This window comes from Peromyscus maniculatus, chromosome 14, assembly GCF_049852395.1.
Source record: "Peromyscus maniculatus bairdii isolate BWxNUB_F1_BW_parent chromosome 14, HU_Pman_BW_mat_3.1, whole genome shotgun sequence".
Classification (NCBI taxonomy): domain Eukaryota; kingdom Metazoa; phylum Chordata; class Mammalia; order Rodentia; family Cricetidae; genus Peromyscus; species Peromyscus maniculatus.
Genome location: NC_134865.1, coordinates 37,774,301 through 37,846,105, shown reverse-complemented (window position 1 = coordinate 37,846,105; position 71,805 = coordinate 37,774,301). Strand labels below are relative to the sequence as shown.

The 71,805-nt window shown below is 41.8% G+C and overlaps 1 protein-coding gene, 1 long non-coding RNA gene and 1 pseudogene across 3 annotated transcripts; 1 reads left to right on the top strand and 2 right to left on the bottom strand.

Annotated features, from left to right (window-relative positions):
- Positions 1-4,534: 4,534 nt before the first annotated feature.
- LOC102924265 (meteorin-like protein pseudogene) lies at positions 4,535-13,228 on the bottom strand (annotated as a pseudogene).
- Positions 13,229-31,907: 18,679 nt separating this feature from the next.
- On the bottom strand, positions 31,908-33,478 carry LOC143268438 (uncharacterized). Its single transcript, XR_013044344.1, has 2 exons — positions 33,280-33,478; positions 31,908-32,206 (listed from the first exon to the last, which is right to left on the bottom strand). It is a non-coding gene; the product is annotated as an uncharacterized LOC143268438 (long non-coding RNA).
- A 104-nt stretch (positions 33,479-33,582) lies between these two features.
- Positions 33,583-63,651, top strand: Sypl1 (synaptophysin like 1). 2 transcript variants are annotated; one of them, XM_076550803.1, is made up of 6 exons: positions 33,583-33,776; positions 34,274-34,345; positions 44,700-44,818; positions 47,261-47,468; positions 61,758-61,943; positions 63,408-63,651. In XM_076550803.1, exons 1-6 carry the CDS (start codon positions 33,726-33,728, stop codon positions 63,540-63,542), a joined length of 771 nt encoding a protein of 256 aa, XP_076406918.1. In that variant the 5' UTR covers positions 33,583-33,725; the 3' UTR covers positions 63,543-63,651. The 2 variants fall into 2 exon arrangements, with proteins under 2 accessions (XP_076406918.1, XP_042116664.1); XM_042260730.2 differs by lacking the exons at positions 33,583-33,776; positions 34,274-34,345; positions 44,700-44,818 and adding an exon at positions 44,939-44,959.
- Positions 63,652-71,805: the final 8,154 nt, after the last annotated feature.

The window sequence follows — 71,805 nt, the reverse complement described above, 5'->3', positions numbered from 1 at the left end:
GTTCCTCTGCTCAGAATGAATCTGATCTTTTACTTTTTAAATTCAGCTTGATCTGGCTTACTATGTCAGTGGAGAGACCTATTATCAGAGTATAGAAAATTTTATTACAGGACCTGGAGAGACGAATCAGTGGCTAAGAACACTTGTTGCTCTTACAGAGGACCTGGGTTCAGTTCCCAGTATCCACGTAGATGACTCGCAACCATCTGCTACTCCAGTTACAGGGGACCCTTTTCTGACCTCTGCAGAATCTGTGATGCACATGCAGACCACACACACACACTCACACACACTTACAATGTTTTTAAGGTTTAAGAGCTTGTACTAGTCTTGCAGAGGGCCCAGTCGCACCCGGCATCCACGTCAGGTGGCTCAGTCACCGGGAACCGGGCCCCGCGGGTCACCTCCCACCTCTGTGCCACTGCTCTGCTGGGGAAACAGCTGGGAGGAAGGGAACCAAGTGACCCTGGCTCTTGGGGAACCTACCTCTTCAAGAGTCCTTCCTGCTCAAGCAGAATAACTCTTTTTCTTCAGACAAGACCTTGTAATATATAGCTCAGGCTAGCTTCAGATTCACTATGTAGTCTGGGCTAGCTCCAAATCCTCAGCTTCCTGAGATCTACATTACAGGCACATGTCACCCACCATACTCAGCTTCAAGAACCTTAAGTGGTATCAAAAGTTCCCTCCTCTTTCTTCCACCAAAGAACCCTGCTAGATGTTCACCTGCCCCACAGAGACTTCTCATCCTGCTCCTTCTGTAGATCTCCTTAAATAAACCAGAGGCTGCTCTCCAGGAGGCACTGGAAAAAGAACTACGGCTCTGGGAATTGTTGGTGGTCACTGCTCCATTACCATGCCAAGGAAAAACCCCAGGACCCCATGAAGGCACATGCAAAGTACGTAATTTTAGTTAGTGACTGGCTGTACAGGACACCAACTCAGGGAAGCCTCCTTCAGTCTAAACCATTTTTGGATGGAGATTAGCTGCAGAGTGAGCAGCACATTGTTCGTGCCTCATTATGACTTTTTTGTGTTTAATCTTCTTCACCAGGGCTTTTTAATGTCTTGTCAAAGCCCAGAGGACTCATTCTGGGATTAGTCGGGAGTGGAGCCCAGAGGCACTTTGAAATGGCCAGCCATGCTTTCTCACCAGGCTGCACAGTTGGTTAACACTGCCGAAGCTCTGTCTTGCAGCAAGCAAGCATGCTCTCGGCTTCACCGTGGGGTTTGATGACGACGGATGGGAATTGCCACAGTTTAGTTTAGCGCTCCTGCCAAACTTCAGAGCCAGTTTGCATAATGCAGTGTCTAAAGAACATGATTCCAGCTGAACAGAGCATGTGCAGTTAAAAATAGAACACAGGCACAGAGCTACTCATCTATAAACCATGAGGCTGGGGGAGGAACAAAATTAAATAATAGTCCCTGGGGGTTCGTGAACACCTGTCCTTGTCACTCAAATCATGCAAGAGCTGGGGATTGCCGGCACATTGAAGCAGGCCCTGCCCTGATACCAAATGGAAAAAAAAAAAACCACCAAACTGACCCAGTTAAATCAGGAAACATGAACACACCTTTAAGCAGGCCACAGTTCAGGTAGCCTCTCTAGTCTGGGCCCCTTGGGAGCTGGCTGTGTGTTGGACTGATCTACATTGATTGCCTTAGCTCCCACAGCTGACAGTGGTCTACACTGCCTTAGCTCCCACAGCAGACAGTGGTCTACACTGCCTTAGCTCCCACAGCTGACAGACAGTGGTCTACACTGCCTTAGCTCCACAGCAGACAGTGATCTACACTGCCTTAGCTCCCACAGCAGACAGTGGTCTACACTGCCTTAGCTCCACAGCAGACAGTGATCTACACTGCCTTAGCTCCCACAGCAGACAGTGATCTACACTGCCTTAGCTCCACAGCAGACAGTGATCTACACTGCCTTAGCTCCCACAGCAGACAGTGGTCTACACTGCCTTAGCTCCACAGCAGACAGTGATCTACACTGCCTTAGCTCCCACAGCAGACAGTGGTCTACACTGCCTTAGCTCCCACAGCAGACAGTGGTCTACACTGCCTTAGCTCCCACAGCAGACAGTGGTCTAGACGGCCTTAGCTCCACAGCAGACAGTGGTCTACACTGCCTTAGCTCCCACAGCAGACAGTGGTCTAGACGGCCTTAGCTCCACAGCAGACAGTGATCTACACTGCCTTAGCTCCCACAGCAGACAGTGGTCTACACTGCCTTAGCTCCACAGCAGACAGTGATCTACACTGCCTTAGCTCCCACAGCAGACAGTGGTCTACACTGCCTTAGCTCCACAGCAGACAGTGGTCTACACTGCCTTAGCTCCCACAGCAGACAGTGGTCTACACTGCCTTAGCTCCACAGCAGACAGTGATCTACACTGCCTTAGCTCCACAGCAGACAGTGATCTACACTGCCTTAGCTCCCACAGCTGACAGACAGTGGTCTACACTGCCTTAGCTCCCACAGCAGACAGTGGTCTACACTGCCTTAGCTCCACAGCAGACAGTGGTCTACACTGCCTTAGCTCCACAGCAGACAGTGGTCTAGACGGCCTTAGCTCCCACAGCAGACAGTGGTCTACACTGCCTTAGCTCCCACAGCAGACAGTGATCTACACTGCCTTAGCTCCACAGCAGACAGTGATCTACACTGCCTTAGCTCCACAGCAGACAGTGGTCTACACTGCCTTAGCTCCACAGCAGACAGTGGTCTACACTGCCTTAGCTCCACAGCAGACAGTGATCTACACTGCCTTAGTTCCCACAGCAGACAGTGGTCTAGACGGCCTTAGCTCCCACAGCAGACAGTGATCTACACTGCCTTAGCTCCCACAGCAGACAGTGGTCTACACTGCCTTAGCTCCACAGCAGACAGTGGTCTACACTGCCTTAGCTCCACAGCAGACAGTGGTCTACACTGCCTTAGCTCCCACAGCTGACAGACAGTGGTCTACACTGCCTTAGCTCCACAGCAGACAGTGGTCTACACTGCCTTAGCTCCCACAGCAGACAGTGGTCTAGACGGCCTTAGCTCCCACAGCTGACAGTGGTCTAGACGGCCTTAGCTCCCACCTCAGTGGAGCTGGACTTACAGCCAATGGGAAGCCGAGGCTGCGTGGGCTGGAGGCCGCTCACTGTGCACCTGTTATGTTCTGTGTACAAGGGATACAATGTGGCCTTCAGTTGCTTCTCAGTGACCCAGTGTACAGACTTGCAAAGTGCTAAGAATAAGAAAAGAAATAACCCAGTATGAGTTTCCACACTAGGAAATAATTTTGACAAGCAATATAATCTATTTTGTGTCAATAAAGAAATAAGTGTTTGCTGTTTGGGTATATAAAGAGCTAAGCCATCAAAACAATATTGTAAATGTGTTTCCACAGAAGTACAGGAAACTACAGAGAATAGGAAGCTGCCTCCTCCTCCACCCTGTCATTCTCCAGCATCTGGCCGGGCAAACTGCTTCTCTCGAGTGTGACTGTCTCTCTTTCCATCGACAGCACCATCCCACCCAAACTAAACAAAACAGTGGGGAGACTTACCAGAGTCTTATGCCAATTGTTTCTGATTCTGAAACTCTATAGTAGTAATGTTCTCCATGTTTTACAGCCACCTGGGTAGGTTTTAAAAATTACAGTGCCAGGGCTGTAATTTTTAAAACCTACCAGAAGGCTGGGCATTCACTGGCTGTTCTTCCAGAAGACCTGGTTTGATTCTTAGCACTCACAAGGCAGCTCAGTGTTCACAAGTCCATTCCCAGAGGATCCAATGCCCTCGATAGAACATGAACAAGATTTAAAGGATTTTCTTTGTTTTGTTCTGTTTTGGTTTGTAATGAAGTCTTAGTATATAGCACAAGCTGGGCTTGAACTCAGGATTTTGCCTTTGCCTCCCAAATTTTAAGTTCATGATCAGTGGCTGCATTATACCAATAGGCCTATGTCTCATGAGACTTTCTCAGCAGAAAAGCTTTATTATTCTTTTTAAGGACAGACAAACTACACCCAAAGCCTTAACTTACAGATAGTAAGGTACAGGACACAGTAGGGAAATGCTGTGCTTAAGAAGCATACACTGGCCGGGCGGTGGTGGTGCACGCCTTTAGTCCCAGAACTCAGGAGGCAGAGCCAGGCGGATCTCTGTGAGTTTGAGGCCAGCCTGGGCTACCAAGTGAGTCCCAGGAAAGGCACAAAGCTACACAGAGAAACCCTGTCTCGAACCCCCCCCTCCCAAAAAAAAAGCATACACTGGGGCTGGAGAGATGGCTCAGTGGTTAAGAGCACTGGCTGCTCTTCCAGAGGACCCAAGTTCAATTCCCAGCAACCACATGGTGATTCATAACCATCTATAGTAAGACCTGGTGCCCTCTGTGGAGTGCAGGGACACATGCAGGCAGAACACCATATACATAATAAATAAATCTTTAAAAGAAGGAGGAGGAGGAGGAGAAGGAGGAGGAGGAGGAGGAGGAGGAGGAGGAGGAGGAGGAGGAGGAGAAGGAGAAGGAGAAGGAGAAGGAGAAGGAGAAGGAGAAGCACACAGTGTTATGGTATGACACTGAGCTCCTTGGTGGCCTGGATGAGGTGGAGGGGATAGGGTGCAGAAAAGCAAGATGGCAGCTGTGCTCCCAAGTGCTAGAGCTGCAGACTGAAGGTAAGGCTGCCCGGCCTGCCCTGTGGGAGGGGATGGCTGGTGTTTCCCCCAGGACTTGGGCTGTGCTGCACAGAGCCACTTAGAACTCAGTGGATCTCTGCAGACCTTGGCAGTGTCTTGCAGCAGAGTTCTCTGAACTGGCTCTACGGTTCACTGGAAAGGACATTCACCATCAAGTCCATAGAGGTGGCTGACCACATTGTTGAACAGAATAAAATGAAAATCCACTTTGTCATCTATCCAACACTAGACCTCCTGGGCCATGACATCATGGGCTGCCTGAATGGCCTCTTTCTTTCCAAAGCACTCTGTCTTCAGGGGTATGTTCTCCATTTCAGCAAGAGACTGTTTCAGGACTGATCCATCCTTAAATCCCAGCTTGTCTTGACTATTGGCCACTGCATGGATCATCCCAATGTTCCCAACGGTCTGCTTCAAGAAGTAAGCTTTAAAACTCTTTGTCTTGTTGTTGTTGTTTCTTATGGACATTTCTATTTTTACAAAAAAAATAACTTAGTTTGCATTTTACAGCATTTCCAGTGGGTCATAGTGTGCTTTTCTGGGACCTAATGGGGTCAGAGCAGCATGTACCTTCCCAGTTAGAGCAACAGGCTGGGCCCATACCACCACCCTGCTGCTTCTATCTAGATTTGAGCATCTAAGGCCATGAACCATGGCATATTTGAAGGAGAACAGTACCACAATGCCCTGAAAGTCACTCCATATTAATCTCACAGGGATTTATGCCCCTCTCCTCTGCATTCCTGTACATCCTTTGAAAGTCACTAAAGTGTGGGGCACACCCAGCTGTACTTCCTGAAGTGCACATGTCCAGTGAAGAGACTTCCCCATGTGTCTGTACACCACACTCCATCAGTGTTGTGACATGGCCCATCCAGTGGCCACTGCCCTCAGGAGCTGGCTTGGAAGATCCTGCTCTCCTGCCGGCTCACATGAAGGTGGATGACCAACACTTGCTGCTCTGGCACATGGGTGACATCCTGGATGAAGCCTCGAATGACAGAGTCAGTGTCAAGAAGGACATTGGGCAGACAGCGCATGTGGGTCCTGGCCACTCTGCCAATTCTCCAGCTTACACTGGAAGCCTGTGGCCTTCCTACTGATGTCCTATGGATGCCCAGTTGGGGTGTTGCCTCTACAGATAGGCCACCCTGCTCTAGGCTGAAGCGCTGCGCCTGACCAGGCTCAGCACCAATATCCCACATCAATAGCGCCAGTTCTCATTTTTTTTCCAAATATTGCCCCTGCAGAAGTCCCTGAAAAGCTTTAATGCACAGTCAGGTTCCTGGCAGGTGAGGCGGTGTTGGGCTGTATGTTAACAGTGAGCGTCCCAGTTGAGTACATCGACTCCACAAAGCCTGTTGAGTAGAGCAAGTACATCTGCTCAACCTCCTTGCTGTGTGACTTCCAGGTCAGCCCACCCTCCTTCCAGATGCACAGGTCGCTGGAGTACTGCTTGCTTGTGCTGCCCAGCAGCACTGGGGGTGGGGCGGACCTGACCAAGGCCACTGCTGCCTGACAGTTGGGGCCAAGTCTGTCCAGCGCACCTCAGCACCCACTGAGTAGGCTCTTGAGCCACTGGGGTTGGCGTGATTCCCTGTGCGCTCTGATTACAGCAGCCCACCCCAGCTTGTCCCTGGCTGCCCAAGCTGCAACCAGAGCTCCTTGGCTCAGGCAGTTCAGGGGGGTAAAGTCACAGAGAAGCAGGGTAGATTGCAGGCACAGGCGACCCAGCCAGGGAGAAGATGGAAGAGACACAGACAGAACTCCTGGAGACACTGGACAAGTGGGAAATGATCCTGGAGGAGGCTGGGCGAGTCCTGTAGACATGTATATACAGGAGAAAGACAGTCTTAGTGACACTAGGTCCAAGGGTGTGCAAAAAATGGGGGCCAGACTATCGAAGTCTATGAAACTAGAAGCAAACTTTATTTCAGAAAAAAAAAATCATCCCAGGGAGGAGGGGGGCTGCTATGGGATGGTCTGTATGTCAAATTGCTCTGATTGGTCAATAAATAAAACACTGATTGGCCAGTGGCCAGGCAGGAAGTACAGGCGGGACTAACAGAGAGGAGAATTGAGAGAACAGGAAGGCAGAGGGAGACACTGCCAGCTGCCGCCATGACAAGCAGCATGTGAAGATGCCGGTAAGCCTCGAGCCACATGGCAAGGTATAGATTTATAGAAATGGATTAATATAAGATATAAGAACAGTTAGCAAGAAGCCTGCCACAGCCATACAGTTTGTAAGCAATATAAGTCTCTGTGTTTACTTGGTTGGGTCTGAGAGGCTGTGGGACTGGCAGGTGACAGATTTGTCCTGACTGTGGGCCAGGCAGGAAAACTCTAGCTACAGGAGGCTGGGGAGAGGGGAGCGTACCAGTTAACTAGGACTAAGCCAGAGTTCGGGCTTCTGAAACTATGGCAAATGGGGGGGGGAGGGAGGATTCAAACCCCTTTTTATAGTAAGAAGCAAGCATTAGGCAGGGACAAAAAATTTTTTTATAATTTTGAAGTTAAACTTTTAGAGACAAATTGCATTTTAGGATTTATAATTTTGTAAACAAGGTTTTAGAAGGTTCCAGCTAACTGATGTTTGCAGTCTTCTCTGACAGAGCTAACTGATGTTTGTTCAAAACAAACTTTTCCTGATTTTCCGCAACTTTTCCTAATTTCTGACATTGCTGACATTGGGGTCATTTATGTATACTATCATATCATCTGCAAATAGTGAGTTTGATTTCTTTTCCAATTTGTATCCCTTTGATCTCCTTTTGTTGTCTTATTGCTCTAGCTAGAACTTCTAGTACTATATTGAATAAATATGGGGAGAGTGGACAGCCTTGTCTTGTTCCTGATTTTAGTGGTATCACTTTGAGTTTCTCTCCATTTAATTTGGTGTTGGCTGTTGGCTTGCTATAAATTGCCTTTATTATGTTTAGGAATGTTCCTTGTATAACTGATCTCTCTAAGACCTTTATCATGAAGGGGTGTTGGATTTTGTCAAAGGCTTTTTCAGCATCTAATGAGATGATCATGTAGTTTTTTTCTTTCAGTTTGTTTATATGGTGTATTACATCGACAGATTTTCATATGTTGAACCATCCTTGCATCCCTGGGATGAATCCTACTTGGTTGTGATGGACAATTGTTTTGATGTATTCTTGGATTCGGTTTGCCATATTTTGCTGAGTATTTTTGCATCAATGTTCATGAGGGAGCCTGGTCTGTAATTCTCTTTCTTTGTTGCGTCTTTGTGTGGTTTGGGTATCAGGGTAATAGTAGCCTCATAAAAAGAGTTTGGTAGTGTTTCTGTTTCTATTGTGTGAAACAATTTGAAGAGTATTGGTACTAGTTCTTCTTTGAAAGTCTGGTAGAATTCTGCACTGAAACCATCTGGTCCTGGGCTTTTTTTGGTTGGAAGACTTTTGATGACTGTTTCTATTTCTTTAGGGGTTATTGGTCTATTTAAATGGTTTATCTGGTCTTGATTTAATTTTGGTATGTGGTATCTATCCAAAAAATTGTCCATTTCTTCCAGATTTTCCATTTTTGTGGAGTACAGGGTTTTGAAGTATGATCTGATGATTCTCTGGATTTCCTCATTGTCTGTCTCCCTTTTCATTTCTGATTTTGTTACTTTGGGTGTTCTCTCTTTGCCTTTTGGTTAATTTGGCTAGGGGTTTGTCTATCTTGTTTTTTTTTTCAAAGAACCAACTCTTTGTTTCATTAATTTTTTGTATTGTTCTCTTGGTTTCTATTTTATTGATTTCAGCCCTCAATTTGATTATTTCCTGGCGTCTATTTCTCCTGGGTGAGTTTGCTTCTTTTTGTTCTAGAGCTTTCAGTTGTGCTGTTAATTCATTGGTATGGGATTGCTCTATCTTCTTTATGTGTGCATTTAGAGCTATGAATTTTCCTCTTAACACTGCTTTCATAGTGTCCCATAAGTTTGGGTATGTTGTACTTTCATTTTCATTGAATTCTAGGAAATCTTTAATTTCTTTATTTCTTCCTTAACCCATTGATGTTTCAGGTGGGCATTATTCAGTTTCCATGAGATTGTAGGCTTTCTATAATTTTTGTTGTTGTTGAAGTCTAACTTTAAGGCATGGTGGTCTGATAAGATACAGGAGGTTATTCCAATTTTTTGGTATCTGTTGAGATTTGTTTTGTGACCAAGCATGTGGTCAGTTTTTGAGAAGGTTCCATGGGGTACTGAGAAGAATGTATATTCTTTTGTGTTAGGATGGAATGTTCTGTAGATATCTATTAAGTCCATTTGAGTCATAACATCTGTTAGGTCCTTTATTTCTTTGTTAAGTTTCAGTCTGATAGATCTGTCTTTTGGTGAGAGTGGTGTGTTGAAATATCCCACTACTAATGTGTGGGGTTTGATGTGCGTTTTAAGTTTTAGTAATGTTTCTTTTATGAATGTGGGTGTTTTTGTATTTGGGCATAAATGTTCAGAATTGAGACTTCATCTTGGTGGATTTTTCCTGTGATAAATATGTGATGTCCATCCTGATCTCTTTTGATTGATTTTAGTTTGAAGTCTATTTTATTAGATATTAGGATAGTTACACCAGCTTGTTTCTTAGGTCCATTTGCTTGGAAAGCCTTTTCCCAGCCCTTTACTCTGAGGTAGTGTCTGTCTTTGAAGTTAAGGTGTGTTTCTTGTATGCAGCAGATGGATGGATCCTGTTTTCTTATCCATTCTGTTAGTCTGTGTCTTTTTATAGGTGAGTTGAGAACATTGATATTGATGGATATTAATGACCAGTGATTGTTAATTCCTGTTATTTTTTGTGGTTGTGTTGTGTTGTCCTTCTTTGGTGTTTGTTGGTGTGGGATTATCTATTGCCTGAGTTTTCATGGGTGTGTTTAGCTTCTTTGGATTGGATTTTTTCCCTTCTCGTGCTTTCTGTAGGGCTGGGTTTGTGGATAGGTATTGATTAAATCTGGTTTTATCATGGAATATTTTGTTTACTCCGTCTATGATGATTGAGAGTTTTGCTGGGTATAATAGTCTGGGTTGGCATCCGTGGTCTCTTACTATCTGCATAGTTAGTCCTGCATAGTCCAGGACCTTCTAGCTTTCATAGTCTCTATTGAGAAGTCTGGTGTTATTCTGATGGGTTTGCCTTTATATGTTACTTGGTCTTTTTCCTTTGCGGCTCTTAATATTTTTGCTTTGTTCTGTGTGTATAGTGTTTTGATTATTATGTGGCGAGGGTACTTTTTTTTTGGATCCAGCCTATTTGGTGTTCTGTAAGCTTCTTGTATCTTCATAGGTATTTCTTTCTTTAGGTTAGGAAAGTTTTCTTCTATGATTTTGTTGAATATATTTTCTGTGCCTTTGAGTTGGTATTCTCCTTCTCTCTTCTTCTATTCTTATTCTTAGGTTTGGTCTTTTCATGGTATCCCAAATTTCTTGGAGGTTTTGTGTTACGACTTTTTTGTTTTTAGTGTTTTCTTTGGCTGACAAACCTATTTTCTCTATTGTGTCTTCAGTGTCAGAGATTCTCTGTTCCATCTCTTGCATTCAGTTGGTTATGCTTGTTTCTGTAGTTCTTGTTCGTTTAGTCAGGATTTCTATTTCCAGCATTCCCTCAGTTTGTGTTTTCTTTATTGTCTCAATTTCAACGTCCAGATCTTAAATTGTTTCCTTCATCTGTTTAATTACTTTTCCTTGGCTTTCTTTGATTTCTTCCAATTTTTTGTTTGTTTTTTTCTTCCATTTCTTTAAGGGAATTTTTATTTCTTCTCTAATGGTGTTTTTCATTTCCTCTTTAAGGGAATTTTTTTATTTCCTCTTTAAGGGCCTCTATCATCTTCTTAAAGTCATTTTTAGGGTTGATTTCTTCTGTTTCTTCTGTCTTGGTATGTTCAGGTCTTGCAGGTGTAGAATCACTACATTCTGATGTTGCCATATAGGTCTTTATGTTGTTGCCTGTATTTTTGCACTGGCGTCTACTCGTTTCTTCCTCTGCTTGGTGCAGGCGGTGTCTGTGTCTGAAGGTGCCTCTCTTGTTCTAATTTTTAGTCTTGGTTCACTAGGAGTTCTTGGTTAAATTGGTGCTGTTGGGCTCTGTTTCTTTGGGAGCAGCTTAGTCAAATCAGTGTTAGTGGGTTCTGTCTTTGGGAGCAGTTGTTCCCAGTTGGTGCAGGGTGTGCTTATGGTTTCAGTGGTTGTTAGGTTCATAGGGGTTAGTATTTTTTATTTTTTTTTATTTTTTATGCATTTATTTTTTGGTGGGGAAGCAGGGAAAGGTAGCTGTCTGGTCTTTGAGACTCCAATGGGTAGGGCCTAGGGGCTAGGGACCTGATCTGTCAGTCTAGAGATGGGAGCTTACCTGATCTCAGTCAGTGAAGTATATACTTACGATTCTGGTGATCTGGTTTGGTGGCTGGGCAGTGCCTTCTTCTGTGTTCTCAGGTCATGTTTTGTTCATTGTCAACTCCCCAGCTGATCTTGTTTCCTCAGACTTTAAACTGTAGGGTTCTGAATCCTCTCCTGGATGGATTTCAGCTGAGCAGGGTAGTCTCACCAACACCTCCAAGTTGCTGGGTTTCGCAGGATCAGCAGCTGGGTCCTGGTTGGTCTCAGACAGAGTGTTCAGATCCGTTCTGGTTCTGTCCCACGGAGATGGCTCCTTCCCCGATGTTGGGATTAAAGGCATCCCTGTTCCAAGCTCTTGATTAAGAGCTTGTTTTCACTAACTCTTCGGTGGGTAATAGCCCAGTTTCTGGTCTTTATGGCAACTGTGTTTTGGCTGCCGCCTGCCGCCACGCCTGCCTACCTCTCTCTCCTCATATTAATAAAACTCTTGTTAGTGGATTCTGTTGTGTCTCGTGACTGTTCCTCGCAGGGTAAGAGCGCCACTAAAAACCAACACCCTACCCTCTGCCACACCTCAGAGCTCCCCCATGCCCCCAACACCTCCCTGTGACAGCCAGGCTACCACTCCCTCCAAAGACTCCATGGAGAAGAGAGCAAGAGACACTCAATTCTTCTCCCAGGGTGGACAAAGTGGGCAGGAGGAGATGATGTATGTAGCCAACAACAATGATGGGGAAGGGTGGGCCACCAGGATCACCCCAAAAAGTGCCTTTCCTTGGCTGGCCCAGGAGAAAGCAAAGGCAGATATTTCCCTTCCCTTTTCTCTGTCCTCATGAGGGTGTCCAAGACTTCTCCTATGAAGCTGGAGCTATTTGGGCCATCTGACAAAGAGAGGACAACCTCGTCCAGGAACTTAACCTTTGCTGACAACTCTGTGACCCCCCCCCCAAGTTCTCATTACCACACCCATAATTCTCACTCAGGAAAATAGAAAAGGACACAGCCCAAGAAAAAGGAATGCATATTGGTTTTGCTGAGATGGCTTCTCAACACATAGCCTAACCGTGAACTCAAAACCATCTTGCCTCAGCTTCCTGAGTGCTGGGAACATGAGTGTGTGTGTGCCATCACTTACAGCTGGACAAATGAGTCAATCTGCATAGAGATAAGCACTGCTGATAGTCTGAGGCACATTTATCTAAGGTCTTAATGTGAAAATTAAATCCTTTTGTTAAAAATAAAAGATTTACATATTATATATATAACATATATATGAAATCTTTCAAAGATAAACCCCATCTCCTGTCACAAATAGGAAGGGCTTGGCATCCAGGTGTGCCAGTAGCTGAGCCCGCCTACATCTTACACTCTTCTCCACAAAGGTTTACTATCTCTGTGGTAGGAAATGACGCTGTGCCTCTTAGCTAGTTCTCAGATGTCTGCATGGGAGAATTAGAGAGGCGGCTCACCCCATAGATGTTTGTAAAAAAGTGTGTATGTGTGGTGCCTTACAGTACTTTCTAGCTGCTTTATGCTTCTTTCAAGACTAAAGAAGATGGGTGCTGGGAGGAGGGGTAGAATGGGGGGGGGCAACATTTTTTATTTTATTTATTTATTATTTATTTATTTTTGAGACTGGGTTTCTCTGTGTATCCCTGGCTGACCTGGAACTTGCTTGGTAGCCCAGGCTGGCCTCGAACTCACAAAGATCCACCTGCCTCTGTCTCCTGAGTGCTGGGATTAAAGGCATGTGCCACCATGCCTGGCTGGGTAATATTTTTTATAGAAACAAAAGTAACATTAATTTTGCAGACTCTGTCCATCTTAGCCAGGTTGCATTAATCAGTGTCATGAGTCTCTAGGGAACTGATTCAAGTCCTTTCAGATTCTGTTGTATTTGCCAATACTCTCCCAAAATACATGTGCTGTTTTCATATTGTTCAGCTGCAACTTGTGAAAGCTACTTCTTCCATTTTCAAAAATAGGTTGAAAGCTACTTTTTAAATTAAAGTATATATTTTCTCAAAAAAAAAAAAAAATCCTTGGGCCTGGGGATCCCTTCTGAGTCTTGGAGTCTCCTGGTCACAGCAGCTGCTCCTCCACCCGCTGACAGGGTGGCCTGCTGGGGCCCCCCTGCAGCTGCTGGAGCACACACAGGCTAGGCTCCTCCAGGACATGGTCGTTCATGAGGAACTGGGTAGTATTTTAGCGTGCAAGGGGCCGGCCTTTGGCAAATGTCTCCTCGATGACCCAGGAGGCTCTCTGGCTCTGCCCCCACACTGAGGCTGCTTCCTACCCTGTTCAGCTCCAACTAGGGCCAGCAGCACCGCTTGAGCTTTGATAACCACTAAGGGCCAGCCCCCTCTCCCCCCACTGGACAGTTCCCTGGGCTCTGGGTTTGAGAAGCCCTATGGTTACGGCCTGAGCCACTGTGAGCTGGGCAATACCTTCACCCTCTGAGTGCATCTCCTGTCCTGGTGGCAGAAGCAAGGGAACACCAACAACATGAGGCTCAGGGACTACGTGGGGCTCTGCAGACCGTCGGAGATCTCCTCCTCTCCCAGGGCTGCTGGTGACTGTCTCACAGTTGGTGTGGTTCAGAGTGGCCCTCTTCCCCTCTCTGAAGCCTTGAACTAGTGCCACCACTTGCTGCAGGAGCAGCAGCTCTGGCCAGACCACTCAGGCACCAAGACTGGGCTGAGGGAGCAGGGGAACGGCCTGGCACAGCAGTGCCTGCGAGGCAGCAGGTTTCTCTGCTGACACAATAAGCCAGATCAAGCTGAACTGAAAAAGAAAAAGACCAGGGTGATTAGAGCAAGGCAATCCCCAGGTGAGTCCTCCAACCCCAGAGATCAGGGGCAGAGAAGTCACGGGGCCGAAGTAAAGGTGAGGGGTGATGGAGTGTCCTCCGCACACTGAGTTTGTGCCCATGTGTGGTCAAAAGTTGACTGCGTTAGGCGGGGTCTTGGGCTACTAGCAATCTCAGGGAAGGAGCCACTGCTGCCCCCAAGAATGTGGAACTGGGCTTTTTGATACCTTTTCTTTGTTGGGGATTCTCTGAGAGGGTGGGGTTCGGAGAGAGAGGAGTGGGGCTTTCTGGATCAAGCCGGAGTGAGCTGCAGTTCCAGCTGAACACGAGGGGTTGTGGTTGTAATTATCTTTCAAAGATGGCTGGGCATTTCTATTGCTTTTAATGGAGGCAAACCCTTAAGCAGCACATTCTAAGTTTGATCTGAACAAACTACAAGGGGATGTAGCTAGAAGCTTTCCTGTGTCCTGCCTGGCCCTGTCAGGATAAATCTCTCTTACCTGGCAGTTCCACAGCCACTCGGACCCAAGCAAACACACAGAGGCTGATATAAATTATAACTGCATGGCCATGGCTCAAGCTTTTTGCTAGCTAGCTCTTACATCTTAAGTTAGCCCATAACTACTCATCTGCGTATCGCCACATGTTCCATGGCTTTACCTGTGTCCCATTACATGTTGCTCCTTGGGTGGCTGGCTGGTGTATCTCTCCTTCTCTAGCCTTCTTCCTGTTTCTCTCTTTGAATTTCCTGCCTGCCTCTAAGCTGCCTTGCCATAGGCCAAACGGCTTTATTTCTCAACCAATCAGAACAACACATATTCACAGCATCCAGAAAGACATTCCCCCATCAAGGGGGTAAATGAATACTCTGAGAGTAGGAAGGTAAAACACAACACATAGCTTAACTCTCAGGCCTTCTGGGGGTGCACAGGGAGTGAGGAGTCTGACCAGAGGGAGCCACATCATCAAGGGACACAGTGACCTGATTTCAGGCTTGATTCAGCAACTATTTACCATACAATCTCACATTAACTCAGGAGACATTCTAATCTGAAAGGTAGACTTTCATAAAGGATGACCTTCCTGGAAGTCGACTAATATCACAGGATATTAACAAAGGAGGAGGAAGAAGTGTAGAAAATGTCACAGGGATTTCTTCTCTTGAGGAACCTTGATTCTGGGCTCTTAGGATTTTTTTTAGTACTTAACTGTTTGAAATGTCACCTCTTGTGGGATGTTTTTCTGGTACTTTATTGTTTGTAGGTGTCTGAACTCTGCTAACTTTCCTGTCCTACACAGATAAACATTGTTAATTTGAAAGGAAATCAGTTACTCTTTCTACAAGAAAGCAGGGAGGATTCAGTATCAAAATGTTACTAGTGTTATTATGCGGTGCTGTTCACTGTGCGAGGAAAGTCACAGGCACAAGAAAACCCACAATAAGAGTTGACTATGGGAAGGGGAACACAAGGGTGTGCTCAGGCCTATTGAAAGACTGTGCAGGAAGGGTGTGTGTGCGTGTGCGTGTGTGTGTGTGTGTGTGTGTGTGTGTGTGTGTGATCCGCTTTTATGGATTTCCCCACACATGCACATATGGGTTTACATAGCTACACCACACATGTGCATAGATTGTGTGATCACGCTGCATGTGAATCACGTGACCATGCAGCGCACTGATCATGTGGGACGTAAGGCCCTGGAGTGACTGAGCGTCTTGCCAGCACATGTACAATCATGGAGGAGTGGCTAGGAATCCTATCAACTAGTCACTTGTAACTCCTACCTAGTGAGCATTCCCTCTGTGTCCTGGGCCACTAATTACTTCTCAGTTGTCCTTACAGCCACTGCTGATACAGGCTCCTGAACATTTACATTAAAAAACATATGATGGGACTGGAGAGATGACTCAATAAGAGTACTTACTGCCCTAGCAAAGGACCCAGGTTCAGTTACCTGAATCCACATGGATGGTCACAACCATCTGTGACGCCTATTACCTAACACCGTCTTGGCTTCTGGGGACATATATATACACACACACACACACACACACACACACACACACACACACACACACACACAAATTTAAATAAATAATAAACTTTAACACGGACAAAAATCATCTATGACTTAGGATAGTTTAAAACACTGGGCACTGGTCCTCAGGTCTGCAAGATGGCTCATCTGTAAAATGCCTGCAGTTTAAGCACAGGAATTCTGAAAAGGAGCCAGGCAGTGAGTTCACACACATCTGCAATCCTTTCGCAGCCAGGGTCGATCCCTGTGGCTTGCTGGCCCTCCAGTCTATAAGATCTACTGAGTCCCTAATTAGGTGAGACTCTTTCTCTGTCTCTGTCTCTCTCTGTCTCTGTCTGTGTGTGTGTGTGTGTCTCTTTCTCTCTGTCTCTCTCTTTCTCTGTCTCCCCTGCCACTGTCTGGTTTTTTAAGACAGGGTTTCTCTATGTAGCTAGCCCTGGCTGTCCTGGAACTCACTTTGTTGACTAGGCTGGCCTTGAACTCAAGTAGATCCTCCTGCCTTTGCCTCCTGAGTGTTGGGACTAAAAGTATGCAGAAAAAGCTCAGGCAGAGAGTGGTAGAGGGGAAAAACCCCGACATTGGCCTCTTGTCCCAACATGCACACACATACACCATCACTCATACACTCACGCCCACAGAAATGTAAAAATAAAACCACAATGGCTCTCCAATGTGTTAATCTTCTAAAAACAATTAAAATTTAGCAAAATAAAAGAAATTCTGTTAGCAGAGTCCTAGGCTTTGCTCAAGAAGTATTTGGCATGGGGGCACATCCATACAATCCTAGCATTCTAAAGGCTGAGGCAAGAGGATTGCTGCCTGGAGTACATAAATCTGTCTGACAAAAAGTGAGAAAGAGAGGGAGAGAAGGATAGAGCAAAAGAGGGAGGGAGAGGGACAAGAGGGAGGGAGAGGAGAGAGAACGTGCATTCGTGTGTGTACACACATGCATGTATATGTGTGTTTGTGTTTGGGGAAACAGGGAAAAGGTAATTTCTAGAGCTGTAACTTTGCACAATGGTACAAAATCTTTAAATCATTTCTTGTTCTTCTGATTTCTGCCCACTTGTGGAAAAATCAAGGCTTCTAGTATCTTTGGACATGGGAAGTGAGCCCGGAGAACAGAACATAAGGAGCACCACCCCTCCAAATTTTCTGCATGTTAAGGTCATGGGATCAGCTCAAAGGGAAGAGGGCAACCTAGCATTGGGGCTGTTCTCTAACCTGCACATGATTCTGAGGAGGAGTGCTGTGAAGCTGAGCATGGGTAAAAAGGCATTGGACATAAGGAGAGCCCCTTTTGAGAGCTTATCTCTGGCCAGCACCTACCTTCATTTTACCCCGAAGATAGAAAGCCAAGTAAAAACAAGAAAAGAAAATTGCAAGTACTCATCTAAACCTGCAAATCAAAACCTCAACTACATTTCCTTAGCACTACAGCAGTGTGAGATTATTTAGTCCCTGGTAAATGTTCGATCATAAGAACCAAGGGATATTGTGAAGATATACACAGACAGATAAGACAAGCAAATTGGGAAATGGACATAGGCATATTTTTCCTAGCATTAAAGACTGACCCCGGATTTTACATATACCAGGCACTCTGCCACTAAAACACATCCTTAGCCAGAAATGAACCCCCCCTGCCATGTGTGTGTGTGTGTGTGTGTGTGTGTGTGTGTGTGTTTGTGGTGTATGCTTCTGTATGCAAACAAACTCAAGTGCACACATGTGGAGGTCAGAAGTTGACATCATGTCATCTTTCATCCAACACTCTCCACAGTATTTTTTGAGACAATGCTCAAAGGTCACCATTTCAGCTAGACTGGCCACCTGACAAGCTTCCTGGATCCTTCTGCCTCTGTCCACCAGTGCTGGAGTTATAGGTGTGCATCACTTTGCCTGGCCTTCTTCTCAGATCCTTTACCTAAGGAGCCTTCTCCTAGTCCTTGAATGAATATTCTTTATTTTTTTAAAGATTTATTTATTTATTATGTATACAGTGTTCTGTTTGCATGTATCCCTGCAGGCCAGAAGAGGGCACCAGATCTCATTACAGATGGTTGTGAGCCACCATGTGGGTGCTGGGAATTGAACTCAGGAGCTCTGGAAGAACAGCCAATGTTCTTAACCTCTGAGCCATCTCTCCAGCCTTGAATGAATATTCTCAACTAATCAGAAAAGAGCAATTCTGAATTAAAGTCAAGTACAGGCTAACAACGTGTCTGGCTGACCTCATCTCCCTTTATGGCACTCTAGACACATAAAAGAATGACCATGTGCCTTAGTTGGTTTCTATTGCTGTGAAGAGACATCATGGCCATGGCAACCCTTACAAAGGAAAACATTCTGTTGGGGCTGGCTTACAGTCTCAGAGGCTTAGTCCATTATTTCATGGCAGCACGCAGGCAGGCATGGTGCTAGAGAAGGAGCTAAGAGTTCCACATCAGGATCCATAGGCAGCAGAAGCAACTGTGTCACTCAGCATGGTTTGAACATATGAGACCTCAAAGCCTGCCTCCACAGTGACACACTTCCTCCAACAAGGCCACACCTCCTAACAGTGCCACTCCCTATAGTCAAGCATTCAAACTCATGAATCTATGGAACCATACCTATTCAAACCACCATACCATGTGAACAAGTGGCCCAGACACCAAGTCTTAAGGGAGCAAACACATCTCTGAAACAGATTGGAAACCTGCCATCATGCCTTACATCTAACATATGGAGTAAAGTTACCCTCTTCCTGCTGGGCTAGCTCTGTCCCCACCCAGAATAAACATTTGCTAGGTATTTGAAGAGCTAAGTCAACAAGCCTGCTTGGAACACCTAGCTTCATTTGGGACATCTTTCATACCAAGAGCAGAGAAAACAGCCTGCTTTTAAGGGAGAAAATTTATCTTTCTCTCCTTTATCCTGTAGAATGAGGTCAGTGTCCTAGGGCTAGCTACTCTGGGTGAAGAACAGAAAGCAATGGGATGAAACAACCTTTTCAATGTAGCTATTGCTGTTTCCATATTCCATATGAATCTTGAGAGAAATTATGGAATTTTTCTGAGTTCACACAGGAATTCAAGCCTGGCTCTGCTGCCCCCGCTCCTACTCATAAGGGGTGTGTCGTGTCCCCACTGCTATCCTGTGGGGACATGGGGATGATATGCTGACAGTGCTGGCTCAGTCGTCTCCACAGCATGAACTAAGCCCACCTGGGATCAGCAGTCTTGTTGGGAAAGCCAGCCTTTCCCCTGGCTGTAGCTGATAATCGGGAAAAGGCCCAAGATACACAGTGCTGACATCCTCCACCACTTACAGCCTCAGTAGAAATAGACCATAGCTTTGGTTCCTTAACTGCCATTCAGAGGGAGCAGATGAGCACCCAGAAGTGGCTCCTGTGGGACTTTCCCTTCCTATTAGAGAGATAGCCTGACAATTTCCCTTCCCTCCTCTCCCAAGGACTCCCCGGGCTGTCTCATCCTATGTGGTGGGGCAGATGATGCCCCACTTATCAGCCTTCTCTCTCCAATGTTCTCTGTGAAGTAATGCTAAAGCAGCCCTAGACACTGCTTCCTGACTCCCACCTCACCCCACTTTGTAGCTGGAAGTTTTCCTGGTCCCACCCAGCTCACAGCTGCTCAGACCCAAATAAACACACAGAAGTTTATATTAATGAAAACTGGCCTAATGGCTCAGGCTTCTTGCTAACTAGATCTTACACTTAAATTAACCCATAGTTCTTATTTATGTCTAGCCATGTGGCTTGGTACCTTTTCCCAGTTCTGCCTTCATGTCTTGCTTCTCATGGCGGTGGCGGCTGGCAGCGTCTCCTGACTCAGCCTTCTACTTCCCAGAATTCTCTTCTCTGCTTGTCCCGCCTATACTATACTTCCTGCCTGGCTACCAGCCAATCAGCGTTTTATTTATCAATCAATCAGAGCAACACATTCACAGCACACAGAGAGACACCCTGCACCACTTGCCACTCGCGTCTTGGCTCTGAGTGGGCATAGTCCCAATGAAGCATCAGCTTCAGTTTCCTCCAGAATGCACACTATTTACACGTGTAAGATTTTACATCATTGTTCTTAATATTTCCTAAGCGCCTGTGAACCTAGCATACGGAAAAAAAACTATATCCTCAATATACCCTTCATTTAGCCATATGGCCCTACATCTTATTTTCTACCCAAGGAAACCATCATCTGGAATTCCTTCACTTTAAAAAATATATAGCATTGCATTTATATGCATTCCTAAAATGTATCCTTTTTATATTCATTGTTTAAAATCTATGTATGAATTTGGGATATTTACTTTTTTCACTTAGTGTTTACTGCTTAATTGCTAAGCACAGCCACACTTGTGAGTTAGTGCAACTCATTTATTTTACTGCCTTGTAATATTTAGTTGTACAAATGGAGCACAGTGTACCCTTTTTCCTGCTTATGGGCATTTTCTTTGTTTTCAGGTTTTTGTAGCATGGATGGTATAGCTGTAGCCATTCTTTTACATCTCTCCTTGTCACATCTGTCACTCTCTCTTAGGCCCATCCTCCCATTGTTGGATCTCCATTCTCACATCTGTCACTCTCTCTTGGGCCCACCTCTCATTTCTGAGTCACATGTAAATGAATGCTTGGCTTTAGGAGATAATGACTAACTGTTCCCCAAATTGCTTACACAAATCCATGCCTTTTCTATCACACTGAGTGCTCTCTAAAGTCCAATTGCATTGTCCCACTTGTTCTGACAACCGCCAAAATTGAGAACTGTTGGTTGAAAATATGTCACATTTCCTCTGGATGTCTGGACAGGTAGTACTGAGGCTCTCGGGCTGAATCTATGTAGGCCATCTGACTTCCAGAGCTGCACCAGGCCTGAAGGTGCAGGCGGAAGGAACTGGCCCATGCCTTAGAAAAGAACACCATGTGCAACCTGAGTAGTCTCAGGCTTCCAGTTTCTTTTCTTTTCTTTTTTTTTTTTAAAGATCTATTTCTTTTTATTTTATGTGTATTGTATTGTTGCAAGGTAAGCCCACCAGAGACCACATGGACACATAAAGCCAAGAAGAAAGTCTTTATTGCCAGCTGGCAGCTTCATGGGGAACTTATCCAAATCACGCAGCCCTGAGCCTTAAAGCCCTTTTGTCTTTTATGCACAAACACCACACCCTGGCTGTCACCCTTCAGTTAGCAAGAAACAGAACAAAAGAAGCCAAGAAGAAAGGTTGGTAGTACATTTAGGGACTGTCCTGGAACTGTGGACTGGGTTTCTGATGGGTTAGGTTTTGTTCCTGCCTTGTCAGATGCTGGGCCTGTGTGCTGGGTTCTAAGGTCAGAACAGTGCCTCTAACAGGCGTCAGTTGTGCTAAGGTCTGAAGGCCTGTTCCAGTAGGAGTGTTTGGTCTGCATACCCTGTGTGTGCAGCACCACATGCATGCATAGTGGCTGCAGGGGCCAGAAGAGGTCATCAGGTCCCCGGAAGCTAACGATAATGTTGTGGAATATTATTTTAAAATGTGCTACATTTGTTTATGCTGTGGAACATTTGTTTAATGATGCAAAGATGTGTTGCATTCTTTTATGTTGCTTTGTTTAACTTTGTAAAGTTGTGCTGCTTTGCCTGCCTAAAACACCTGACTGGTCTAATAAAGGGCTGAATGGCCAACAGCAAGGCAGGAGAGAGAAATAGGCAGGGCTGGCATGCAGAGAAAATTAATAGGAGGAGAAATCTAGGGAAAAGAGAGAAGAGGGAGGGGCGAGAAAAGGAGAAGGAGAGGAGGACACCAAGGGCCAGCCACTCAGCCACCCAGCCATCCACGGAGTAAGAAGGAAAGAAAAATATATAGAATAAAGAAAGGTAAAAAGCCCAGTGGCAAAACATAGTTAAAGAGAAATGGGATAATTTAAGTTAGAAAAGCTGGCTAGAAACAAGCCAAGCTAAGGCCAGACATTCATAAATAAGAATAAGTCTCCATGTATTTATTTGAGAGCTGGGTGGTGGGTCCTCAAAGGAAAAAAAAAAAAAACTACAGTTACAGATGGTTGAATCACCATGTGGATGCTGGGAATTGAACCAGGTCCTCTGCAAGAACAACAAGGGGTCTTAACCACTAAGCCATCTCTCTACCTGATTCATACATGCATACATACATACATATATATATATATATATATATATATATATATATGGAAATGTGTGTATATATACATACACATACATTTCCCCTGCAGGTGAATTAGACAACTCAGGCTAACATTAGAAAACATAAGAAGGCTTCAGAAAGATGGACAGGCATATACCAATCTTGAAGTTAATCAAAGGTACATCATTTCAAGCCTCCCCCTCCCCCCGCCCCCCAGTATTGGTCTACTAGCACTGTAAATGTTCTGAGAAGCTCAGGCTCCCCTGACTAGGACATTCATTCTTTGGTGAGTCACAGACACATTCACCTTTTCCAATAGCTGGTGCCCTGTCCTCCAAACAAAGCTCTCTTACAATGGATAAAAGTGTCTGTGGAGAGCCTTTCCTCACTCAGCCCTTATCCTTTCCAGTACTGCTGACCTCTACTTGGCTTCATCTCCAAGTTGGCTCCTCTTATAAGCAGCAAGATTGCTTCTAGCTGTTTCAGACCTCTAGAGATTGACTATGAGCCCACAGAAAAAGGTACTTTTCTGAAGAGCTAATAAAACTCCAAATATTTCTGTCAGTTCAACTCATTTACATGACCTTCCATAAACCAGTGTTCCTAGTGGGACAAAATATGCAGATTAACTGAGCATACCACATACTCAAGCCTAAGTCAGATCACAAAGTAGGAATACTTTGGGATGTGAGGAGAAGGGAATATTTTGCCCTCAAAGGGATGCTGGGCAGATATAAAACTGTGCTACTAAGAGACCTGGAGAACACAGTCTTATCTTCCTTTATTTCTCTTTTCGCTAGCAGGTATAAGCCAAAACATATTTTATACTGATTCTCAGTATTCTATTTCTAGCATAACTATCATTTTAATAGATACAAGTCACACCAAGTGTGGTATCATTTGCTTGCAATCCTAGCACTAGGGAAATAAAGCAAGATCCTGAGTTCAAGGCTAGCCTGGGCTATATAAGGAGGCCAATACTCAATAAATGGATCTCAAATCCAATAAAACAAACAAAAACTGTTATCTATCTGACTTCATCTTGTAAGGCTTAGTAATTACATGCTTTCATAAAAGGATGTTTGGGGCAGTGTTTTCAGCTATCACAGTACATATGCACTATTCCTTAACACCAAATAGCATCATATCTTAAGGGCATAATTTACAGTTTTGTGTACTGGCTTCCCACACTTTAGCCATCCTGGCAAGAGAGGAGTATTTTAAAAATGATATTATGCTATCAAAACTTCAAATAATTCAAATTTCCCCAGGAAACTTGTAGTAGGCTGAAGCTATTGTACCAGCCAGAGGACAAACTTGCCTCCCCATGTAAGCCTTTTACGTAGTTCTGACAACATATGAGATGCCATTAGGATCGACACAATCAGGGATGGGTTAGTAATGGGAGGAGCCACACCTTGACCAGGACCACTTAGTTCCCCATACCTCTTGCCCTTATTTACATCTAAACCTTCGGTCAAGAGTCTGAGGATCAACTAGATGTTGGATGTGTCAGAGAACCTCTTTCTTTGTTCCTCTTTTCAGTGTGGCCACATTAAAGAATCCCCTTTCTCTATTTTCCGAATTACTTGTCTTTTTAGATAGCATATTGGAGACAACTGGTGGCTGAGTCTCCAGAGCCCAGGCTTTAACCCTAAAAACTCAGATAATAGCACTTCACTCTTAGCTTGGGAGCCATTTTGGACTTTTCCCCTCTCTTGAGTTATTGATCAACAGCTGATGAAGCTTTCCAATTCATTTTCTTGTTATTTTTTTTTCACAGGGCCTGGTCATATTCCTTCTGCCTCTCCCTCCTTGTCACTAGCTGCTCCATAACCAACTACTTTTCTTTCTTTTACCTAGAGTTCTTGATGCTGAAATGTTGGAAAATGTAGCAGAAGCATAGGCATGGTGCTAGGTTGCGAATGACAAACGGAAGTTAGGTCTCAAAAATCAAACCACACAGGCAGCTCCATGTGGAGGACGTAGAGTCCGTAGAATTTCAAAGGGCCTGAAAAGTCACAGGATTATTCCTAAGAACCTCCCACGTCATAGCATTGAATCATATACATTGTGAAGACTGCAGCCCTCATTAACTCAACTGTTTTACCACAGATTTGTTGAGGATGAGGATGATCAAATTATAGATCAGGAAACAGTGTTTTCTATTCTCCCTTGTGGTCATCACTACTTGACAATGTTTTCATTGTTTTTATTATTATTGGCCCACTTCTTCCTTTTGGATGTAAACTCTTGGAGAGCAAGGATGATGTTGTGTTTCTCCTTGTACAATCAGGGCTTGTGGCGCCTGGTGTGCATGAACGGTTGTAAAGACTGCAAAGCAGGTCTGGGGCACCCGGTCTCTTCACAGACGGCCGGCAACCACTTTCACTGCCTGTGCTAAGTTTGCCTTAGTTTTGCTGCTTTCCTTCCTCAGCATCGAACAAACTCTAGCAAGTTCCTAGGAATTCAGCAGCTCTCATGTTGTTTCATGGCAGCCCAAAGCTTCACCCTGTAGTTAAACCTACCTTCCTTGGATTGTGTCCCAGACTCTAAGATTCTACCTCAGACTCTTTGTACACTCACATGAAAACTTCCATTAGTCTTGCTGCCAAAAAAAAGAAAACCATATGGTTTTCTCTCATACTGTAATAGACCATTTAATGTAATAAACCTCCAGGGTGTTTGTATTTTAAAACATGGGACTGTTAGCCTATGATGGCATTTCAGGGTTTAAGTGACAATACAGTACAATAGATAGATGATAAATGGATGTATGAAGGAAGGGGAGAGACAGAGAGAAGAGAGATAGAGACAGAGACAGACACACACACACACAGAGAGAGAGAGAGAGAGAGAGAGAGAGAGAGAGAGAGAGAGAGAGAGAGAGAGAGAGAGAGAGAGAGAGAGAGAGAGAGAGAATTGCCACAGATGGGTGGTGGGTGCTCCAACCTTTCCTTATTCTTCCAGGCTTCATCATAAAGATGCTCACCTGCTTTGATCATAAAGTTAAGGTCATGTTAGAAGACTGAAAACAACAGTGAAGAGAAACAAGAACCCAGAGAAGTTTAAATACAAATAATGAAAACCCTGCTTTCTATCCAAGGGAAAATAATACAAACCAAACAAACTGCTTAAAAAACTGAAGACCAATTCACTTAGCTTATAAGAAAATTACAAATGATTATTGCTTTAAAGGTAGACTGGGGGGAGGCTGCCAAGTGTGGTTTCAAACGCTGTAATCAGAGCACTCAGGAAACTAAAACAAGAAGACTGAGAGTTTAAGGCCAGACTAGGCCACACTGGAAACCTGCCTCAAAATTGCAGAGTACATGCTTAGCATGGAGATGCCCTAGGCTATACCTTGAACACCACACAAAAAAGCAAAAGGTTGAAGTGTAAAAGATGTACAGCTACAAACACAACAAATGGTCAGAGCAGGTTACCCCGAGGGTTCCTTTAAATGGCCATCTCCTCAAGCACATTCATAATTAAATCTAATTGATTTATAATTAGTTTTCTAGAAACCCAGGTAGTATGTGGAGTATTTTCTTCTGCTGCCTAAAGCAATTACATACAAACTTCCATTGTATTCTGTCATTGGTATTTGTATTTTCCTGGCAAGTTTCCACATTGTCATTTCTGTATGTCCCCTCTTCACATGTTCCAAGAGGATTCTGCTGCTGCTGCTGCTGCTGCTGCTGCTATTATAGACATCTGTGGCTGAAGAAGCCAACATGGAAAGTGATCACTTTTGGTGGTCTATTCTTAGTAAATGCTGTGATACCATTCTGAAGATCATGGTGATTCTAATACAAATTCTATGGAGTCAGAATCAGGAGGGCAGGCTATTCTCCAGTCCCATCTGCAGACACAGAAGTCGGGATCCTAAGGCTATCCTGTCCCACAGGCCTAAAACAAAGGACTTTGTCCACCCAATTCACTGTCCTGGAAAGCTATTACACTCCGTGTTCTCCCTGGCAGGAACCCGGTTCTCTGTGGAATGGCAAACAGGAGAAGCAAACCATTCTTAAAAACTGGTTCATGCTGCTTCTCACCTAATTTCAGAGAAAGCCTTCCATATAGTGCAATATTAAACTTTAAAACTCTGTTGAAGCCTTCAGGGGCGATGCTGTCTGTCTAAAGAGAATAAAATGTGGAAGTCCTCTAGTAATGATTTCTCAGATAAGTTGCTTCAAACTGGTTTCTACACTCTTCATACTGCTGCATCTTACCAGTGCAGGCAGCCTGCTGAGCTCACTGCCCTGGGGAATGACTCTGGGAGCAGCCTAGACATTTGTCTTCATTCTCTGGTCCTGATTTATTATCAGAAATATTCAATCGGTGTTAACTGATATATGCAAAATTGGTGGGAAACAAATACCCTCATTACATAGACAATGTAAGCCAAAGAAAATTAAATAGTAATGTTCTGGGAAAGCCTGCACAAGTGACAAATCCAGTCAGGACCCAATGGTTTATGCATTTCAACCTCATGCTTTTGGTGTGTGTGATATCATGCTGCTGCTGCTAACTTGGCTGTCTGCTCTTGGCCATTCTTACCACATGGGGCCTGAGAGCTCTTTACCAACAGGTTTAGAACACTCTAGTTACTGTGCACATACCAACTAAGGATCTTTCCCTTTCATGTTCTACACTCCTGTCCAAGTGATCTTCTAAACTAAGAGCTCCCCATGTTACTCAGCATTGTTAGAACCTAACCTTCTGTGGAGTAACACTGCAGACATGTACACTGGTGTGTATGGCTGGTCCTCTAACAATGTTCCCTATCCCCGCCTGCCACACATGGACGACTCTGACCCTGTATAAGATGTTCCTCTTTCAATCACTATGCTCTATCATGGCCTCCTACCTAGGGAAGCCCTGCACATCTCTGATAGATCTTTAGTGCAAGTCACTTCTTGTATGAATCCTTTTCTGAGATTCTTTCTTCCCTTTGAGCCTTGGTTTCCAGGTCATCAAGACATGAATCATAATTCTTATCCTTTTTTTTTTTAACTCAAGTGTCACATGAAACATGACTGAAAGTTCTCCAAAATGTGTAAAATAATACTATACAAAAGTCAACTTTTATTTATACAATAAACCCTTTCTCTTTAGAAACTTTAATATTTGTGATTATAAAATTAGCACCTACAAATTAGAACAGTTCTCCTACTTATTCATTGCTTCAGTATAATCCCAGCTTGAAACGTGCTGAGAACTAAGCTCAATTCCAACACAAACAGAAGGGATAGAACTGGATTAACACAGAAACCATCAGAATGACTTTGCTTGTGTGATGTTCAGTCATGGCATTTTATTTTCTTTGCTTTCTAAAATTCTAGTCTCAAGTTTTATATTTCTCTCATCAAAAGAAGAGTCTTCATTATAACTCCCTCTGCCTAATAAAGTATGATCTCCTCACATAGCTTTTTGTTTTAACACTAAGTCTTTGTTGCTTTTTGGCTATCCAATTTGCACATTGATACACCTACTCTTTCTGGGACACAGTGACAGTAAGAGGCTACATTTGCTCAGTTCTTTTGCAGTACCAGGAACTCCTTTATCATCATCATCATCTTTATTTATTTGGGGAGGGGCTCAAGTGCCACGGTCCTGTGGAGGTCAGAAGACAGCCTCTGGGAGCTGTTTTCTTCTTCTAGCACTTGGTTCCAGAGCTCTAACTCAGGCTGTCCGGCTGTCACTGAGCCATCCCACCAGCAACCCTCTCACACACTCCTTTAACTGATCTCTGATTATGAAATTCAAATCTTACTACAACTCTCATTTCCTTTCTGTCAAGTAGGAATGAGGCCATGAAAACCTCTAAGCTCCCACTGACAGGCACGACAGACAGAGTTTAGCTTAACCACTCAATTGCACCACTGTTCTAGAGGACTGAAGAAATGTAAAGGACTCACCAGAGGCCCACAATTAGACTAGGGGCAGAAAGGGGCAAGGCTGTGCGAGCATATGTCAAAATGGAGAAACAGATCATAAACACAATATTGGAACCAGAAACAGAGGTCCAAGAAGGGTCGGTGCTGGGAAGCGGAGGCAGGAAGATCGGCAGTTCAAGGCCAACCTAGACTACTCAGTAAGTTAAAGTCCATTAGCTGATGGCTACCGGGGGTGAAGGTAATCTGCCATGCACTGCATTCTTCCCGTGCACTTTGTTTTCTTTGCAACAGAATGGAAAATAATTTTGTCTTACTCACTTCCCTACACTACTGAACATACCTTTAAGAAAGGTCTCCTAAGATTAAGTGTAGTTTCCTGGGTTGATCAGAGCAGTAAAGGAACATTAGTGGACTACAGATGGGGTTTAAAGATTTCTACAGTTTAGTCAACAATAATATATCACTATTAAGTTTATTTTTAATTAATTTTTTCCTGAGACAGAATCTCCTGTAGTACAGGCTGACACTGAACTTCTAATCTTCCTATCTCCATCTCCCAAGTGTTTGGAGTGCAGGTGTGCCACCATGCTCAGCTAATTAAAAACACTTTTTTTGACAAATGTATGGTGGTTATAGAGAGTGTTAACCTTAGAGAAAACTGGTTAAAAAGTATATAGAACTGTATTTTGAAACTTTTCTGTATGCCAACTATTACTTTAAAATGGAAAGTTTATGGAGCTGGAGAAATGGCTGTGGTAAGAGCACTTAGTGCTCTTGCAGGGGCCTGGGCTGGGTTCCCAGCTTCCACATGTAAGTTCACCACCATCTGTAACTCCAGTTCCAAGGGATCTGACACCCTCTTCTGACCTCCATGGTCACCAAGCATTCATCCAGGCAAAACACTCACACAAACAAAATCAAACAAAATAAATCTAAAAGAAATATTAAATTTTACAAATTAAAATGTAAATTTAAAATTGCAAGTTTATTTTAAAAAGGCTTTAATTTAATTATTTTGAGATTTACCAAGTTGCCTCAGTTAGGGTTTGTATTGCTGGGAGAACACACCATGACCAAAATCAACTATGAGAGGAAAAGGTTTATTTCACTTACAGTTCTATAGTATAGTTTATCATTAGAGGAAGTCAGGACAGAATGTCAAATGGCAGAAACCTGGAGGCAGGAGCTGATGTAGGGGCCATGGAGGAGTGCTGCTTATCCTGGCCTGCTCATGGCTTGCTCTGCTTGCTTTCTTACAGTATCCAGGACTGCCAGTCCTGGGATGGCACTGCCAATAGGAAGCACAATCAAGAAAACAGAAGTCAGGAATAGTGGAGCACATCTTTAATCCCAGAACTCGGGAGGCAGAGGCAGGAGGATCTCTGTAAGTGTGAGGCCAGTCTGGGCTACACATCCTGAGTTCCAGGAGACCCTGTCTCATTCTTCACCCCAAGCCCCCAAAATGAAAAGAAAATGCATCATAGGCTTGTTCTTAGGCCAATCTAGCTTCTTAACTGAGGTTTCTCTTCCAAATGACTCCAGCTTGTGTCAAGCTGACATAAAACTATCCAAGCTGACATAAAACAATTAAATGCATGCAGTTATTTTTCTAAAATTATTGTGGAATCCACTAAAGGAAAAAGTATTTGTATACATAAACAAAACTCGGGTGGGTTTTGAACTTGATGTTAATGCATTCAAAGCTGCTGTGGAACAATCCTTTTCTACACTATGAATATGTCTTACTCTTCATTGGTCAATAAAAAGCTGACAGGCTGGTAGCTGGGCAGGAAGGTAGGCAGGAAAGCCAAACTGAGAATGATGGGAAGAAGGAGGACAGAGTCAGGAGACACCAGCCAGCCAGCCACTGAGGAAGCAGAACATGTAAAAAAAAAGAAAAAAGAAAGAAAGAAAAAGAAAAAGAGGGAATAAGCCACGAGCCACATGGCAATACATAGATTAATAGAAATGGGTTAATTTAAATGTAAGAGTTAACTAGTAAGAAGCCTGAGCTATCGGCCGAGCATTTGTAATTAATATAATCCTGAGTGATTATTTGGAACTGGGAGGTTGGGATAGGGAAACATCCATTTACATAAAATACTTTTTTTAGGAAAAAAAAGTATTAGTTGGGAATTAATTACAAAGATTCATTTTGCCAGTAAGGTACCAGAAATTTTGTATACCCATCAAGAAAAACAAAAGTATATTCTAGCTACCCAATGATACAATTTCCGTCTAAATGTACCATCCTTTCCGGCCTCTGAACACCTCTAAATCCCAGTGTCACCATCTAGCAAATGTTTTGTAAACAGCGTAGAGAAAGCAAAACAGTGACAAGGTATTTAGCATCTATATAGATCTATGACACTACTTTAGAGGGGGAATTCGGCATTACAAGCATTGTTTCTATAACTGCCCTCATAAAGGAGAAATGGGCCAGTAGTTAAGAGTTCTTACTGCTCTTGCGAGAGACCTAGGTTTGGTTCTTAGCACCCATATGGCAGCTCACAGCCATCTGTATCCTCAGTTCCAAGGGATCTAACTTTTGACACCCTCTTCTGGTTTCCACCGGATCATGAGCTCATGTGGTACACATACATATACAATGCAGGCTCATATAATACAAATAAATAAGAGAAATAAATCTCTATTAAAAATTAAATGAAGAGGAATGTGCTGTGCACAGAGTTCCTGGCCTTCCCTCTGGTTTGAGGAAATGCAGTTGCAGCCAGTGTAGTCACCAGCATCTGCAGCAGTCCTCCCAGATTCTGAACAGTTAGGTTCTCAGCAAAATGCTTTGCTTACCACTTCTGCTGTGGGAGTGTTCAAAGACTCCTACAGCTATCTTTTTAACCACTCAGTTATCACTGTCAACTCTGTCCCAGGCAGCAAGCAGTACCAGGCCATATATGACTGGAGGCTTATGCTTCATTGTGGTTCTGTTCAGTGAGATCCTGCAAATGAATCCTGACAAGTGATCTGACGGTTCTGCCCACCCTATGTGGTCTCTATATTTAAAAACTAATGGCATAGGACCAATAAAGGGACCTTCTTAAAATTCAAGGATTACATTCTAGCATTATAGATCTCCTAAGAAGCCGTAATAAGATCTTCCTCTGGTGGGTTTGAATAAGCAGGAGAGAAAGGAGACAAAAGTAGAAGAGAGGAAATATAATTACAGCTCACAAGTTGATTAAGGCCCAGCAGATCTTAATTCCTAAGACTATAGTAAGCGGAAAAAACAATTGCAACAAAAAACCAAAAACAAACAACAACAACAAAACCCCAGAGAAGTGCAAAAAACTGACTTACTACTAGTTTATGCAATAAATTAATGAAAAAATAGCCAGAGCTGGTGGTGCACACCTTTAATCCCAGCACTTAGGAGGCAGAGGCAGGCGGATCTCTGCATTCAAGGCCAGCCAGAGCAAAAACATAGTGAGATCCTGTCTCAAAAGCAAGTAAGAAACAGGGTCTGCCTATATAACCCAGGCTAGACTGGACTCAAATGATCATCCTTCCTAAATCTGAATAGCTGGGACTAAGACAGATATAGGAACCACTACAATGCTTATACAAATACATTCATTAAGTTTATATTTTAAAATATTCCTTCCCATGTTCTTTCTCCTATAAATGAGCATAGACACTGAGAATGGAGCCATTTGGCTCCCTTCATCAGAGCAAGTGTCTGTTTTATAACCAACAGAGCTACTCTCATGCCAGCACGGGCCATCTTGAACAGCCCATGGACAAAGTATGCAAAGATTGCAGCTGATTGCTCTGGTTCTTGGAGGCACACAGCAGGGCTGTTTGAAACAGCTGATATCAGATTTTTTGCTACCTCAAGCCTCAGTGAACTCTAGATGGTCCTGCAATCATCCCTACCAGACAGGGAGAAATTCCTCGGGGGTCTAGAGAAGAGCCCACTTGACTGGTGCTAAGAGACAAATCTGTGACTGGCCCAAAGTGATGGGTATGCTTTATTTAAAACAAGCACTTGTGGTTGGTCCAAACCGGCTGGACTGGAGGACACAGTCCTCGGGCTGCATAAGAAGGATGTTCAGGCTCACTCGGTTAGCTGAGTCAGAGCTACTGCGGTGTGGTAACTCCTCTCTGAAGTGGCCCTGACCTTCCAGAGGTGCAGGGTAAGATGGTGACACAGAGACAGAAGCAGTGGCTGCATGACGACCTCAGCAGCAGCAGCAGAGGCAGCAGCAGCAGCAGCAGCAGCAGCAGCAGCAGCAGCAGCAGGCACCCTGTGTCTACCTACGGTGGCAGAGGTGTAGCAGTCCAGGTGACTGAGTCACTGAAGGGGTTAATAGCCAGCTACGTGAGAGCCTGAGCAGCTGAGACGTTCAAGTTCAAGACACATCAGACAGAAGGAAGGCTGAGGGGGTAGAAAAAGAAAAGGCGGAGGGCCAAGAGCAAAGAAGAAAATGTTGTAAGGGCCAGAGAAGAGAAAGGGCAGGCCCTGGTCACCACAAGAGTTCCAGAGACCCGTGAAGCCTTCAGGGCCCAAGGTCTCACGCTGGGCCAAGAGCGGCCAAGGGCTGAGAAACTCAGCGTCCTAGACTTAGCAACACCACTACAGGGTAAGCTGAGGACTGAGCACTAGAGGGTGCCAGCTCCTGCCTGGGTACAGCCACCAGTCACTGCTGCCTAAGGCCAGGAAAGGAAAGCTGCACCACACCAGCCGCCTGCTCCCTGCCTGCTCACAATTCCTATCCGCGTCTGCACTCAGACGCACCTCAGCCCGCTGGCCGGTGACAGGACTAACAAACCACGGGTACAAATTATCCTGAACCTCTCAGCACTGTGAAGGTGCAAGGTGTGCGCCCTTCCATTCTGTTAGCATCTATCTGATTTTGAAATTACGTTGAGTCTACTTTGGATATTTGTAATTTGAAGCAAAAGCTAAATAATCCACTCCTGGGTGCCTATCCAGCAGGCCTCGGCAGAAAAGACTTTTTAAAAAGGCTCGAGGAGTGGAATTCACCGAAATAAGAGTGAGGGAGGAGGAAGTGTTAGCTTGGTAGCAAATGTCCACGAGTCGTGTTCAATCCTGATGGAATAATTCAAGGACATTTAGTAAATACACGTACGTACGTGGAAGCCGGTCCTAGGGGCCTCTGATGGCAAACCTCTGCCTCCCTTTGCTTTTACCGTCTTACCATGCATGAAAACAGGCCACTATTCCGGCTCTCCACAACTCAGGGGACTGAGGAAGCCAGACATTCAGGTAAATCATGAAAGAAGAGTTACCTTTACAAAAGCAAACAAAACCTGCCCCAGTGCGGGCCTCGCCAGACTGGGATAGGAGACGGGTTGCCCCGCGGTACCTGCCGAGCCATGCCTTCTCCTACTCTGGCTCCAACAACTTCTAAAAGCAATGCCCGCAGAAATGTTTGGTGAATCACACTTTCAAGTGCCCTTGCACAGGCGGTTCGCCAGACACCTGCTGTTTCACAATAACTCATTTTCGGGGCCCTTCTCACGAGCTTTGACGCGAGGCGTTATCTGCGTTCACACTTCATTAATGGGTCCCAAAGCCGAGAGCCCGGAGAAGGCACTGAGACAGGAGGGCGTTGCCTGGGCGGGTCGCGACAGCCACAAAAGGGCATAGCAACGAGAACGCCGGGGCCGGGGCCGCGCTGCGCAGGCGCAGGAACCCCACCGCACCCCCCGCGCGCCGGCGAAGGCCGGAAGGAGTCTGGGGCCTAGGGAGCGCGTGCGCGGTGGAGAAAGCGCCAGGGACTGGGCTTCAGGGCCGGGGCGCGGCGCACGCATGGCTTCCAATGCTTACTTAGTGCGCCAGCGGTTCAGCCGGCTGAGTCAGGTGCGGCCGGGGGAGGAGCCAGCCCTTCCTTCGAGCCGCCCCTCCGCCTCGCTTTCCCGAGCGGGCGGCTCGGCTCCTCAGTGACGCTCAACCGTCACCGCCCCGCCCCTCTGCGGCCCGGCCCCGCCCCCGGCCCCGCCCCGCCTCCCCGTCCTGGCCGCCGAGCTGCTCCGGTAGCGCTGCTCCCCTCCTCCGCCCCGCCCGCTCTGCTCCCCGGCCCCGCCCCGGAGCCCCGGCCCCGCCCGCCCCGGAGCCCCGCCCCGCCTTCCCGTCCTGGCCGCCGAGCTGCTCCGGTAGCGCTGCGTCCCTCCTCCGCCCCGCCCCCTCTGCGCCCCGGCCCCGCCCCGCCCCGGAGCCCCGGCCCCGCCCCTCTGCGCCCCGGCCCCGCCTCGCCCCGGAGCCCCGCCCCGCCCTCCCGTCCTGGCCGCCGAGCTGCTCCGGTAGCGCTGCCTCCCTCCTCCGCCCCGCGTCCTGACTCTCTTCCCTCCTTCCCTCAGAGGATGTCCGCCTTCCAGATCAACCTCAGCCCGCTCAAGGAGCCGCTCGGCTTCATCAAGGTCCTGGAGTGGGTGAGTGCAGCGGGCGACGCGGACCCCGCCCGACCCAGCGCGGGGCGCCCGCGGGAGGCGGGGACCCGGCCGGACAGAGCCCCGCGCTGGAAGGCCGCGGGGCGCAGATGGCGGCCGCCGTCGAGTAGCCGGTGCGCATGGCGCGGCCCGGCCGCCCCTGGCCGCGGAGGCGTGGGAGCGGCTCGCTTTCCTCCCGGGCTCCTCCGGCAGCCGCAGAGGAAGCCAGGACTTCCTGCTGCGGTCCAACCGAAACCGAGCGCCCCGAGGCCGGCGCCCCCCGCGGGCGAGGCCGGCGCCCTCCGCGGGCGAGGCGGGCCCTGCCAGGCTGGGTTAAAAATAGTGTGGTCGGGGACGGACGCGGAGGCAAGGGCCTGGCCCCGAGCGCGTCCCGCTGCTCGGCCCGTTTAGTACCCCGCCAGCCGTGGACGTCGGGGTGGTTTTTACTTCTGGCAACATCCTGCTTGGAAAGTCAGCTTTCAGCCCTTCTCTGGCAAACAATCATTAACATCAAAGGAGACTTACCAGTTCGACCTTGATACTTGAAGTTAGTTCACCCAGCACTGCGATTTCCCTTCACTGCGCGGCCCACTGTAGTTCGGTGCCGGTGTTAACAGTGTTAACTTTCAGCGCTTGGCATGTGTTTGCCCAGTGTGCAGCCAGGTTGTTTTTATGGCCAGTACCGTTTAACTCCTTCACAATTCGTTTTGACGATGGAAAATTAAGAACTTTGCAGTGTCCTACATGTGTTTTAAAACAACTTCACGTTTTCCGATGATACTCTTAATTTTTTTATATTTACACTGTATGCCTCCAGTTTTATGAAAATGCCGGTTTCTTGAAACTGGCAAAAGACACTTGACTTAGTACAAACCTAAGCTTATAAGAAAGCGAGTATTTTAATTCCAGAAGCAAAAGTTATAGGAGAGAAATCAAAGAAATGTAAAGATCAAGAAAAAAAACCTTACATTTAGTGTCATTGAAGGTTACAATTCAATTTAATAATTTAGATTTTTCAGTTAAATGAAGAGGCAGTTTATAACTTTTTCTTGAATATTTTAAAATAGGGATTTTTTTTTTGTATTTTGAAATTATCTAAGTTTCTTAAGGAGATGCTGTTTTCAGTTTGAAGGCTTTTTATTACACAGGCAGTAATTTTGTAGTAAGACTACATTGTGTTAATGGTGTGGTGAATATTTACCCAACAAATATTTGAGTAGATGTATTCCAGCACTGTGCTAAGCACCGGCAAAACAGACACGAATAAATGATCTTTTTTCTCAGGATCTTTCAGTGATGGAGTGGTGTATATAAAGACGCCATATGGTAAATTCTGTACTAAAGCTACTGGTTTAGTGTAGTAAATGAAACAGGAAGGGATCTTAGGGAGGACTTATAGATGGAAGAACATTTGAAGGATGAATACTCACTCATCGGGTGGTGGATACGGATTGGCTTTCTAGGCAAGAGGATCTTATGTTCAGTGGGAGGAAAAGTTGAAGCAGCATATCATTGTGTAAGTACACTCGGTTGGAACCTGGACATATTGGGCAAAAGTACAGCTCTAGATGATTATAACAAGTAGATTTCGAAGCCCTTGCTCCTTCTGAGGTTAGGCTTAAAAAACTGGCCCTTTGTGTACAAAATATCAACTTAGGTTGTATATTGGATAGTGTCCAGTTAAGCTCAGACTTCAGGTGAATCATTGTTTATTTGTAAACAATGTACAAATGGCCAGACATGGAGGGAGACCTGCTGCTTTAGAAATTATGTGTGCCTAAAATCAGTTGTTGTGAGGATGGAGATGTCTAGAAGTTAAAATATATATAGAAGTAGCATTCTTGTGATGACTAGCATATTTCTGGCTTGAGTTCAGAGAAAAATATTTGGATGGTTAATAAGGATATATTGTTAGTGATCTCTTCACATTATGTAAGTTGGCAGTGTCCTATATTTACAGGGGGACATACAGACCTAGCTGTTGAGAATACAGGTCAGCAAAGAAGAAAGGAATGGTTAGGAAGGTGGAGAGAAACATCTAGACATCACTGTTAGAATTTCCAGTAAAGAATGCTCAGTAATGTCAGATGCCATGGATCCAAAGCATGCCCTTATTTTTGTAATCAGGAGACTTGATGGCATTAGCAAGAACAGTCTCAGTAAAATCAGAAACCACATTAATGTAGGCTGAGTGGGGTGGTTGTCTGGTGAGGTAATGAAAGTTGACCAGTATTTGGGGATACGGAGAGAGTTGGTGGTATTAGAAAAGTGAAAACTAGTTCCTGTTACAACTCATTTGTTTAAATAATTTGATAAGCAAAAAAAAAAAAAAAATCTTTTGTGTTTTCTACTTCCCTTAAACTATTAAGATTCAGGGCTCAGGTTTAATTTTATTGCTTCATCAAACACTTTTTTCTTTTGGCTTTTTGAGACAGAGTTTCTCTGTGTAGCCCTGGCTGTCCTGGAACTCACTCTGTAGACCAGGCTGGCCTCAAACTCAGATCTGCCTGCATCTGCCTTCTGAGTGCTGGGATTAAAGGCATGGGCCACCACTGCCTAACCATCAAAAATTCTTAAGTATTTTTACCCCCAAGCTGCTGATACTGCTGATTTTTACTAAAGCCCAGCAGTTTTACCCATCAATCCATTTGCTCAGTCAGTGCAAGTGTCAATGTTCTAGAATTAATAACATCTTAGTGTTATTACGAAAATAATTTTGACCTTTGTAGGTTCCTGGAAGAGTCTTGGGAACTCTCAGGGATCTGCAGGCTGAGATTAATTAATGTTTTACTGTAAGAAAAATATTGTTGGCGACCCCAGAAACAGAATAGAGTAAAAGCCTCTGTTTTTGACGTAGCTATGAGTACTTCAGAAAGTAGAGAGAGACTGGGGAGTTGGCTCAGTGTGGGAAGTGCTTGCTGCAGAAACTGAGGACCTGAGTTTAGATGCCCAACAGGTGCACATCTGTAATCTCGGTACTGTGTGATGGAGACAGGTGGGGCTCACTGCCCAGCCAGTCTAGCAGAAATAATAAGTTTCAGGTTCAGTGAAAACACTGCATTTAAAAAAAAAAATTCTAATGGAGAACAACAGAACATACCTCACATTGGCCCTGCAACCCCCAACATGGGCATGCACAAGTTAGTGCACACACTTAAGAAAAGAGAGAGCCACCTAACAACTGAGACCTGGGCCAGTCTCCATGCGGGGAAAAAAAACCACACTGAGCCTGCATCAAATACCCTGAAACATCAAGAAAACCAATTTTTACTTAACTCAGAACTTGTAAGTGGCAACAAATCCTGGTTCTCCGTAATAAAACATATTCGTGTCAACCCAGCCAGCCAAATTAACAGTGAAGGTGCTGATTTACTCTAAAGGCCATAAAAATAACTGAAAAGTCTGAAAAATATTATTATTTATCACATGTGGTCAGAGCATAACATCCTGGAGTTGGTTCTCCTTCTACCTTGTGGGGCCTGGTGATGGAATTCGGGTCATGAGGTGTAGTGGCCAGCATCTTAAGCAGCTGAGCCACTGACCCTGAAAATGATTTAAAAGTAAGTGTGTTTATATTCCTTGGAGATTTACAGCTCTGTACTCAAACATGTTCAGAGTAAAGATGACAAAATGCTTTCAGCATAATGACTAAGAATCAGAAAAGACTTCTAGCTATTTCAGCTATGTCTGAGAAGTCTAAATTCTGAAGGGTTATGGAACTGTTAGCAGAGGTTTGTGTGGTTGTCTGTAGAGGTGGAGAGAGGGTGTAAGAAGCACTTTGATACAGACTTCATTGCTTGTTTCATGAGAGTAACTTGAAATGTCAGCACTCTCAGTGTTTGACTTAGTAAAAACAATAAATGTAATTGGCTTTACATAGGAATAATCTCGTGCAATATATTTCCAGGTATGTTTCTGAATATTTCAGTTGATTCCTTTTAAAACAAAATGTTAAACATGAAGAAATTTAGGTAGATAACTTTGGTTTATCGGTGACACTAAATAGCAGTGAAGATCCTGCAACTGGAAGTGCTTTATTTCAGCACCCGTAAATGAGATGAACGCCAGTATTCCCAGGAGAATTCTGGGAATAAGCAAGGTATATGAATAGGAGATAGAATTGTGACTCTGGCTGTAGGATAGATAGATAATTTACTGAAAATATCAGGCGTGCCCAAGTTTTTTCTACATAAACTTTTATCAGTGAAAAAATTTTTGCACAAAGCCCCTCTATGCATCTGTAATTTGGGTGTACGTTTTAATGTTAGTACCTTAAGCCTATTGTATATTTAGAGCAAATTTCATATGTTTTGTTTTCTTTAGCTTGATTTTTGAGATACTTTTTTATCTATTTTGTTTTCGTTACATAACAAAATACACAAGGAAAATGCTAGTGGTAGAGTTAATACGGAATGGATTAATGTCTGTAGCATTCCAGGAGAATAATAGGTTCTGCCACAGTGAATTAGGTAGAAGCTTTAAAAATAAAATGAGAATGGGGGCATTCTCAGAGGAATATGTACACAACTAAGACATAAACACTGGTGTGTTTCAAAAACAGTACAATGTGACAATCATAACAGTACCTGGCAGAGAATATAGTTCAGCTAAATCTAGAAAGAAAAAGTTGTGGCTGCATTAGCCATGCCATTTATGCCAAATTTGGCAAGTGTTTTGTTTTGTTTCTTAAATACAGACCTGAAGAGCAGTGGACTCCTTTTAAACCAGGTTACATGATCAGATTGCTATTTCAGGTTAGTGTGGCGTCATTACTAAAGTAACTTTGTCCAAAAAAATAAAACAGAGCAAACAAAAACATACAAGTTACAGAGTAATTTAATGTTGTATTAGCCATAAAGGTGAAATTAATTTTTTACTTAACTCTGTATCATCTTTTTTCTTTTTGTTTTTTGAGATAATTTTGTGACCTTGAAGTTCCTGTATAGCCAAGAATGACTGACTTTCTGATCCCCCCTTCACTCTCAGAATGCTAGAATTACAGGCATGCATCTCTACATCTAGTTTATGCAGTACTGGGGATTAAACCCAGGATTTAGTGCATGCTGGGCAAACTCCCTTAACAACTGTGCTGGCTGATTTTATGTCAACTTGCCACACAAACTAGAGTTATCTGAAAGGAGGGAACCTCAGTTGAGAAAATGCCTCCATGAGATCTGGCTGTAAGGCATTTTCTTAATTAGCGATTGATGGAGGAGGGCCCAGCCCTTTGGATCGTGCCATCCCTGTGCTGTTTGTCCTGGGTTCTATAAGAAAGCAGGCTGGCAAGCCATGGGAAGCAAGCCAGTAAGCAGCACTCCTCCAGGACCTCTGCATCAGCTCCTTGCCTCCAGAATCGTGCCCTGTTTGAGTTCCTGTCTTGACTTCCTTTGATGATGAACAGTAATGTGGAAGTATGAGCTGAATAAACCCTTTCTTCCCCAACTTGCTTTTTGGTCGTGGTATTTTGCTGTAGTAATAGAAATTTGAACTAAGACAACTACATTCCCAGCCCCAGTTTATATATGTTTATATTAAATCTTTGAAATCTATAGTATATTTTATATTTACAGCATATCACAATTTAGATGGCAGCATTCATGGTTCAGCAACCATCAGCATCTGATGGCTATTTTATCAGCTGCTGTAGCTTTGGAGCCCACACAATAGAAGATGTGTAATGATTGGAATGAAATTAGAAACAGGAAAAGTTTGTTGAGTGAATCCAGTGAAAGTCAGTAAGGGTTTAAACAGAGAGAGTGGTAGATGTGATACAAGCAGCTTTTAGAAAATGGTTCCAGACTGGATATGCTGGTACAAGCCGCAACACAGGAAGTTGGAGACATAGAGTTATGTGAGTTGAAGGACAGCCTTTTTTCTTTGAAAACTTTTTTTAAAGTTTTCATATTCTGTATAGTCTTACGCAACCTGGTTTTTTTGAATTCAGCATTAGGTTTCTGCATCTCCTCTATATTGATGTGGCAAGCTATAGTTCTTGTATCTTTTTCTTTATTTTATTAAGAATGAGGGGTTGGAGAGATGGCTCAGCTGTTAAGGGCACTTGCTCTTGTAAAGGCCCCAGGTTTGATTCCCAGCACCCATGTGGCAGCTCACAACCATCCATGATTCCAGTTCCAGGGTACACAGACATATGCAAGCAAAACTTTTGACACATGCACACAAATCTTTAAAAAAAAATGGTTTGAGGCACTGTAGGAGGGCAGGGAGCAGGGCAGTAACTAGAGTATCCCTTTTGATATGTAACTGCGTTGTAAGCGTATACTATTACATTCAACGTTCCTATTGCTTTCCCTCCCCCTTTGACAGGCTGTTGCTGTGGACATTCATAGAGAAGTCTGAGTACAGGAGGAAGGGTTTCTTCTTAGATCTTTGACGTAGTGGGTCCTCGGAGACGTTTTTATTACAAGCATTTTTACCTACTTTGTAGCTTGCTTTATATTCAAAAGTTGACTTTTGATTTTAAAGTTCTGTAGTTGAAATGAACTTTTATGTTTAGTGCTTTTTTAAAGAGTCTTATTCTTCTACATGGTCACAGATTTTCTTTTTTAAAAGCTTTTTCATGTAAATTGCAGCTCATTTGAACCATGTATTGATTAGCCTTTTACTAGTTATCTGTTACTGCATAGTAAACTGCCCCAGCTTAGCAACTTACAATAGCAGATATTTATTATCTTTCTATGTGGAAGGAATCAGAGGGTTTGGGTTCAGGACTTCTGAGGTTCTCGTCAGTTATTGGCTATGGTTGTACTAATCTTACAGCCTCTGGCTCACTCATGACTGCTGGCCTTCATAGTTCTGCTTCCAAACTCGGTCATGTGGTTTTAGTCAGACCTTGGTCCCATGTCCTTTAAGTCTCTAAGATGTGCCTGAGGGGGTTGAGGGTATAGTGGTAGAACTCGGCACAGCATGCTCAGGGTCTTGAGTCCAGTCCCTAGCATGTGGCACGGAAGACACACATACTGGATACAGTGGCTCATACCTGTGTCTCCAGCACTCAAGGAGGATCACCATGGGCTCCAGGGCACCCTGGGGTACATATATGAGACCCTTTGTCAAAAACAAAAGCACAGAAGTTGTCTGAATAGTCTGAGTATCCTTCCAACATAGCAGTGAGCTTCTTGGAGTAATGAGAAAGTTCAAGAGAATACAAAAAGGAAAAATAAGTTGGAGGTGGGAAGGTTGTTTACTTGTTTTAGGTAAAGTCTCATCTATCTCTGCTGGCCAAGAACTCACTGTGTAGCCAAAGGTGTCCTTCAATTTATGGCTCTCCTTCCTCTACCTCCCAAGTGATGGGGTCACAGGTATGTCCATCTTATTCAGTGTTGGGGATCAAGCCCAGGGTTTCTTGCATGGTAGGCAAGCAAGCTACCGGTTGAGCTATATCCACAGGCCAGAAATAGCAGTCCTATTACAGTGTAATCTTAAACGGAACCTGTTTCTTCTGCTGCATTCAGTGCTCTGTGTAGTTCAAATTCAAGGGAAAGTAAGCTCTTCCTCTTAATGGAAGGTGTGCCAAAGTATCTGGACGTACCTTTTGGTCACCAGTCTGTTTCTGGCCTCTTTAGTTTGATCTATTGGTTCAGTTTGTTTACATCAATTTTCTTTTTTCTAACCTTAAATTTGAGTTTACTCCCAAGTTTCAGTTCTTGCTTTTCTTCCACCCAGTGTATTCATGTATTTTTATTCTAAGAGAATATCCATATCCCTTGGTACCTATGGAATCTTATCAGAAGATCTCAAACTGTATGTAGACATTGCGTCAGGCTCTTCATATCTGATATATGTGTGACACATATATTTTTTATTTATATTTATTAACACACATATATTTCTTCTTTGGAGAAACCTTCAATTATTATTATGATAATATCATGAGAAACAATGTCTAGTGTGTTAGTTTTCTATTGTTTAATATAATTGAGAGTAATCCACCTAAAACAAGAAACTGTTTTAGATTCATGGTTTCTGTGGTTATGGTCCATGGTTGGCTGGCTCAGTCCCTTTTGGGCCTGTGGTAAATAGTACATGGTTTAACAACTCTACTTCAGAACAACCCAGAAGCAGAGAGAGACAGATAAGGCCAGGTTCCCAATATTTCTTTGGAAAGAATGACTTTTCTTTCAGTAAGACCCCACTTCTAAAGGTTCTACTACTTGCTCATCATGCTGTAGGCTGGCAGCATGTCCTGGTGTCTAGGGAACACTCAGCTAGACTGTAGTATCCCGTATTTAACACTATAGGCTTTGATAGGAATTGTACATAGAAATGTTTCTACTGCTTGATGTGTGTAGCTATCAGCAGAGAGACCCATATCTCTTTAGTTTTCTATTCTAGGGAAGGATGGACAGTAAGTGTGGTTGTAACACAAATCTTAAAAGGTCTTATTAATTAAAAAACAAAAACAAAAACAAAAAAAAAACCCCTGGAGCCAGATATTAGGGTGAATGCTGAAAAATCAGAGAAACAGAACAAGCTACAGCCAATCTCACCTCGCCAACTCCTCAACTGATCCTGTTTCCACAAATCCTCAGACTGAAAGCCTCTGAGTCCTCACCCCTGAGGGTCTCAGTTGAACTGCTGCTAAAAAGCCTCTAGTGCCTGGTCTTCATGCTCTATATACCTTTCTGCTTCCTGCCATCACTTCCTGGGATTAAAAGCATGTGTCCTTCCCAAGCAAAGTCATGAGATCTCAAGTGCTGGAATTAAAGGTGTGTGCCACCACCCTTGGCTCTGTTTCCAGTGTGGCTTTGAACTCACAGAGATCCAGATGGATCTCTGCCTTCGAGTGATAGGATTAAAGGTGTGTGCCACCATGCCTGACCTCTATGTCTAATTTGGTGGCTGGCTCTGTTCTCTGATTCCCAGATAAATTTTATTGGGGTACACAAATAAAACATCACCACATGTGGTACCTTAGGCAGTCTTACATGTGAGCAAAAAGACATGAAACAGTATACAAAGAGTTGGTATTAGAGGAGGACGGCAAAGCTCCCGTGGGGGAGTGAACATGTGTTAGAGTCGGCAAAGGGACTAGCCAGTGAAGACCCCGCAGGAGCTGTCTAGTGACTGGACAGCAGCTATGCAATATGTAGGAAGTTAAGGGAAAGGAACAAATAGCAACGTATGAGAATTAAAGATACAAGGGAAGTAAAGGATATTCAAGAACTCAGGAGCTGTTTGAGGGCTTTGAGTAGAGGGAATCTATTCTGCCTTATATTTGTGTTTAAATTGCAGAGGCTGTTATATAAGTAGTGCACTGAAGTTGTGGCAAAGAAGAAATCAGGAATCAAGGCTGTTGTGCAGAATCCTGCCAAGATGTGATGTGATAGTCATTTAGATTAGAGGTGGTGATAAGTAGATTGCACATGTATTTTGAAAATAAGAACTATTGACATTTACTGAATTACTGAATTTTCAAATATGATAGCACCCAAAATTAAGTATTTTTGTTGTGGGAAAAATTTAGAAGACAAAAAGAAATTATAAATCTTGTATCTTGTGTTGCACTGAGAGATGACCACTATTCAAAATTTTCATGTATAACCCTTCTGGGTTTTACCCTCTTTGTATGTAGATATGGATACACAAATAGTGTATTGTATGAACAAATTCTGTATGTAATGAGCATGTTGCTATGTTATTAAGTGATCTCCAATATTTTAGCAGTTAAAAGGTTATTCTGTTATAGAAATGAATTCTAGTTTATGTGACTCTCTAACAGTACTTAGGATGCTTCTGGTTTTTTTCTGTTATAAATAGAATTTAAGGAAGCATTATTATATTTTTAATCATATGCATAGTTGAAAAAAAATCAAATTGCTTTTTGGAACCCAGAAATACTTGAAAGTGATGTTTCTCAAGTTCATAAAGTAGAATAGAATCTCTTCCTTTATAACCTTTTGTTTTCAACAGTTCACTGATTACTTGAGCCCAAAACAAAAACACCTTCCATTTACTCCTGTTTAAAATTTTGATAGGGAAAAATGAGTCTTATTTGCATTTCTTTGCTTTTTGTTTTTGAGACAGGGTCTTTATTTATTACCTCTGGCTGTCCTGGAATTCTCAGAGTCTATGTAGAGCAGGCAGGCCTTGAATTCAAAGCAATCTACCTGCCTCTGCCACCATGCCCAGCAAGTCTTCTCTGAATTTCATATTGTATGGGAAAATAGAATCACATTTGTTGACATTCGCACATTTTTTAATATTTTTAGTATGTGGCTAGTAATTTCTAGAATACTTGTGAGCCAGCATCTAATGATCAGTGCACGTAGGTTTTAACGGCCTTGGTTCGAGTGCAGTAATGCTTCTCTCTTCTCTTTTTTGGTCTCATTTTATGTAGTTTGCGTCCATCTTTGCTTTTGCCACCTGCGGCGGGTTTAAGGGCAAAACAGAAATTGAAGTGAGTTGTCCGAAAGGTGACAATGGGACGGTCACAGCTGCTTTTGGTTATCCATTCAGGTGAGTTTGTAAAATCATTGAACAACTGCTTTTGGTTATCCATTCAGGTGAGTTTGTAAAATCATTGAACAACTGCTTTTGGTTATCCATTCAGGTGAGTTTGTAAAATCATTGAACAACTGCTTTTGGTTATCCATTCAGGTGAGTTTGTAAAATCATTGAACAACTGCTTTCGACTTCATATTTAGTCCCTAGGGTTTCTACCTGGTCTGGACTCGGGCAGAAGCCTGGACTCTGAGCAGTCACAGCACTTGCAGGAAGACGTGTCAAGATGGCTGCTCTGGGGAGCAGACCATATGCACGCTCTCATGTGCGTGCACTTAGACAAATTTTCCAGCATTTATTCATGGAAGGTGTAGAGTAGTTTAGATTTGTATCTTCACTTGGGATTTTTACTCAGATGGTGGTACAGACCAGTGCCTGTCTGCAAACCTTTTCTGGTCTCCAATGAGGGAAATATACAAAGGGGAATATATTTGTTACTTCCTAGCTGCTGAGACCAAATATGTGACAGAAATAAGACAGGGAAGAATTGCTTTGGTCCACAGTTTCAGGAAGCTGTACCACAGTAAGTTGGCTTTATGAACTTGGGCAGAAAATCATGGTAGTGAAAATTTGTGCCAGAGGTGGTTCTTCATCTCATGGTGAAGCAAGCATGTCCCCAAATGTTCTTCCTCTAACAAAACCCCTTGCTAAAGTTTCCAGAACCTGCCATAATAATGTCACCAGGGAGCCAAGCATTCATTACATGAGTTTATATGAGACATTTCATATTAAAATCATAACAGAGGGGCCAGGTGTGCTGTCACATGCCTTTAATCTCAGCACTCAGGAGGCAAACGCAGGTGGGTCTCAATGAGTTTGAAGACTGCCTTGGTCTTCATAACAAGTTCCAGGATAGCCAAGAGAACAGAGAAGAGACTCTGTCTCAAGAGAGAGAAAGGGAGAGGGAGGGAGGGAGGGGTGGGGGGTGGGGGGAGAGAGAGAGAGAGAGAGAGAGAGAGAGAGAGAGAGAGAGAGATCAAATGATAGAAAGCAAACATTTAGAAACTTAGTCCTATGACATTGTCTTGACATTCTGTCCTATCACAGTAGATTAGAAATGGGGAAATGGAGACTGTTCTATTCGTAAGCCACTTTACTACCAAGGAGCAAACTTAGTTTATCAAGATAGACATTTCTCGTGTTTCTGCATTATGAATTAATAGTGTTTTATGTCATTTTAAGACATATATAAAGTATACTTGTTTCTTAAGTATAAAACCATATTTTACTTTTAAAGGAAAGTAACAGTAGCAGGTCTCTTCTGTGTGACTTCAGTTTCCACTGAAAAGTCTATTGTGAATATCTATGTCTAAAATATGAATCTTCTGCTTAGCTTTGCTTTAGTTAACCTCTCTCAAAGACTCAATTTTCTAACCAATACATTGGAAATAAAATATTTTAAGGATGTTTTGATAGTTAACTTTTTTTGAGGCAAGATTTTACTATGTAGCCCTGGTTGGTCAGGAACTTGCTATGTAGACCAGGCTAACCCAAGAACTCGTAGAGATCTGCATCTGCCTTTCTCTGTTTCCTGAGTGCTAGAACTAAAGGCCTGCACTACTACACTCTGCAAATAAAATATTACATTAAAGATCCGTATATCCTGAGAGCTTGCTAATCACCAAAGCCTTTCTATCTCTTACCTGTTTATTTTGTTATGGTAACCATCATCTTTAATGACAATTGGTTTTCTAATTTACAAATGGGTAAATGTAAGGCCATGTGAATTTTCCTTTAGCAGCTCATTAATCAAGGGCTGAAATATGAATCAGGAGGCTGGAGAGATGGCTCAGCAGTTAAGAACACTGGCTGCTCTTTCCGAGGACCTAGGTTCAGTTCCCAGCCCCAACACATGGCTCACAATTGTCTGAACTGTGGTTCCAGAGGATCTAATGCCCTCCTCTGGCCTCTGCAGGTGTGAAGCACACAGGCACTGATGCAGGCAAAACAGCCATACACATGAAATACAAATCAAAACCAAGTCTCCGGGTTGGTTGAAAATATCTTTTTAAAAAAGGAAGAAAAATACCATTGTGATTGTTTCTCTTGGAACTAGTGACACATATCTCTGTCTCCTAGAATAGAAATGTGAGTTGTAAAAGACTTTTTATAATCGCTTCTAATATTATACATTTTTATTGCAGGAAGATAGTATCTAAATGTTAGAACTGTTTGACGCCATTTATGTTCAGTCTGCCATAAACCTATTACTGAATAAATTTATGGTTATATGTAGTATGAAATTTTTGGTTTAGTTAAGTATTTGAATCTTTTTCTAAAAAGAAAATGTTTTTAGTGTATTTGGGGAATATATTTTGAAATGTCAATATTTTGCTTAAGTATTTCTCTGTTAAGAGTCCAGTGATTCCTGTATTTATTTAAGTCTTTTTTTAATAGATTGAATCAGGCATCGTTCCATTCACCCCCGAATGTCAATGTGTGTGCTGTGAAATGGGAGGACCACGTCCTCATAGGTGACTACTCCTCTTCCGCACAGTTCTATGTCACGTTCGCCGTCTTTATGTTCCTCTACTGCATTGCGGCCCTTGTGCTCTATGTAGGCTACACGAACCTCTACCGGGATAGTCGCAAACTTCCCATGATTGTAAGTAATCAGCCTCTGTCTCTACAAAATAATGTGGACAAGTATAAGCTAAGTTACATTTAAAGGTAAATAGAGGATTTCTTATTAGAAATCCAAATTACCCACATAAGTGTGTTTGATAGGAGGAGAGCTTTCTTCAGTTACTAAGTTTAATCCAATTTTCATAGCTTGTTTATACTTCAGAGAGAGTTGGTTTTGGTTTTATAAACCTGGAAAACCTCGAATATTTGATTAAATCATTAAGTTTTAAGTAGCTAAAGGTTAAGAGGTTAAGAAATTTGTATCTTAGTCGGGCAGTGTTGGAACACACTTTTAATCCCAGCACTCAGAAGGCAGAGGCTGCCCGATCTCTGTGAGTTCGAGGCCAGCCTGAGCTGTAGAGTGAGTTCTAGGAAAGGTGCCAAAGCTACACAGAAACCCTGTCTTGAAGAAAAAAAAAACAAACAAAAAAAGAAATTAATATCTCTAATTTGAAGAATTGCAGATTGTACTAGTCAGATCTTTACTTCTCACCTCTTTTCTCTTTCCTCAAAACTCCTTTTATGCCACTGTCATTTTTTCGCGAGCTTAATTTTATTTATTGGCAAAGCATGACCCAAAGATCAAATCTGAATTTTTTTAAATAAAATGTTTAGCTCTACCTTATGCATTGTATACGACTACTTTTATGCTAAACTCTGACTCAGATAATTCTTATTCATTGTCACTGGGATCAGCAAGTTACATTTGATCCTTTGAGATGCCAACAAAGGATTTGGATTTGAAAACTTGATACCTTTCTTAGAGCTTCTGAGTCTACTGATCTAGAAATCACATAATCTTCGAGGTTAAGGGAATAGCCTGTCCTTCCTGCATTATCAGTGGCAAGTCCAGAGATAAGCCATGGTTTTATGTTAGACCTCCACTATAAAGGAATAGCTTTAAAGTCAGTGGTAATGTGCAGATTCTTGTGATGCTAGACATTTATATCTATGAGAAGAAGCACTGAAGTCTTCGAAGAAGTTGTGAATTTACTTAAAGAGAAAGCTGCCTTAATATGAAGGAATTATTAAGATAAGTTATACTTACCAGTTTATTTTTAATTTTTGCTGCTTGGATCATAGGAATGTAAATGGTAAGTAAAGAACAAAATAGTTTTATATCATGCACATTTACTATTTCTTGTGTCTGGAAAAGTATAAGAAAGCTAGTTGTTTTCATAAAATGTTTCTGGCTATTAACATTTTAAATGTTTATTCATTACAAATTAGGACATTTCAGGCTTTGCCTTAAAAGTGACTAGATTGGTCGTACTGATAATGTTTTTATTTTTTGTTTGTTTGTTTTGTTTTTCGAGACAGGGTTTCTCTGTGTAGTCCTGGCTGTCCTGGAACTTGCTCTTTAGACAAGGCTATCCTTGAACTCAAAGAAATCCACCTACCTCTGCCCTCTGCTTCCCAAGCATTGGGGAAAAATCTTTTTTTTTTTTTTTTTTTTTTCATTTTTCATTTTGTCATTATGCCAACAAATTCCTTTTTACTAAAAACAATGAGCCCTTTCTTGGATTTTATCTAATAATTTAAAAATTATTGTATTTAAGGTCTAGTTGTAGAGAGCTTTCTTTGTGATAAAACTAAAACAATCTAGTTGTATATCATTTAGGGAGTCAGAATATTTTTCTGTATTATAATGATGTTATTTGTAATACAGATATTTCAGAGTTGGTTTCATCAATGTTTTTTGCTAGTATAACGTAGGATGAGTACTTTTTTTGTTTTGCTGTTTTTGAGATAGGCCTCATGTAGCATAGGCTGATCTGCTAACTAGCCAAAGATGAACTTGAACCTTCTGAACCTCTTGAACCTTCTACATCTGCAGTGCTGGGAATACAGGTCTATATTACCATGCTCAGCAAAATGAATGCTTCTTCCTTCCTCCCTCCCCTCCCCTCCCCTCCCCTCCCCTCCCCTCCCCTCCCCTCCCCCCCCCCCTCCTCCCTCCCTCCCTCCCTCCCTCCCTCCCTCCCTCCCTCCCTCCCTCCCTCCCTTCTTTCTTTCTTTCTTTCTTTCTTTCTTTCTTTCTTTCTTTCTTTCTTTCTTTTTCTATTATCAGCTTGATACGGTATAAATTCTTATACTATATAGTGACATGTTTCATTGAGGCTTGCCCAGCAATTGAGTAAAGCCAAAACTTATTATAAGCCACAGTCATCCTAGGGTCCCCCCTGCTATATAGCCTGCCTGGTTCTGTGGGTTGCAGTCTGATTGTTCTTTGCTTTATATCTAGTATCCACTTATGAGTGAGTACATACCATGTTTGTCCTGGGTTTGGGTTACCTCACTCAGGATGATATTTTCTAGTTCCATCCATGTTTCTTATGTATAAAAGTAAAACTCAGTAGCTGGAGAGATGGCTTAGCAGTTAAGAGCACATACTGTTCTTCTGGAAGGCTTGAATTCAGTTCCCAGCACCCATGTTAAGATGCGCCTAACTCTCCATAGCTCCAGCGGGATCCAGTACCTTCTAATGGCATCCCTGACCCTACCTAGACAGAAACAGACAGACAGATAGACAGACACACACACACACACACACACACACACACACACACACACACAGAATTTAAAATAATAAAAGCATTTTTTTTATATTTTATTTTATTTAAAAATTCTTTTTCATTTTACATACCAACCACAGTTCCTCCTCCCTCCCCTTCTCTCAACCCCCCCCCCCACCTCCCACCCCACCATACCTCCATCTACTCCTCATAGGGGGTAAGGCCTCCTTTGGATAGTTAGTCAACACAGCCTAGCATATCAAATTGGGACAGGACCAAGCTCCTCCCGCCTGGATCAAGGCTAAGCAGGGCATCCCACCATAGGGAATGAGCTCTAAAAAGCCAGTTCATGTACCCAGGATAAGTCCTGGTCCTTCTGCCAGGGGCCCCACAAACAGATCAAGCCACCCAACTGTCACTCACATTCAGAGGGCCTAGTTTGGTCTCATGCAGGCACCCCAGCTGTCAGTCCAGAGTCTGTGAGCTCCCATTAGCTTGGGTCAGTTGTCTCTATGGTTTTCCCCATCATGATCTTGACCCCCCCCCACACACACACACACACCTTGCTCCTATAATCCTTCCTCCCTCTCTTCAACTGAACTCCAGGAGCTCTGCCAAGGGGCTCTGCATCTGCTTCCATCAGTCACTGGATGTAGGTTCTGGATGACAACTAGGGTAGACACCAGTCTGAGTGCAGGAGAAGGCTAGTTCAGGCATCCTCTCCACCATTGCTAAGAATCTTGGTTGGGGTCATCCTTGAGGGTATCTGGGGATTTCCTTAGAACCAGATTCCTCCCTAACCCCCAATGGCTCCCTCTGTCCAGATATCTCTTTCATTACTCTCCTCCGTCCCTCCCCCCAACTTGGCCATCTCGATCCCTCATGTTCCCACTCCCCTCCATTCCCTCCCCACTACCCTTCCTCCCAGTTTACCCAGGAGGACTTAGCCATTTCCCTTTCTTGGGATGATCAAAGCATGACCCTCTTAGGGTCCTCCTCTTTACCTAGCTTCTCTGGGGTTGTGGGTTGGAGCCTGGTTATCCTTTGCTTTGTGTCTAATATCCATTTACAAGTGAGTACATACCATATTTGTCTTTCTGGGTCTGGGTTACCTCACTTAGGATGATTTTTTTTCTAGTTCTATCCATTTGCCTTCAGATTTCTTGGCGTCCTTGTTTTTAACAGCTGAGTAATACTCCATTGTGTAAATGTCCCACATTTACTTTATTCATTTATCAATTGAGGAGCATCTAGATTGTTCCCAGCTTCTGGCTATTACAAATAATGCTGCTATGAACATAGTTGAGCATGTATCCTTGTGGTATGATTGAGCATCTTTTGGGTATATGCCCAAGAGTGGTAGTGCTGGGTCTTGAGGTAGGTTGATTCCCAATTTTCTAAGAAATTACCATACTGATTTCCAGAGTGGCTGTACAAGATTGCACTCCCACCAGCAGTGGAGGAGTGTTCCCTTTTTTTCACATCCTCTACAACATAAATTGTCAATATTTTTGATCTTAGCCATTCTAACAAGTATAAAGATGGAATCTCAGTGTCGTTTTGATTTGCGTCTCCCTGATGACTAAGGATGTTGAGCACTTCCTTAAATGTCTTTAGGCCATTTGAGATTCTTCTGTTGAGAGTTCTCTGTTTAGGTCTGTACCCCATTTTTTAATTGGATTATTTAGTATTTTGATATTTAGTTTCTTGAGTTCTTTATATATTTTGGAGATCAGCCTTCTGTTAGATGTGGGGTTTGTAAAGATCTTTTCTCATTCTGTAGGCTGCCATTTTGTCTTATTGACCGTATCCTTTGCCTTACAAAAGCTTCTCAGTTTCAGGAGGTCCCATTTATTAACTGTTGTTCTCAGTGACTGTGCTACTGGTGTTATGGTCTCCTGTGCCAATGCATTCAAGACTACTTCCCACTTTCTCTTCTATCAGGTTCAGTGTAACTGGATTTATGTTCAGGTCTTTGATCCACTTGGACTTAAGTTTTGAGCATGGTGACAAATATGGATCTATTTGCAGCCTTCTACATGTTGACATCCAGTTATGCCAGCACCATTTGTTGAAGATGCTTTCTTTTTCCATTGTACAATTTTGGATTCTTTGTCAAAAATTGGGTGTTCTAGGTGTGTGGATCAATGTTAGGGTCTTCAATTTGATTCCATTGACCCATGTGTCTGGTTTTATGCCAATACCAAGCTGTTTTTACTATAGCTCTATAACAGAGCTTGAAGTCAGGGATGGTGATGCCTTCGGAAGTTCCCTTATTGTATAGGATTGTTTTAGCATATGAAGTTGAGTATTGTTCTTTCCAGGTCTGTGAAGTATTGTGTTGGGATTTTGATGGAGATTGCATTGAATCTGTAGATTGCTTTTGGTAAGATTGCCATTTTTACTATGTTGATCCTACCTATCCAAGAGCATGGGTGATCTTTCCATTTCCTGAGATTTTTTTTTCAAAAACAAAAACTTAAAGTTCTTGTCGTACGGGTCTTTCACTTGTTTGATTTTATTTTATGTTATTTGTAGCTGTTATAAAGGGTGATGTTTCTCTGATTTCTTTCTCAGCCTGTTTATTATTTGTATATAGGAGGGCTACTTTTTTTTTTTTTTTTTTGAGTTAATCTTGTATCCTGCCAGCTTACTGAAGGTGTTTATCAGCTGTAGGAGTTTCCTGGTAGAATTTTTGGGGTCACTTATGTATACTATGAAATCATCTGCAAATAGTCAAAGTTTGACTTCTTCCTTTCCAATTTGTATCCCTTTGATCTCCTTTTGTTGTCTTATTGCTCTAGCTAGAACTTTGAGTACTTACTGTATATTGAATAGATATGCAAAGAGTAGACAGCCTTGTCTTGTTCCTGATTTTAGTGGAATCGCTTTGAGTTTCTCTCCATTTAGTTTGGTGTTGGCTGTTGGCTTGCTGTATATGGCCTTTATTATGTTTAGATATGTTCCTTGTATCCCTGATGTCTCTAAGACCTTTATCATGAAGAGGTGTTGGATTTTGTCAAAGGCGTTTTCACATCTAATGAAATGATCGTGTAGTTTTTTTTCTTTCAGTTTGTTTATATGGTGGGTTACATTAACAGATTTTTGGATGTTGAACCATCTCAGCATCTCTAGGATGAAGCCTACTTGATCATGGTGGATTTTTTTGGGGGGGAGGGGAGTAGTGGGGGAGATGTGTTTTTGGATTCGGTTTGCCAATATTTTGTTGAATATTTTCACATCATTGTTCATGAGAGCGATTGTAATTCTCTTTCTTAGTTTCTTCTTTGTGTGGTTTGGGTATCAGTGTAACTGTAGCCTCGTAAAAAGAGTTTGGCAATGTTCCTCTTGTTTCTATTGTGTGGAACAATTTGTATTAGCTCTTTGAAATTCTGGTAGAATTCTGTGCTGAAACCATTTGGCCCTGGGTTTTTTTTGGTTGAGAGACGTTTAATGACTGTGTCTATTTCCTTAGGAGTTATAGGTCTATTTAAATTGTTTATCTGATCATGATTTAATTTTGGTATGTGGTGCCTATCCAGAAAATTGTTCATTTCTTTTACATTTTCCAATTTTGTGGAGTACAAGTTTTTGAAGTGTGACCTCATGAATCTCTGGATTTCCTCAGTGTCTGTTGCTAGGTCCCCCTTTTTGTTTCTGATGATGTTAATTTGGATATTCTCTCGCCTTTTGGTTAGTTTGGGTAAGGGTTTGTCTATCTTCTTGATTTTCTCAAAGAACCAACTCTTTGCTTCATTAATTCTTTGTATTGTTCTCTTTGTTTCTATTTTATTGATTTCGGCCCTCAATTTGATTATTTTTTGTTGTCTGCTCTTCCTAGGTGACGTTCCTTCTTTTTGTTTTAGAGCTTTCAGGTGTTTTGTTAAGTCACTAGTGTGAGATTTCTCCAAATTCTTTATGTGGGCACTTGGTGCTATGAACTCTCCTCTTAGCACTGCTTTCATAGTGTCCCATAAGTTTAGGTATGTTGTGCATTCATTTTCATTGAATTCTAGGAAGTCTTTAATTTTTTTCTTTATTTCTTCCTTGACCCAGTGATGATTTAGATGAGCATTGTTCAGTTTCCATGAGTTTGTAGGCTTTCTGCAATTTGTGTTGTTGTTGTATTCTAACTTTAAGCCATGGTGCTCTGATAAGATACAGGAGGTTATTCCAATTTTTTGTATCTGTTGAGGTTTGCTTTTTGACAGAGTAAGTGGTCGATTTTAGGGAAGGTTCCACGAGGTGCTGAGAAAAAGGTATATTCTTTTGTGTTTGGGTGAAATGTTCTGTAGATATCTGTTAAGTCCATTGAGTCATAACATCCATTATTTCTCTGTTAAGTTTCTGTCTGGCAGACCTGTCCATTGGTGAGAGTGGGGTGTTGAAGTCTCCCACTGTTAGGGTGCGGGGTTTTGATGTGTGATTAGTAAAGTGTCTTTTACAGATGTAGGTGCCCTTGTATTTGGGACATAAATGTTCAAAATTGAGACTTCATCTTGATGGATTTTTCCTGTGATGAATATGAAATGTCCTTCTCCATCTCTTTTGATTAATTTTAGTTTGAAGTCTATTTTGTTAGATATTAGGATAGCTACACAATCTTGTTTCTTAGGTCCATTTGATTGAAATATTTTTTCCCAACTCTTTACTCTGAGATGATGTCTGTCTTTGAGGTTGAGGTGTTTTTCTTGTATGCATCAGAAGGATGGATACTGTTTTCATACCCATTATGTTAGCCTGTGTCTTTTTATAGGCGAGTCCATTGATACTAAGAGATATTAATGACCAGTGATTGATAATTCCTGTTAATTTGGGTTTTGGTGGTGTGGGTGGTAGTGTGTGTTTCTCTTCTTTGGGATTTGCTGGTGTGAGGTTTATCTATTGCCTGTATTTTTGTGGATGCAGCTAACTTTCTTGAGTTGGAGTTTTTTTTCCTAGTACTTTCTATATGGCTGGAATTGTGGGTATGTATTGTTTAAATCTGGTTTTGTCATGGAATATCTTGTTTTCTCTGTCTGTGGTGATTGAAAGTTTTGCTGGGTATTATAGTCTGGGCTGGCATCTGTGGTCTCTTAGCGTCTGCAGAAAGTCTGTCCAGGACCTTCTGGCTTTCAGAGTTTCCATTGAGAAGTCAGGTGTAATTCTGATAGGTCTGCCTTTGTATGTTACTTGGCCTTTTTCCTTAGCTGCTGTTTATATTCTTTATTTGTTCTGTATGTTTAGTGGTTTGGTTATTATGTGGTGAGGGACTTCCCCCCCCACACTTTGGTCCAGTCTATTTGGTGTTCTATAAGCTTCTTGTCTTTTCATAAACATATCCTTCTTTAAGTTGGGAAAGTTTTCTTCTGTGAGTTTGTTTTTTGTTTTTCTGGTTTTTTGTTTTGTTTTGTTTTGTTTTGTTTTTGTTTTTGTTTTTCGAGACAGGGTTTCTCTGTGTAGCTTTGCGCCTTTCCTGGAACTCACTCTGTAGCCCAGGCTGGCCTCAAACTCACAGAGATCTGCCTGCCTCTGCCTCCCGAGTGCTAGGATTAAAGGCGTGTGCCACCACCGCCTTTTTTTTTTTAAAGATTTATTTTCTATGTAGACAGTGTTCTGCCTGCATATATGGCTGCAGGCCAGAAGAGGGCACCAGATCTCATTACAGATGGTTGTGAGCCACCATGTGGTTGCTGGGTATTGAACTTAGGACCTTTGGAAGAGCAGTCAGTGCTCTTAACCGCTGAGCCATCTCTCCAGCCCTCTTCTGTGATTTTGTTGAATATATTTTCTGTGCCTTTGAGCTGTAATTCTCCTTCTTCTATTACTATTATTCTTAGGTTTGATCTTTTATCATGTCCCAGATTTTCTGGATGTGTTGTGTTAAAAAATTTGCTTTAACATTTTCATTGATGGATGAATCTGTTTCCTCATCATGTCCTTAAAGCCTGAGAGTCTCTCTTCCATGTCTCGTAGTCTGTTGGCTATGCTTGCATCTGCGGTTTCTGTTCATTCACTCAGATTTTCCTTTCCCAGAATTCCCTCAGTTTATGTTCTCTTTATTGCCTATATTTCAATTTTCAGGTCTTTAACTGCTTCCTTCACTTGTTTGATCCCCGCCCCTCACCGGCTTTCTGTACAGGATTTATTGACTTCTTCTAATTGTCTTTTCCTCCATTTCTTAAAGGGAATTTTTCATTTCCCTTTAATGGCCTCTATCATCTTCATAAAGTTATTATTAAGGTTGTTTTCTTTTGCTTCATCTGTGTTGGGATGTTCAGGTCTTGCTGTTGTAGAACCACTAGTTTCTGGTGGTGCCATATTGCTCTTTATTATTTTTTAGGGTATTCTTACACTGCCGTCTACCTGTTTCTTCCTCCAATTTGTACAGGTGGAGCTTGTGACTCCAGGTGTCCCTCTTCTTCCAGTCGTTACAGGTGGGGCCTGTGGCTCTGGTGGTTGCTGGTGCTGTGCTGTATGAGATGGTTGGCAAGGGTGGGGAGGATGCTGCTGCCAGTATCTAAGACTGGGATGTGTGGGGTGGGGCACAGTATGTGCCCCTGGAGGCCTAGGGCCTAGAAATCTGGGCTATCCAGGCAGGGCCTTGGGGACCCACCCCTTATTCCCAATCAGTGGAGGTGGGGCCTGTGTAATAAAAGTAAATTTTTATACACTCAAATTTTAAATGTTCATTGACTTTTAGGTGCTGTTGATTAATAAGAATAAGTTTGTTGTTGATTAGCATTATTCTGAATTCTGCACTAAAGGATTTTAAGTATTTCAGTTTCAGATTTTTGAGTCTAAGTTTTCTTTTTTAATATAGTACTTTTTGTATTAAGTAGCAGATGATTTAATCAGGAATTAAACATCAAATCAGGAATATTAAGAGTAAAACACAGAAAAAAAGGATTTCCAAATTCTAAAGTCTTTGATCAATCATTTTAACTCACTGGTTGCAGGCCTCGAGGCTGAACGATTCACTTAGACTGCTCTATGACTGGAGTCTAGGAGGCTGAGTCTACTCTGTAGGGACCACAGTAACCTCTCTCTTTTCTTCCACCATCGTTTATTTTCTGTACCATGTTTAGGGAAGTTCCTACTTTTGAAATATGTGGATGTTAGGTTAATCTAGTTATCAGCAAATCAGATTTAAAGAGTATAACCAGTGGGCTGGGAAGATGCCTCACTTGATAAAGTACTTGCTATGCAGGCATGGTGGATCTGAGTTCACATAGAAGTGTAAATATGTAACCCCAGAACTAGGGGTGTAGAGTTCACTGACCAGGCAGTCTAGCCAAATGAGTGAGCTCCAGGCCCAATGAAAAACCCTGTCTCAGAAAATAGAGAATAGCTGTGGAATACACCTGACACTCAGTTCTGGCCTCTACACATGTTACACACAGCATTTATATACACATACACAAAATTAAGCAAGACCAGAAGAAAAACTGATGTTTTAGCCAAGAATTCAAAAGGGAGAAAATAACTGAAAATTAAGATATTTGACATATTTTGGTCAAAGCTCTAACTTTAGCCTTGAGGGAATTTTTTAGTGGCATTTTATCAGGTTTCTAAAGACAAGAAGTTTTTAGGAAATGTCTATTTGCAGCAAAAGTAGAGCAGAGGACAGGAGTCAAGAGGGGAGTGTCCCCACAATGCAGAGAGTGTCAGCTACAGTATTTCTTTTCTCTGATGGACACGGTTTAGTTTAAATGGACAAGAGGAAGTAGAGAGCTCAAATGCAAATACCGTGCTTGTGTAATTAACCCTTAGTTTTGTCCTTTAAGCACAATATTTATTCACTGTATGACTAAAAGGTGGCTGGTAAGATAATTAAAATCTTTTAAAAATTTTTAACATTTATTTTGTGTGTGTGTGTGTGAGTACACGTGTGTGCACATGCAATGGTGCACTGTGGAGGTCAGAGGATAATTTGTATGAGTCTGTTCTCCTTCCACTTGGTGGGGTCCCTAGATCTAACTCAGGCTGTCAGCCTTGCTGACAAGCACCTTTATCTGTTGAGCCATCTCTCTGGTCCAAGATAATTAAAATGTAATTTCATTAATTTTTTTTTTTTTTAAGAATTCTTCCATGAGAGCTGGAGAGATGGCTTAGAGGTTAAAGAGCATTGACTGTTCTTCCAGAGGTCCTGAGTTCAATTCCCAGCACCCACATGGTGGCTCACGACCATCTATAATGGGATCTGATGCCCTTTTCTGGTGTGCAGGCAGATATGCAGACAGAACACTGTATACATATTAAATCAATAAAGGAATTAAAATAAATAAATAAAAATAATTCTTCCATGATAAGCCTTAGAACTCATTTCTGGGTTTGGAGTAACTGGTTTTGGGTTAGCTTTGCTGTTAACATACACTAGCTGATGCCTTGTAGTGCTTAGAGGAACACCAAAGCTATAAACGTAGTGCCATTCCTATTTAGTTCATGAATTCACAGGAAGACCAAATAAGGTGAGACTTAAAATAAACTTCACATTACACAGATTCATACTCACAGTATCTTTGTAACTAGTCCAGTGGATAGTTTTTAGTTCTCCAACAGGAAAGATTGGGTAAGGAGATTTTTCTTCTTTTTTTTTTTTCTGTTACTTCTATAAGAAAATATTCAGAACATTAAAACCTTCATGTTTATTTTTTGGGAATGTAATAATTAACAGAATTTAATAGAAAGCCACTCAAGTTCAAAAGATACTGCTTCATCTTTTTGTTAATAAAATGAACATTGTTTTTTAAATTTTTGTAGTAATTTTTTATTTTTTGAAATTATAATTACATCATTTCCCCTCTTCTCTTTCCTACCTCCAACCCTTCCCATGTATCCCCCCTTACTCTCTCAAATTCATGGCCTCTTTTTCTTTGATTGTTATTATATTTTTTTTCCTAAATATATGAATAGGACTTGGTCAGTTCATATGATGCTACTTGTATATGGATGATTTCAGGACTGACCACTTGCTATTGGATAACCAATCAGGGGCCTCTTTATTGGAAAGACTAGTTCTCCTACTCTGAGCATTCCTTAGTTGTCTGCAGTTCTCTGTCTAGGCTTGAGACGTCCTCAGCTCTCTTCCTTACATAATAGCATGTCTACTGGTGGTATCCTTGTTCAAGTCTTTAGGCAGCCATGTTGATGAGGTTTCATGGGCGTGGTTTCTCTGACATTTATAGGAGGCATGATCTCACAGCAAATCTCCTGTCCTCTGGCTCTTACATACTTTCTGTCTCCTCTTCTGCAAGATCCCTGAGCCTTGGATGCAGGAGCTGTATTATAGATGTATTGACTGTGGTTTTCTGTGATGGTCTCTGCCTGTTGTAAAGAAAAGTTTCTTTATCTGTGGGTTTAGGGGTAGATATTTAGAATGTAGTTAGAAATTATTCCGGTTTATTTAATAAAGTGGCAGTTGTAGGGTTCCTTCAAGATCCATGATTTCCTTAGCTCTGGGTAGTTGGCTTGGCTTCCAGTACCAGGCATGATTTCCCTCTTGTTGAGGAGGCCTAACATCCAATTAAATAGCTGTTGGTTTCTGCCACAGTGTGCATGCCCTGCTGGTCATTGTGATTCATAACCATCATAGCTGAATAAAACTATTGGTTGTTTCCCTCCCTTGGAAGTTTGCATGGTGCCTTCTGGTACCATGAAAGCTAGTCCTCAGGGAGGAAACACTCGGTTCGGATCTAGCTCAGGTCCTCTGGGTTCTGTTTCAGAAATGCACAGTACCTTCAGCAATAGGAACTTACCTTGCATCTCTATGGGGCAAGCAACAGCAATAGCATATAATGTTGGGGGGCGGGGCGTCTCTTGGACAACTCTTAGGCCTGGTGTTAGGGTTTCTGTTAGCAAGTCTATGGCTTTTGGATCTTGAGAACATTGTTGACCTAGATAGCAAATTTTCATTTAAACTGTAATATATATATATATATATATATATATATATAGTGTGTGTATACACACTTACGTATTATATATAATTATATGTATTATATGTAATTTTATATAGCTAGAAAATATGGTTTTTAAAATTTTTACATGTATAGGTATTTTGTCTGCATATATGTCTGTGCACCACATGCATGTAGGGCTCACAGAGACCAGAAGAGGGTGTCAGATCCTCAGAAACTGGAATTACAGGAAGTTATAAACCACCATGTGGGTGCTGGGAGTTGAACCTGGGTCCTCTGGAAGAACGGCCGGTGTTCTTAACCATTGAGCCATTTCTCCAGCCCCTAATGAACATTCTTAAAATTCAGTCATGAAACTTAAAAGACTTGGTTGTGTTGTCTTCTTTTCTCTCTCTCTTTTTTAACCACTTCATTAATCCATCTTTTTTTTTTTTTTTTTTTTGGTTTTTTCGAGACAGGGTTTCTCTGAGTAGCTTTGCGCCTTTCCTGGAACTCACTCTATAGCCCAGGCTGGCCTCAAATTCACAGAGATCCGCCTGGCTCTGCCTCCCGAGTGCTGGGATTAAAGGCGTGCGCCACCACCGCCCGGCTGGACAATTATTTTTAACAAGACTGAGAATTTTATCTGAACATAGAAGCAAGTAGGAGGATAGGGAGTTTATATTGTATGTGCAAGGGATTATAACTTAGAATATGAGTGACTCGAGTGAAGTGAGGGGCAGTTAAAAAGAAAAAATGGTAGGGTTGGTTTATAGGTCTAAGCTGGATCAAAGACTTTTGCAGTTGGGATGAAAAAAACACCTGGTCCCCAGCACTTTATTTCTCAGGAAGCAGAGGCAGGTGGACCTCTGTGAGTTCAAGGCCAGCCTGGTCTACATATCCAGTTCCAGGCCAGCCAATGCTACACTGTAAGACTGTGTCTCAAAAAGAAAAACAGAACAAAGAGATTATGGAGAAATGCACTTGTTGTTGACGACAGGGTGAAGTATGAGTCTCAGAATACATGGCTAAGATTATGGTGACATCTTGGGAAGCTGCCTTTTTGTGTAAAAAAATGGACTTCAGAGCTAGAGAGACAGCTCAGGGGATGAAGCACTTAGGAAAGCCAGAGGATCCTAGTCAGATCTCTAGCGCACATGTACAGTTTGTCTCAGTTTCAGTGTTACATGCAGAGATGATAGGTAGGTCTTGGGGGCTTGCTAGCTGGACAGCCTGTCTGAAATGGTGAGCCTCAGCTTCGGTGAGGGACCCTGTCTCAAACAATAGAGAAGACACTTGAACTACTTCTTGTTCTCCATGTGTACAATGTAGGCATACACATACATACCAAAGTTGAAACTTTTTTTAAAAAAGGGACACGCAGCCATTCTTGCAAGAAGACAAAAAGATTTGAGTTCAAGACTTGCAAAACCCTGCCTAAAAAATAAATAAGATTGCCGGGCGATGTTGGCATACGCCTTTAATCCCAGCACTCGGGAGGCAGAGCTAGGTGGATCTCTGTGAGTTCGAGGCCAGCCTGGTCTACAGAGTGAGATCCAGGACAGGCACCAAAACTACACAGGGAAACCCTGTCTCGAAAAACCAAAAATAATAATAATAGTAATAATAATAATAATAAGATTTAGATTGTAAACTTCTAAGGAGATGATTAAGTCTTACTGTGTCTTCGGCATGGTGTTAGAAACAGTAAACACCAATGGTGATTAGACTGAATGACCTTTTATATAAAGTACATCGTGAGGACCATTTCTTGATACCATGGGATTAAACATAGTCCTTATTTCTTTATTGCTTATAGAAAATGTGCTGCTTTTAAATTCATTGCTTACTAACTGGTGCTTATTTTTGCTCTAGGACTTTATTATTACTCTTGTGGCCACTTTTTTGTGGTTGGTGAGTTCCTCAGCCTGGGCTAAAGCTCTTACAGATATTAAAATAGCTACTGGACACAATATTATTAAGGAACTTGATCCTTGTCTGTTAAAAGCGTCATGTCATTTTGGATCCGTGACTAGTATGGGATCCCTAAATGTATCCGTGGTAAGTATCTGATGCTTGCACAGTTTTTTCATTTGCTAGAACAGCATTTAAGAAAGTAACTTTCAATAATCTCTGTGAGTAAATTGATTCTTATTTTACTAAGCTACTTGGGTTCTAATTGGGATACACACACACACACACACACACACACACACACAATTTTATTTATTTACTTACTTACTTACTTACTTAAGGAAGTATTACCTGTAACCAAGATTTAAAGACTAAAAGACACTATTAATGGTAACTTGTACTGAAAAGATGTGCTAACCATTGTGCTATAGTATCTTAAGTTACTCAGCCATTCTGAGAGGAATATGAGAAGCAGTGTGTCAGCTTTGTTGTACAGCTGAGAAATGTATGTTTTACAGTCCTCTGAGGAGATACAACTTTTGAACCAGATCTGACTTTGTGCCTGTTCTCTTTTTTAAGTTTGCTTTACTTGGAGTACATAAAACGAACACTTTTAAGAGTTTCTTAAATCTGTAAAATTTAACATATGTGATTCATTATATTCATCAATTTATCAAATTGAAGTTGATTGGCAGTAACATTGTATATATTCTATTTTGGAACGCTTTTTCCAGAAAACGCTTTTCCATAAGATGAAAACTGCTTTATAAAGCAGTTTGCCCACATTCTTGATAATAACTGTAATGTAAACATCAATACTTAGAGTTTTTATTGATAGGTAGTGCTGTGACTGGGACAATTTCATAAAAATTTTGTGTGTACTTATACAAAAACTGTAAAGCATTTGCTTTCTAGTTACATAGTTCCTCAGTTTCTTACCCAACTCTTAACTTCCTAAGTCACCATCACTGATTACTGAAGGGCTTTGTTAAATAAGGTAGGTAGGCTCATCAGTCCTGTGTGTATGTGGGAAGAAAACTCCTATGTGCTGATGAGTGCAGGGTATGAAGTAGAATTCTGGCTGCAGGTGTTGGAATAGCAGAGGGCAGTCAGAAGAGAGAATGGAAGAAAAGTGAAAACCTTAAGAGATGCAGACTCGGCTTCCTGCTGAGCCTTTTCACCCTGGAATACCAAAGTCTAAATTCAGAGTAATAAAAGGGAGTTATTTTCTCAAATGTAATCCTATGTGCAGAAGTAAAAAGTTTTCATTTTTGTTGTTTTATGTTACAGATTTAGAGTATTAGCATGTTGAATATAATAAGTCATTATGCGCCAGGCGGCGGTGGCACGCCTTTAATCCTAGCACTAGGGAGGCAGAGGCAGGAGAATCTCTGTGAGTTCGAGGCCAGCCTGGGCTACAGATGAGTTCCAGGAAAGGTCCCAAAGCTACACAGAGAAACCCTGTTTTAAAAAACCATAAAAAATAATAATAATAATTATGCACCCAAAATTTGTTCAATGGACTGTATGTATAGACTTTGTTTTTTATTCTGCTTTGTATGTATATTAAAGCAAATATTAGATTTTTATATTTGTTTCCCTCTTTCATAGATCTTTGGCTTTCTGAATATGATACTTTGGGGAGGAAATGCTTGGTTTGTATACAAGGAGACCAGCTTACATAGTCCATCAAATACGTCAGCTTCCCACAGCCAAGGAGGCATCCCACCCCCTTCTGGAATATAATTAAATGGGGGAAATATACTGTATAAAATGTGTGCTATACTATGCCTTGTTGCCAACATCTTGAGAAGCATTATTGTTTCTAATAAAAAGTAATGGCTTTTTCAGTAAATTGGTGGGTTTAAAATTTTGCTGCTTTTCTATATAAAAACGTGCCTTTTTTAGAAATGCAAGATGTAAATGCATTTTAAATGTAAGTTTGAACATTCAGGAGCCTGTTTATGAAATGATACTTATTTTTAAGTGAACAATAATTTCACTAAGTTACCTTCTAAAGTGTTTACACCTTAAGCCTTAACATAAACCTTCATTCAGAAAAGTTATGTCATATCATAATATAGGAAGAATGAGTTTGGAATATACACTACTGATAGTTTGTACACATCATACCCCTAAGGCTTGGCTTGTTTAAGAAAACCTTGATTGCATAAACTGTATTTAGGAAAAAAAGATTAGTATAAATTTTATATATGAATATTGTTCATGTTAAAATTTTTTGAATTGCAAAGAATGGGTATATATTTTGTTTCTGTTTTTCTAAATGACCTGCTGTACTTATTAGGTGTGCTGAAATTGTCTTAGGAGCAAGGACTTGAAAATTCTAACAAATATGTAGAGTTAACTTTGTGCTTCTGGTGGTTTCTTAGACTTGCTATGTTAGAAAGAGCATGGTTCCCACAATAGCTATATATATATGGACATTCTTAATGATAATGGTTTGCTATACTTGTTCACAAGAGAGGAAAATCTACTTGTTTTCTTCAAGACCCTGTTAGAGGGTTACAAAAAATTAAGGTTGCCTTTCACTTTTGAAACATTAAAATTTAGTCAATGAAGTTGTTTCTCCTGAGTTTAACGTTGATATTGTGAAAATAAGTGCAGTTCAGATTTCATATTCCTTAATATTCATTCTTATTTCACAAAAGGATGATTAAGGAATTATGCTATAAAGGAACCTCAGTAAACTGTATTGTGTATGTGCTGTCTTTACACACACATTTGGGTATGTTGAGAATACAATGCTTTTTGTTGTACAGGGATCCAGACTTCCTGTCCTTACAAGATGATGTTTGTATGCAAAGCACATCTTGAGATATTGCCTTATTTTTATTGCTTTATTCATGGCAAAGTGTCTATGTAAGAATGTATGTTTAATACAGCAAACAATAAAGAAGTTACAATAAAGAATGCCCCAGTGTGACAGTAACTCCCCACCCTCAGGTGTGAGCAGCACAGAATGGAACTGGTTTTCAAAGCAGGAGGTAGAATTACAATAGTGTTTTTAAGTGTTTGTCAGGGAACAGAACAGAATTTGAAAAGCATAACTCTTACATTGTTTTCCTGGTAAACATTTTCTAGTTGGTCACTCAAATAGCAAAGATTACTGATTGAGAAGATACAGCTTCTGCAACTGGTTTTATAACACACTGGGTAGACTGCTTGTCTTGCATACATGAGGCCCTGGTTTTAATCCCTGCACTGCATAACCCAGCTGTGGCAGCCCAAGCCTCTAATCTCAGCACTGCAGTTTAAGGTCATCCTTGGCTACCTGGGGAATCCAAGGCCAATATGGGATGTGTGAGTCAGGCACACTCATTTCCTGCTCACCGGGTGCACTGTGTGTGTGTGTGTGTGTGTGTGTGTGTGTGTGTGTGTGTGTGTGTGTGTGTGTGTGTGTGTCTCATCTGTCTCTCCCCTCTGTTTCTCTCTGTATGTCTCATCTCTGTCTCTCCCTGTGTTTGTGTATGTGTCTCTCATCTCTGTCTCCTATCTGTCTCTGTGTGTGTGTGTATACATCTGTCTGTGTCTCTTTTTCTCTCTGTCTCCTCACACCCTCTTTCCCTTCCTACCTCCTTCTCTTCCCCCACCCCCACCCCCACCCAGGAGCTAAACTGCATGGTTTTGAACCTAGCCTTGGCCATTCACTAGCTGGTAACAAGATGAAATACCCTCTCTGCCACCATTTGTATCTGAAAACATGGAAATAAAAGTACTGACCTTGGGCTGGAGAGATGGCTCAGGGCTTAGGAGCACTGACTTATCTTCCAGAGGTCCAGTTTCAATTCTCAGCACCTACGTGACAGCTAATAACCAACTATAACTCCAAGGGGATCCAGTGTCCTCTTCTGGCTTCCACTGGTACTACATTTATACATAGATACACACATGCAGGCAAAACACTCATATGTAGCTGAAGTTTTCCTATGTCCTGCCCAGTCCACAGCCACTCAGACCCAAGTAAACACATATTTTAAATGCCATATTTTGTAAGTCTTTGAAATGTTTGAAGATTACCTACCTAATTGAAATATATCTATGTATACCTAGAAAACTTAACTAATTTATATTAATTTTAAATATTATAAATATTTAATTATAATTATAAATAATTATATGTAAATATATAACTAAAATTATAAATATTTAATATATTAAATAATGTAAATTATTATAAATAATAATTATATTAATTAAAACTGCTTGGCCATTAGATCAGGCTCACTACTGACTAGCTACTATACTTAAACTCAGCCCATTTTGTTAATCTATATATGTCGCCACATTTTCTGTGGCTTTACCTGTATGCCATTACATGCTGCTCCCTGGATGGTGAGCTGGTGTCTTTTGCCTCAGCCTTCCTCTTTCCAGAAGTTTTCTTGTCTGTTTATCCCTTCCTACCTGGCTACTGGCCAATCAGTGTTTTATTTATCAGAGCAACACAGTCACAGCATACAGAATATCCCATGGTATCTCCCCTTTTTTGTCTAATCAAAAAGGAGGGGTTTAACTTTAACATAGTAAAATTACATATTATATAACAGCTATCAAACAAGAATTAACAGTTACAATATCTAGTCTATTTATATTTGGCAAAATTAAAATATTTTATCCTCTATTTGTGAGTCTAAAGTTTTATATCTAATTTATCTTTTATCATAGCCAAGGAATATAACTATCTAGTTTTCATCTACATTGAAGACCCTAGAAGGATATAATATTACCTACGTAAACAGGAAGAACGTGGTAAGCAACTTTCAAAAATCTAGAATGACAGAGACAGCTGTCTACCTGGATAGTCATCAAAAGTTCCTCTGTACTGTTGGGGTATCCATCTTTAGCCGATAGGTCTAGAGTCTCTCTGTGTCCTGTAGAATGTCTGGCAGTTTCTTCTTCGAAGCAGGAAACTGAAGGACCATTTTGCCTTGCAAAAGTTCAGTGGTCACCTTCCTATGGGTCCTGTAAGTCCAGTTTATACAACATATTGTCAAGCAGTTGACACAAGGGCACTTTTTGCCCAATGGCTAACTTTTGCCACAAAGGAAGCAAACTCCATAATGAGTTTCTTTAATGTTAATTATCTTCTCTGAAGTAGATTGGTGCTACCAGGAGCAGACATGTGTCAATGTCCAGAAAGTCAAAGTTGTTAAAACATTTTAAATACCATATTTTGTAAGTCTTTGAAGTGTTTGAAGATTATCTACCTAATTGAAATATATCTATGTATACCTAGAAAGCTTAACTAACATGATTATAAGTTTGATTATCATAGATGACTAATAATCTGCATTTTTAATTATACATTACAATTTCAAATGAGCTGCACAAACATAATACCTTAAACAAGAGTAGAAATAATACATACAGTATAACAAAATTCACTTTATTAATAAACTAAAATCTATACCAATGTAAAACATTTTAAACAAATTGCTCTTTAAAAGTATATTCAACAATCCACCCTTTTATCCTATCATATCTACACTTTTTTTAGAAAGATAATGCTTTTATAATCAACCTGTTTTAAATAGAAATAAACATTTATAAACAATATTTTGAGAATTTGGGTGTAGTTTTTCATGCTGCTTCCTGCTGGATGAGTGCGCTGGTAATCTAATGGAGATCCTGAGAAAATTATAGTCAAGTCCTGACTGGAGTAGTCTGGCTGCATTGTCTGAGCTAGTTGCCTTGAAACAGTTCTGGATGTTGTATCATCTGGCTATGGTGTCATCAGAGACCTTGTAGGGGGTCTTGACTGGTCAAACCACATTAGCCTAGAAGCAATCCACAGGTTCTCGTCTTCTGTGGAAACAAAAGCAGAATCTCTTTTCCAAAGCAACATATCCATAGACATAAATTTTGAAATCAAGATATCTTTAAAATATACACATTGGTTTAGCTGCGTAGCCTTTACAATCAAATGTCTTCCTGCAGTGAAAAATTCCAAACACAATATAATAGACTTTCTGTGTAATATCCATCTTTACGTGGCTTAATTTTTATATTACCTTTATTGTCTCTTTAAAGACTTTATTTTTTAAAACTTTTTATATAACTGCAGGCAAAACACTCATATGTCTTTTTTTTAACTGACTTCAGAAATTATATGAAAAGCAAATGGCTATGGACATAAGTCCTCTGTAAATGTTAGCTGTGTCTGAGACTGTTAGCCTGGAGTCCAGGGGCTGGAGAAGCAAGAAGAGCTTCAAGCTTACAAGCCCCTCCCTTGGTAGTGTTTACAGTTTGATTTCTCCTCACCACACTTAGGTGTTTGACTTTTTCTGTTGGTAGATATTGGAGGTTAATGAAATAAGGTAATAGTCTGTTAAAATTAGAGTAAACTTAGAAAGGGCTCGTCTCCTCCCCTTCACACTGCTTTTTAGTGAACATTACAGAGACAATTTCTAGGACAAAAGCAATCAAAGCTTTCACTTCTCAGAGACAGGCTGCAGACAGCTGTATAGAAACAGACTCATTGCTAATGTTTTTAAATAAAGTTCACATGGATAATTTTCAATCTACTAAAGGTATGGGCAGCAGTACATGATACTTTATTTTGAACATAGTTAATGTTTTTATATAATATTTCAAAAAAATTGGTTGAATGTATAAACTCATACAGAACAGTTGCTCCATTATATAAACCAGATTTTTAAAAGAAAATATTACAAGAACAGCCTTTTCCCTACTGAGGTACAGTTGGTACAGATAGCTCAGAAATGAATATTCTTACCGGTACTTGATGGTACCAGGGTTTTGTTTTGTGAGAATTTTTTCCTGTGGATATAAGCAGTGCCCAAGTCATCTTGGTAGGAACCTGTGGCATTTACTTGGGCTGCATTTTTCTCCCATCTCTGGCTTGTATTTTCACTGGATTTTTGTTATAGGAGTTTGTTCATTTCAACGGTATGTAACTATCTTCCTCATGGCTTTTAGTTTTCCACAGTTTTTCTCCTGTCCCATAACAGAAGATGGCTCATTTCTTCTGGCATGATACAGGGAGTTTGCATTTTTCCTTTTAACAATATGCTTGAGTTTAAAGAAGGAGGAGAGAGCCATTCTCCAACTCCATAGTCAGCTTTAAATTTTAATTGAACTGGGACTACAAGAAGACGATAGAGTTAAATGGCTTTAGAGAAGAGCAGAAACAAACATTTAGGAAGACTTATAAAATTTTATAGATGATATACCAATAGGTCATTTTACTCTGTTTCCTGGGATAGATGATTTGTCCCTTTTCTTCAGTTGTCTCATTTGTCCAGTGTTCTTCAGATTCCTTAGCCTTCATTCTCCTAAAAGACAAAAACAAAAACCTTTCCCCAAGACTAATTTTGGGGAGGTTCCCTTTTGGCAAGTTATTCTCTGATTAAATGAAAAGGCATGTGTTATTAGTGTAAGTTAGTTTAAATTGGAGTTCATGCTGGATGATGAACTATCACCTCCTCTAATTAAGAGGTCTCTCTTGTTCAAATCGAACCTTTGTCAATTTTGATGGTATCCACAGCTATCTTCTCCTGTAGAAACAAAAGCAAAACCTCGTCCCCACGTAACACATATCCTGGTTTCCATTCTGAGGTCAGCATATCCTTGAAGTAAATAGGCTGATTTTATTCTGTAGTTTTTTTTCTATTATCCAATGTCTCTCTGCAGCTGTTGCTCCTTTCTCATTGGCACTGAGAAAATTCAAAGTTAATAGAGCATCATGCAGTCTATTTGTGGGGGGTTTTGTTACCCCTTTCTGTTTATTTAGCATATCCTTTAGAGTTCTGTTTGATCTTTCTATAACTGCTTGACCTGTAGGATTATGTGGTATACCTGTAATATGCTTTATATTGTAATAAGCAAAAAACTGTTTCATTTTAACAGAGACATATGCTGGAGCATTGTCAGCTTTAATTTGTGCAGGTATACCCATGATGGCCATAACTTCTAGCAAATGAGTGATTACAGAATCAGCTTTTTAAGAACTCAAAGCAGTAGCCCATTGAAATCCTGAATAAGTATCGATGGTATGGTGTACATATTTCAGTTTTCCAAATTCTGCAAAGTGAAACACGTTCATCTGCCAGATTTCATTCCTCTGAGTACCCTTTAGGTTACATTCTGCTGGTAATGGCATTTGATTGTAGAAGTAACAAGTAGGACATTTCTTTACTATTTCTTTGGCTTGTTGCCAGGTTATGGAAAAAAACTTTTTTAAACCTTTACTATTGACGTGGTGTTTTTTATGAAATTCTGAGGCCTCCAGCACATTTCCTATCAATAATTTATCAGTCTCATCATTGCCTTGTGCTAGAGGGCCTGGCAGACCAGTATGGGATTAGATGTGTTATATATAAAGGATGACTCCTTTTCCTGATTGTATCTTGTAATTGAATAAATAGTGAAGTTAATTCTGAAGCATCAGGGATAAATTCTGCAGTCTCAATATGTAATACTACTCTTTCAGCATACTGAGTCAGTTACTATGTTGAGAGGTTTTGAAAAATCCATTAATACTAACAGAATAGCATACAATTTTGATTTTTGAACTGAATTATAAGGACTCTGAACCACTTTACTTAAATTTTCTGATTTGTAACCTGCCTTTTCTTGTTTGTTGGCATCTGTATAAAATGTACGAACTCCAGATAAGGGTTTTTTCCACACAATTCGAGGCAAGATCCAATCAGCTCTCTTTATAAGATCAATTCTATCGCTTTTGGGATATTTGCTGTTAATTTCTCCCAAAAAATTACTGCAAGCTCTTTGCCAAGGTTCACTTTCTGTCCATAATTTTTCAATGTCCTCCTTAGTTAAAGGTATGACAATTTCTGCTGGGTCTATTCCTGCTAAATGATGAAGTCTCAGTTTTCCTTTCCAAATCAAGTCAGATTTTTTCCACATAAGTTTTTAATTTTTTTATTTGGTAAAAATATCCATTCCAATATAATATCTTCCCTCTGCATTAATATTCCTGTAGGAGAATGCCTAGAAGGTAAAATAACCAAAATACAATCCAGCTTTGGATCAATACGATCCACGTGCCCTTCATGTACTTTCTTTTCTACCAAGGCCAGTTCTTTCTCAGCTTTAGGTGATAATTCTCTTGGACTATTTAAGTCCTTGTCACCTTCTAAGGTTTTGAACAAATTATTCAGTTCATCATTTTTTACCCCAACAATAGTTCGTAGATGAGAAATGTCTCCAAATAATCTTTGAAAGTCATTAAGTGTCTGTAGTCAATCTCTCCTAATTTGCCCCTTTTGGGGTCTGATTTTTTTATAGCTCTATTTTATATCATAAATAATTAATAGAATCTCCTCTTTGTATCTTTTCAGGAGCAATTTGTAATCCCCAGCAGGGCAAAATTTTCTTTACTTCTTCAAACATTCTTTCTAAAGTGTCTGCATTTCAGTCAGTAAAATATCATCCATATAATGATAAATTATAGATTTAGGAAATTTTTTATGTATCATTTCCAATGGCTGTTGTACAGAATATTGGCACAGAATTGGGCTATTCAACATTCCCTGTGGAAGGACTCTCCATTGAAATCTATATATGTGTGTGTGTGTGTGTGTGTGTGTGTGTGTGTGTGTGTGTGTGTGTTAGTGTTACTTAACTGGCCTAATGGCTCAGGCTTCTAGCTATCTAGTTCTTACATCTTAAATTAATCCATTTCTATAAATCTATACCTTGCCATGTGGCTCATGGCTTACCGGCATCTTCACATGCTGCTTATGGTGGTGGCTGGCAGTATCTCCCTGCCTCAGCCTTCCACTTCACAGAATTCTCTTCTGTGCTTGTCCTACCTATACTTCATGCCTGGCCACTTCCATTGAAATCTTTTAACCGGTTGAGAATTATTGTAAGTAGGCACCATGAAGGCAAATCTTTCTCTGTCTTTTTCTTGTAAGGGTATTGAAAAGAAACAGTCTTTTAAATCAATAACTATGAGAGGCCATCCTGTTGGTAACAGAGTAGGCAAAGGAATTCCAGATTGTAG

Coding starts and splice junctions, on each gene's coding strand:
- Sypl1 (XM_076550803.1), top strand. CDS start 33,726: ATGGCTTCCAATGCTTACTTAGTGCGCCAGCGGTTCAGCCGGCTGAGT. Junction 47,469..61,757: donor GTCGCAAACTTCCCATGATT/GTAAGTAATCAG, acceptor TTTTTGCTCTAG/GACTTTATTATTACTCTTGT. Junction 61,944..63,407: donor GATCCCTAAATGTATCCGTG/GTAAGTATCTGA, acceptor CCTCTTTCATAG/ATCTTTGGCTTTCTGAATAT.